This window comes from Aquila chrysaetos, chromosome 12, assembly GCF_900496995.4.
Source record: "Aquila chrysaetos chrysaetos chromosome 12, bAquChr1.4, whole genome shotgun sequence".
Taxonomy (NCBI): Eukaryota; Metazoa; Chordata; class Aves; order Accipitriformes; family Accipitridae; genus Aquila; species Aquila chrysaetos.
This window is the reverse complement of record NC_044015.1, coordinates 12,122,461-12,192,049: the sequence shown is the minus strand read 5'-3', so window position 1 is coordinate 12,192,049 and position 69,589 is coordinate 12,122,461. Positions and strand designations below refer to the sequence as shown.

Here is a 69,589-nt window from a genome sequence, read left to right as displayed (position 1 = left end):
AAGCCAGTCAGCAGAAATTGGGGAATCATTAGCCAGCAGCTGTCTCTGAGAAACGTGTTGTACAAAACCCAAGTAATAGTGGCAGTGGTGGTGGCCGTGGACTTTCCATTGCCTGGCCCATAAGGTCACCCGTTGTCTTCCTGGGGGCTCTGTGTCACTCCGCAGCAAAGGGGGAAGGGTCCCACAGGACAGAGTTTCCATCCTTATGGAGACCTTTTTTACCCCCAGGCTAACACAGATCATATCCATCCCGTGCCCCATACAAAATGCCGCATGTGGGGGAAAAGCCATTCATTTTTAAATGAGGTAATGTCCATAATTGAGCTGACAGCCTGGTCCCACAAAGAGGTGTCCTGGCACCACTTTGTGACAAGACACTGTGGCATAGAGGAAGTCCTTGACTAGCTGGTGATAGCAGGATTACCCATTTTTGCAACTGAAGCCAGTGTCATGTCAAACCACACATTAACCACACATTCCTGAGGTCTGCCTGCTCAGGGGAAAAATGTGTGTGAGCCAGTGATCAACAGCTGAGAGAACTGATTGGAAGTTGGATATGAAAATTCAATGCTGGTGCTTCTGAAGTGCTTGAATTTGTGAATCTAACAGCAGCAGTTTAACACCGATGTTTGTAAGTGTTCAGGCTTTTTAAAAGGAAGCTGAGCTCCCCACCATACCCTGAAATCCCACCCTGTGCTCATCAGAACCTACCTGGACCATCAACAAGGCTGAAATCCTTCCATGTGCTGCTCAGACCTCGTGTGCTTGCAGAATAGCTGGTCGTGGTGGGTGTCTCTTGGAAGAGACGGATGAGACACTTCAACGCTGGCCCTCACAGCTGCTTGCTGGCAGCAAAGTGATGAGGAGATGTGGTGAGAGGAACATGCTCATGGGGGCATGGACACAGCACGGGAACCCACAGGAGGAATGGGAGGTCTGCGTGAATTGTAGGGCTACATTATTGGGATGATGGGGACATGGTGGGATAGCTCGCTCAACTGGAGGGTGTTGGGAAAGACAGCTCAGGAGGCAGAGTTTCTCTGTGTGAGAAGGCGGAGAGAATGGATGGAGATATGCCCACAGATGGGTGATGAGCCAGCTGAGACCTTGTGGGTCAGGGTCACTGAACAGACCAGCATGGGTGATTTTGTCATGGATATCAAAGGATTGTGATCAGTGGCACAAATTCTACCTGGAGGCCAGTCACTGGTGGTGTACCCCAGGGGTCAATACTGGGGCCAATCCTGTTTAACACCTTCCTTTTAATGACCTGAATGATGGGGGAGAGGGCACCCTCAGCAAGTTAACAGATGACACAAAGCTGGAGAAGTGGCTGATGGACCGGATGGGAGTGCTGCCATCCAGAGGGACCTCAACAGGCTGGAGAAATCAGCCAGCAGCAACCTCATGTAGTTCAGCAAGAAGAAGTGCAAAGCCCTGCCCCTGGGGAGGAACAACCTCAGGCACCAGTATGTGCTGAGGGCCAATCGCCTGGAAAGCAGCTTGGCAGAAATCCTGTGGTTCCCACGTCCTGGCTGGGGTGTCCTAATTGTGCCCTGAGAAGGGGAGCAAATGGGTGACCTGCCTGCCCTGCGTCCCCGCCAGAAGCACCGTGGCAGGTCTAACTGCATGGGTATGTGCAGGTAACCATGTAGATAGCTCAGATGATACAACAATCATTTCAAGAGCTTGGCATGAATTTGTTGCACTGTGGAAGGGACTCGGTCTTTGGCAACTAAAGGCATGACTTCTGTTCAAGGGGTGCAAATGGAAACTAAAAGGAGGTTCTGCATGATCCGATTCACAGCTTTCTGCTCTTGCCTTGTATCTCCAAGTCATTTGCCTGTTTTAATCCATCAAGAGGTGGGATTGGGGCTGGTCACCATTTTTTCCATGATGCCTGTCTCCAGCAGTGAAGTCACAACAATGTTTTTTAACATTAGAAACAGAACAAGTTAATAACTGTGCTCAGAACCCCAGGGAGATCGATTTCTCAATGTCTACAGAAGTCTGCAAAATGCAGAGGTTTCAACATTTTTGTACTGAGAGCTGGGACAATGCGTGAGAGCACAATGGAAATGGCTGGAGAACCTGACTATTGTCAGACCCCAGTACAAAATGTGACTGAAGATCTTTCAGTACATCCCAGTATGCTCTGGCAACTCTGTTTGCGGGAAACTTGTACAGAAGAGGTGCTCAAGGAGCAGGATGGAGCAGAAGAGTGTCCCACTATTGATTTGCATCTGCCCAAATGCACAGATTTCTATAATTGTTCTTGTTAACCAAAACGTCACTCAGTAGGAGAGATTTTTAACTGCAGCAATTGATTTATTGAAGCTACACATCGCGTTAACCAACAGGATTTATTCCTAGCATGATGAAGGATGCATGTGCAGAGCTGACTTCTACCTTTTTCCTTTATCACATGGAAGTGCCTAACCAACATGGAAGACAGAAATCTCATTTTTACCTGAGGGGCTGGTGGTGCTGGGAACTGTCTGCAGCAGTAATTGGCAGAGGCTTTCGGCTTAATTATTTAGAGCTGTCAACTAGAAGCCAGTCTGGGGTGAGATGAGACCACAGCATTCATTTCGGTTTAGTTTAGACTGAGGCCAAATTAGTGGTAAATTAATTTCACTGTCCATACACAAACACAGCTCCTCTGGTATGTTGAGACTTTCAACTTTATCATCTGCTGATACCCTCTTATAAAAAAAAACCTCAACAATTTAGTTGCCAAAAGTCTTGTCATACCATAATACGGATATTACTAGTCGCCGAAGTCTGCATGCACAAAAACGCTTCGCAATTCACATCCTATTCTTTCCTGCTTCATTAGTTTTTGAGTCTGTTCAGGGAGGACAAATCACATGGTCAGAAATTACACTTGGTGGGCTTCATGGCTTACCCAGAAAAGTCTGCGCTCAAAACATGGCACTTAGTCCACGCGACTGTCCTGGTAAGTGATAATCATAAAAAAGCTCTGGGGGAAGCAGCTGGCTTGATTTTTATCTTGGTTTTCGAAATTATGCATCTAAGTTGTGTTTCTAAGTTTACCCTCCACAGAGAAAGGCAGAAGTTTAACTGGCTTTTCCCTCTCTAACTGCTTCAGCCACAAAAGTTTCCACTGGCGGAACAAATTCCTTCCAAATGCCAGTAAGCAGCCTCAAACTCAACAGCCTCGTCTGCAGTCCCACGGGGGAACCTCGCCCCACAGTGGGACCTTCGGCTGCTGCCTTTTAACCCGGTGGTGGGGGAAGGATTATTTATTTCCCCTGTTCACCTGGGAGCTTCAGAGTCATCACTGCTATTTACAGGCTGATGAAGCTCGGCAAGATGAGGATATGGACTTTGGGGGTTTTTCCACTTGCTCTGGGTGCCTGAGGCACTGCAGTTATGTTGTACATCTGCCCAGCACAGCAAGCATTTCTTCATGAGAAAAAAAAAAAGGAAAAAAAGAAGAGTCCTCAAGTTTCGTACTCCTTGGGACAGATCTGAGTTGCATGACTGTAACTTTAGCAATTAAAATTGTGCCATGGGAGTTAGTCTGGAGATGATCAAAGAATATAGTTGATGTTTCTTGTTCGTTAGATAATACGATCCCTTTCGCTGGATGAAAACTGGAAATGAAGCCCAGCTATTCCTAGGGATGATGGCCAGTGGTTGGGCTGCAAGAGGTGTTGGTCAGCAGAGGCGCTTGCTGGACTCAACTGGAGGAGAAAGTGGACAGGGCATCCTTAGTCTTCTCAGCTTCCCCCTTGCAGTGATGCTGCTGAGCTCAGCCAGGTGAGAAGACCTGACTGCTGGCTTACCGCAGGGTTTTCCAGGCCGCTCAAGCACAGACGCAGGCAGGAGCAGGATGCCCATGGGGTCCTGTGGGCAGGAGGACAGACTAACCAGGGGTGCTTCTGAAAACCCCACTGTGCGGCTTGCCAGCAAGGGGTGCGAGGCTTGTGTTCAGGGTCCCTGCTGCTCCCTGGGTCCTCTCAAGGATGAGATTGTCAAAGTCACTGCTTTCCATTTTTGCTTTTGCTTGCACTAGTAACTGGTGTCAAAGACCCCTCAGACCATGTCTCAATACCATCTCTTTCCCTTGACTGTTTTCCCGGTGACTCTCATGATCTGCCGCTTTGGGTTTGCAACTGAGGTCATGTTCAGTCAAGGTTTACAGGCAGAGTAGGATTATAACACCAGAAACAGGTTTACCAAATGTCCTGGCTTCAGCTGAGATGGAGTTAATTTTCTGTCTACTAGCTGGTATAGTGTTATGTCTTGGATTTAGGATGAAAATAATGTTGGTAACACACTGATGTTTTCAGTTGTTACTAAGTAGTTCTTAGACTAAGTCAAGGATTTTTTCAGCTTCTCATGCCCAGCCAGCAAGAAGGCTGGAGGGGCACAAGAAGTTGGGAGGGGACACAGCCAGGGCAGCTGGCCCAAACTGGCCAAAGGGATATTCCATACCATGTGATGTCATGTCCAGTATATAAACTGGGGGGAGTTGGCCAGGGGGAGTAGATCGCTGCTCAGGAGCTGACTGGACATCAATCAGTGAGCAATTGCATTGTGCATCACTTGTTTTGTACATTCAAATCCTATTATTATTATTGTCATATTATTATTATTATTATTATTATTATTATTATTATTATTATTACCATTATTTTTTTTTCCTTTCTGTCCTATTAAACTGTTCTTATCTCAACCCACAATTTTTACTTTTCTTCCTGATTCTCTCCCCCATCCCACTGGGTGGGGGGGGACATGAGCAAGCGGCTGCGTGGTGCTTAGTTGCCGGCTGGGGGTAAACCACAACACTGAAACAGGAGTCACTTTCTAACAATTTCATTGTCAGTTGCTCTAGCATTCAGGACACTTTAGTGTCCAAACATGTCCAATTAGTGAGACAAAAATAGCCTTTTGTGGAGCGTTGGCTTGGGGTGGCATCTGAGCCACTACTCCTCCAGCTCACAGTAACCTCGGCTCAGCATCTGTTTGTTTTGGTGGGCTTCATGCCCGTTTCCCTACAGAGGTGGTCCAACCTCAGCCTGGCTAGAGCTGAGCAGGGCCAAAAGGAGAGCAGAGAAGAGCAGGAACACCAAAAGAGTGTGAGGTCTATTTTCCCTTCAGCACAAAGACGGCTCCCATCATGTCTAACCATAGCAGTTGTGCCTGCAAAGAGAGGTCAAAATGGACCCCGCCACAAGTAAAGGGCTAAAGTGATGGCTCGACCCTTTACCAGCAGCAGCTTCTTGGATCAGTGGAATACCTGGACGTATGACAAGTGCCATTTTCTAGGAGAGCCTCTGAGTCACTCCCAGATCTCACATCTCCGCTCCCCAGGGCTTCTGGAAACAAATGGCGAGTATTTTTCTCCTGATGTTTTTAGCATTCACATGCCAGGAACTGAGAGAAAAGACTGAGCACACTATTTTTAATCATTTAATTTTTTTTTACATCTCATGGAGACTTTGTCTACAGCAGGGCAATGACTCAGGACATGAGAGGAATATCATTTACCAGCCCACTGGACGCAGCGTATTGGAGCCCAGGGCGGTGCCAGCATGTTGATGGTGATGACTTGAGCTGCGAGGAGCCTCAGACGCAGCCAGACTCCCACTGCCCTGCCAAAGCCACTTGTCATCCTGACCTTATGTTCCAGTTTGAGGGCAAAAGGGCCTATTTTTTCCTTTCTGTTAATTTTAAAGAGATAAATATAGTCAGTGAAGTGACCTCCTACTCCTGTGGAAATCTTTAAGTTTAAAGCTGAACATGTGAAATTTAGCAGTAGCTCTTTTTTATTTATAGGCTGCTCATTGTTTTGCTTAGCATGAGGTTACGTTGTGTGCCTTCAAACGCAGTTAATGAGCACAAGGTCAGCTAGCTTTGCAAAACAGTGACATGAGTCTTCATTTTGCTAAAAAACTATTTCCTAAGAAAAAAAAAATGTTACCAGCAGCAAATAAAGTGTCCAATGTTGAAACATGATTGAATATAGTCTTGAATAAGGTTTCCCAAATACATATTTTTCTTTGAACAGACATCTAGGTAATTCCAGCCCCATTGAACTCGCTGGGGCTTGGGTCTGGACTCCATCCTGACTCGGATATAACTCCCAGGCCTGCACTTTGATCACCCGGAACATGAGCTGCAGGCAACAACAAGAGATGGTCATCTATAAGGAAGAAATTATGTTTCCCATAACAGTAGCTTTGAGGACCCGAACAAGCAGCGCTGACCAAAAATAGGCTGTGATATAAAATTGGCTTGAAATTGAGACCCTTCCTAAAACTTTCCAAAGCTTTTTATTTTCTCAATGGTGACTGCAGGACTAATAGGACACGTGTTCATTGCTCTGCAGGAGTTTATTGTAATGAATAATAATGGATGTGACAGCAATCCTGAGGTAACTCAGTGGCTCTGAAGCTGCTTGCTGGTTCTCCCATGTTCGGCTTTCATCCTCTCTGATTTCTGCCTTCTGCCACACACAGAAGAATGAAAATAAAAAATGATTGGGACATTACTTTATTAAAAAAATAATGAAAATTATACTATAAACTAGACTGCTGTTTAGGAAAGACTTTGCTTAAGGGTCAGGGAAAGGAGCATGGTTATGGTACCTCCTTGGAGAGACAAGCTTTTTCCCAAACCTCGGCCAAAAAGGCTGTGAAAGCATGTCCACGTGCTGTGGAAAGGTGTTGGCAACTCCTTTCAAGAAAGTTACAATGATATTTTCAGATGAAATGACCGGCTCACAGAACAGTTGAGGTTGGAGATCTCTCCACGTGGCTCTGAAGGTGTTTAATCCAACCCTCCTGCTCGAAGCAGGACCAGCTGGATTACATCCAGATAGCGCTTGAATTTCTCCAGGGATGGAAACTCCACAACCTCTCCTGACACCCTGTTGCCTTGTTCGTCCACCTTCACAGCTAACAAGTTTTTCTTATGTTTAGGTGGAATTTCAAGTATTTCAGTTTGTGCCTGTTGCCTCTTGTCCTGACACCACTGAGAAGAGCCTGGCTCTATCTTTACCCCTTTCCATCTACTTTTAGGACAGATGGAGATGGGTGAAGTATCCTCACTGAAGATGAACCTGAAGGTTGGACCTGAGGAGGATTTCCATGGAGAACAAAAGTTTAGTTTGCTAAAGTGGGAATGTAACTGTCCTTCATTGCACTGAAGCACATGGCTTTTGCTTTTGATAAACAATTGCTGCTAGTTCATAAAAGCGAAAAGGCAGCTTTGCTACCGAAGGGCTGCTTGCTGCTCCGCTGGGTCACTCCTGCAAGCCACACGGGAAGCTCATCAGGCTGCACCTCGGAGCTGCTGGTGCTGGAGAGCACAGTGATATCCTGAAGCTTTAGATCTCATCTGTGACTCCACAAGAGCCCTGCTCATCACCTTTGATGTCAGAGGGAAGCACAAAAGCCTGTTTGCCAGATCATCTGAAATAATTGTACCGGTGAGCCAAAATCTGCTCCTGTTTCCCCTGGAAAAAGCAAGAGCAGCTTTACCTGAGTTTGGATTTACCCCAAAGCTGCTGCAGGCAGAGGCAATCCTGGGCTGCGGCTGGAGACAGCAGGTCCCTGGCCCCCCTCCAAGGGCTGGTACCTCCTCTTTCCCTCTTCAGCCAGAAGAAGGTGATTTGGGAGAGCAGGAGCTCTCAGCACCCCACAGAGCTGTCAGCACAGCCTCTGCATGCCTTGGGGAGGCACAGAGATGTGCGAGGAGAGACAGCAGAAACCAGAGCTATGCAGGGACTCCTGCCAGAGATTGGATGAAAGCAATAGGGGCTGCTGGCTCTTCCCAGGCTGAGCCCACGAAGGGGCTGCACAGCTTAGTAAATGCCTGCAGAGACAGCGCCAAGCGTGGGCATCAACGTGGGAGGGGAACGAAAGTCTTTTTGAGGGTATCAGATAGCGGACTGATGCTATGCTGCAAATATCTGGTCATGCAAAGCTCAAAGAAAATGCCTGCTTGCCTACAGTGTCCTGCTGAGATGTGGCTGTGCAGGATGAAGGGATGTTCCTGGTGAAGGAGGATGGACCAGCTGGGTGCTGCTTACTTTGCTTTGGGGCTTTCACACAGGGCACCTGGGTGAGAAAGACGAAAGGGACCCAGGGAGCTCAGTTTGTATGAATTTTGCATGGATCCCCGTGTTCAGGGTAGCAGTCCTATTTATTCTGGACTTTCATTTCTCTGGGAAGAAAACCATTTGGTTCTGAGATAGCTTTGAGTAGTACTTTATCTCCTGGGTGGTTGTTTTTTCTTTGACATGGGAGGCAGTTCTATACTCGTAAGTGACATGCCTTGTTACACACATAGATTGAAGATCCATATGTTATAGAAAATGTTTCCTCAGCTACGATACACAGAGACCATTGAGTACAATTCCTGCTCAACCACTAGTAGAAACGCTCATTTGAGTCATCACAACATCAAGCTTTGAGCAAAGGCTGGAGGGTTTGGTTCCCAAGCTGAAGCACTGAGACCCTATCTTCCAGCTGGGTGTAACGAGGTACACCTTCCCGGAGCTGATTAGCAGTCTTGTGTCTTGCAGATCCAGCTTCTTAGTAGGCTTATCTTTGAAACAGGCTCCACAATGAACCTTCGTTACTAAACAGCCAAAGAAAACATGAACAGATGGACGCTTGCGGTGAAACAGGGTGTAAGACAGTCAATATGATGCAGCCTTTCCAGAAGGGCTCTTTGGTAAGAAGTTCAAAGCCATAATCTCCTTGGAGGTCGTTCTCCCTGTGAAATTAAGGACTGAGCCAAGTGGTTGCAGACTGAAATCCTAGGTAGGATAGATAGGTAAATGTTCTCTGCTTACCCTGATGGAGTAGGCCCTAGATGGATGCCAGCTAAAGCACGACTCAAGATCAGGTACTTGGTTTCAAGTGCCCAGCTTTGAATTCTGTTTTTGTGGGATCACTGTGTGCCATAAGTACAAGCAAACTGGTTACAGAGTCTGGGGATTAAACAGAATCACATCATCACTTTGATTTCCAGGAGGGGAAAAGATTTTGGGGTGGCACCCAGTTATACGTAGTTTTTGAACCTTCAATGAAAAAAAAAAATTCCAAGCATGGAGTTGGGCTTCTTCAGCTTTTTCATTTGAGTCAAATTCCAGGTCAATCGTACTGTTGAAAAGTCTTTTCCCCCCATCTACATTAAAGGCTGAATGTATAAATAATTTCTAAAAGTACTTGGTATTTTCAAATAAATTAATTGTTTAACTTTTGCATTAACAGTCAAAAACCATTGAGCAGAATCATTGTCTGGTACAACCACCCACTCCCTGCAATTTGAATCTGTTGACTCTAGATGGATACCACAGGTCCTCTTAAAATACACAGCACGCTATGATATCCTAAAAGTTCAGATAGGTTTGAAATTGCTGTTCTTGTCCTCTGGAGACAGAAACTAAGCACAAAATGTACCAGCCTGGTATGTACCAAAGTAGATCTGTATCAGAAAAATATGTTACTTGCTTCTATGACAACATTAGAGACATACAAGAAATAAGACACTATGCATCCCACACATTAAAGAGATGGAACTGCCTGCTATCCTGAAGTGACCATAAAGCTTTCTCGTCAGCTCCAGTACCTAAAGGCTTAATGTTCCTTATCTGCATGTTTGCATGACTAAGATGTCTTGGTGCAGAGCACCATCGAGTCTGCCGTAACTTCTGCTGCAGACTGACATCTCCCACCACAACCCTCAACAGGGAGTCTGGAGTTGACTGCAGCTGTGGTGCCTCTGATCTACATTTTAAGAGCCTTCAAGCATAGGGAGGCTGGGAGGAATGATCTGATGGCTGAGGAAAGCTGTTGGCAGCCCTGTCTTCTGCTGTCCTAGTTATATGGGGAGTAAGACAACCTCCCACTCTGCAGACAAGAACATTATCCATCAATGGCCTGGTGCTCCAAAGTTTAAATACTATCTCTGCCAAAGGTGGTCCTAAAAGCAAGGTCCAACTGCTTGACTTCACCACCTGGAATACAAGGTCAAGAGTTCTGGGTTTTTTCTTTTTTCCTCATCAGGGTACTTTGAAGATAAACTGGCTTGCTTGAACCTTGCTTGTGTACCGTAAAAACAGCAAAAAGGTGAGAAGAACATGAGATAGGACTTCTGTGCCCATGGAAAGCTTTGATTTGAGTCTGGCTTTGTGCAAAAACTGTCTGCAGTTTTTCTGACCTCAACAGGTGATGCCAGTATCAGGTCAGAGGGGAAAAAGATGACTTTTGCCTTAACAGCATGGACCCCGGGACCCCCAGATCCACCAGCCAGCTTGGGGTTTCCCACCATGAGGGCCTCGTAGAAGACACAACTAGCTGAAACAGCAGGAGATGAGGCTCCCCTGGTGCGAGCCAGGAGCTGAGGGTACCCACACTGACCACCTGTACCCAAGCAAGGGGACAGGGCAGGGTGACCACAGCAACAAATTCCCAACAGCCCCATGATCATGCAAAGCAGCAGGTCCAGGCTGAGGTCAATGCAGGAAGGACAGACAGCAGGGACCAGGCATAACCCATGGCATAGCTCAGCCATAGCCTGGAGGCTCCTGGGCAGACAGTTGCATGGCCCAGGTGAGAGTGGTCAAGGCCCATTTAATATCCTCAATCCCACCTGCAGAGGAATGGCAGTGTGACTGCAGGTGTGACTCGAGGCGTGACTGGACTCCCAACCTACACACCCACACACAGAAAGTGTCAGTAGGAATTAAGGATGGAGTCCCACAAGTAAGAAACACAGTGCTTTCCTGACTGGGAACTGCATCATTAGTTCAAAGGACTAGAAGCTGTCTGCTGCCCTGAAGGTGACTGCAGGTGAGTGGCTTGATTGGGCCCACCTCATTATCCTCTGCTGCAGCCCTCCAGGAGCTCTCGAGATGGGGAGGTTTGAAGGTAATGTGCTTAATCAGTCTTCTGCTTAGTGGGTGTAGTGAAGTGGAGGGTTAGCTTGCTGTCACTGTGTATCTTCTCCTTAGTTGTCTTCTTCCAACAATCCCGCTTGAGCTAGTGGGAGAAGCTTCCTTATTAATGGCAGCTCATAACTGTGAGCTTGGCATCTGGTGGATCAGAGAAGATGAAATCATTTGTGTTCCTGTCTGCACAAGGCTAGAAGCAATGCAGAGGAGGCAGCTTTAATTAAAACCAGCCACCATAGATCATAAAGCAGCCTTATCAACTTGCAGGCGCAGCACACCGTGCTCCAGAGAGCACCGGGCTGTAGGAAATGGAGATGGCCCACAGCGTGAATTGTAATACTGAAGCGTAGGCAAGGAGCAGTGGTATCTACTGCAAAGTAAACCTATTGACCCTGCTTCTTGCTTTCTCTCCTAAAAAAGAGACCCCTAAACCCAGCCTACTCCGTGATGTGGATGTCAGCACCGCGCGACATGGATAAGTCCATGCCTCTGGGACCACGCTGTGAGGCTTGTCTCTTTGTCCTGTGATCATCGTGCGTGGTTAAGGCTTTGGGTATCAGAAGTCCTGGAGGCTCAGCCACTCTCAGCCCAGTGGGCACGTAGGTCTGAAACTCCTCTAGACTCCTGTTGCTTAAGTACTGAATGATCTTGGGTATTTGAAGTGGTGCAGCAGTGTTACATACAAAAAATACTATGCTATGATTGTGCTGAAAAATAGTATCCAATAGTGTAAGCCAAAATATATAACTCACTCTTTTAAAAAGTGAAGTAACAAATTAAAGCAAAGCTTTTGGCTTTCTATGTGCTTCAGGCTAAGCTAGGCTGAAGGTCTACATTCTGTTCCTGACCGTGGATTTGCATTGCTGGGATCTGACCTGATGCTCGGTGGAGCTCAAACTAGGAATATGCCTTTGCTCTTCATTAGAGATTTGAATTTGCTGAAAACAGCTAGATGTATTATTCATGAGTATCTCCTGTAGAAGTCACAGACCAGCTTTTCCTGGACTGCATTCAATGAAACAGATTTCCATGTAGTACGGCTATGGGGTTGAAAGGCTTGTGTGAAACTTCTGTTAGCTATGCGCAAAGAAACTCATGAAAGTCCCAATCCACGAGAGACTACAGAATTACTTAAGTTTGCCAGCTCCAAGAATTTGAAAATCATGAGTCAGGCCCCAGTCATAACTTTTTTTTTTTTTTTTTTTTAAATACAAAGAAACCTCAGGGTCTTTATTTGCTTACTGGCTTGTGAACATTGAGTTCTTGTTCTCAAACACTCAGGCCCTCATAGTTCGGGAAATAAATCTATTTCTAAATGAAAAGCCAGATTCTCTTGCAATAGCAGCCCTAGAGAAGCTGATCTTTAACTGCAAGTTTCATAACTTTTGGGGGGTGAACTGAACGCTCCTACAGTCTAATGCTACCACTGAAGGTGGACCTTTTCCATGTGAACTTGTGTGTAGTACAGGTTATCACCACTGATGTTAGGAACTGGTAGCTGGTTTTAAAAACCTCCCAAACTGAGCTTTCCAAACCGAGCAAAGCACATCTGAGGGAAGAGCTGCATGAACGTCTCCAAACAATGGCTGTGAAAAAGGATGTTTCTTGCCTCCTGCTTATTCAGGAGGAGCCAGACCTGGCACAGTCTGCCAGCAGCAGGGGCAGAGCAGCTGGCAAAGCATGGAGGTGCCCTCTGCTCTTGCCTTGGGATGACACAGAGCGGTTATTTTAATCCTAGGTCTGAACAGCTGCCAAGCTTTATTTAAAAATATATATATATATATAAAGGAAGGCAAGCATGCAAGTCATGGGAAACTTCCGGGTACATTTTAGCCATGTGAATAATTGCTGCATGTGTTTCCATTTACCCTTCACTCCTCCAGTCCCCAAACCTGATACTTTGGACTGATCTCTTCGCTCTGCCAGAAGCATAGTGGTAAGCACATCGAGTGCAAGTGCCTGGGGACTGTGTTTTGCTGGGGTGTTGAGGTGTTGGATCAGCTGTAGCAGGGAAAAGCCAGCACACACAGAGGACGCAAAACTTCAAATGTAGTAAAGTTTCTTAGCAGAAACCAACAGCTACCTGGCTTGTGTCCTTCCCTTCACCCTGGAAGGCAACATGAGCAAAAGAAGTTTTTCAAAATTCATCTGTTTCTGTGAAACACTGCCCTTAAATGTCCTTAATTGTGAAAAAATTTGGATTGCAAAGTGCCTTCTGGAGAAGGTACGTTGCACTTATCTAGACCTGATGTTGGATCAAGTTCATCAACTGCCACAGTTGCATTTAACCATCCAATACTTCACCTGTCTTAATGTGAATCTCACTTGCTATTAAGCATTTTGTTTCAAAGTTGATCTCTTGAAACCAGGCCCCATTTGTGAGGAAATGGTGCATCTCCAAACCAATGTGACCTGTGCTTCCTCCTGTGCTCACCTGGGTTTGGAGGTCAGTGTCTGAGTCTCAGGTTTCACTGAAAATATTCAGCACAGCTTTGCTGACAACCTTTTCACCTTAACAGTTAATCTCTCCTGCTGGCAACCATTACTGTTTATCCATCCAAATTGAATGTCCCTTCCTGGAGCGTGTCCCTGCTAGGAGAACCTGGTGGGATGGGGACAGTTGACTCTGAAAAACTGAATTAGAGCTAAATTTCTGCACCAAAAGCTCGTTAGGCTAAACCACCCAATGCAAGCAGTCATGTTGTCAAAGACCAGGAGCTGCATTTACCTTCTCCCAGAAGGAAAGGCCCCCAACATTCAGCTTTAGTGTTCCTCAGTGCTGAAATAGCTTTAGGAAGAGGATCAGGGTGTGATGAGGATCAGGGGTGCCACCTCTTTCAGAGCTGGCCTGGGTGTTGCAACTCAGGACTTGTAAAAACTCACCATGGCGGCAGGTTGCCTGCTCTCAAACGTTCATGCAGCTTTCAGGAAGGATTAAGTAAAGGTGATGCGTGACAACAGCAGCATCGCTTGGCTGTGGGGTTGTGAGCAGCTGGGCCAAGAGGAGCAGAATTAGTGCCTGCAGGAAGCTTTCATCTGGAAAACCAAGCACTGACTCAAGCAGCCGTAATGACTTTGTGCACTGACCTCCTGTTGTTGCTGACTGTAGGCGTTCAGTGTGGCTGGAGACGCTCCCTCAAATGGGAGGTGTTCCCATCCTGCTCAGGGTGAGGATGAGGGGAGATGGAGAAAGGACAAGGAGGGGAGGAAAAAGAAGGGATGCTCTGTTTGCCTGTCTGTCCTGGTTTCAGCTGGGATAGAGTTAATTGTCTTCCTAGTAGCTGGTACAGTGCTATGTTTTTGAGTTAGGTATGAGAAGAATGTTGATAACACTGATGTTTTCAGTTGTTGCTAAGTAATGTTTAGTCTAAAGTCAAGGATTTTTCAGCTTCTCGTGCCCAGCCAGCAAGAAAGCTGGAGGGGCACAAGAAGTTGGCAGGGGACAGAGCCAGGGCAGCTGACCCAAAGTGGCCAAAGGGATATTCCATACCATGTGATGTCACATCTAGTATATAAACTGGGGGCGGTGGGGGGGGGGGGATCACCGCTTGGGGACTTAACTGGGCATCGGTCAGCGGGTAGTGAGCAATTGCATTGTGCATCACTTATATATTTTAATCCTTTTATTAATACTATTGTCATTTTATTAGTATTATCATTATTAGTTTCTTCTTTTCTGTTCTATTAAATTGTTCTTATCTCAACCCATGAGTTTTACTTTTTTTTTTTTCCCCGATTCCCTGCCCCATCCCAGTGGGTGGGGGGCAAGTGAGTGAGTGGCTGCATGGTGCTTAGTTGCTGGCTGGGGTTAAACCATGACACTGTCCTAAAGTGCTAAAAAGTTTAAAATAAAATTCTATGAGCTTCTTGAGGACTCGGGAGATTCAGGTAGGGCACATCTGGGCACATCATCTGGGATGAAAGCTCTCCCAGCTCTCATTTGGTGCGGTGGAGGTTGGACTGTTGGATATCTGAGCTTTTGAGCTGCTGCCATCTGGCAGCAGGCTGAGTCATTGGCTGTTGAATCTTAACAGTGCTCTGCCTTTCCTTCATCACCTCTGTTCATGTGCCTGGCTGCTTCACAGGCCTCTTCAGGTACTGTCCTTCAAAGTGAGCAGGGATGTTTATACTGCTTGGGTTCTCTCCAGAGTGTAGTTACAGTTGATTTCTGATTCAAAGGTAGAGTCTGGGGTTTGTTTTCTGGGTTTTGGAGAGGTTTTGTTTGTTTGCTTGTTTTTCCTCAGCAAAGGAGCCAAACTTCTCATTTCTTTAAGAAAACAAATTCTTCAAGAAGATGATAATCATTAAGGTGGTCTCAGAGGCACTGAGGTTCCTTGCTCACTTTTAATGGCTCATCTGGCCAATGTTTGACCTGTGGTGCTTGAGACTCCCTGGTCGAGCATCAACAGGAGTTGCTTTTATGCAACTTATCATAAAGAATAGTTTTGATACTACTCAAGAGGTGGGTGGGTTTTTTCCTCTCATCTCTTGTACAACACCAAATGTTCTGGGGGCATCTAAAATGGCATCGATTTGTGTATGCAGTCTTAAAACATGATCACTTTGAGCTTGTTTGGGGAGAAAGAAAATGTGTCTGTTAGTTACCTCTTAGGGTGATGAACACTGAAGTTGTCCTGTGGTTTCACCTCTGGAAAGAAGGTGAAGAACTGGCAGGGAGAATCCAACAGAGGCGTAACCAGCTGCGATGGCACTGGAGGAGCTGGAGACTGGGAAGTTTTAAGGGCTGGTGTTGATAAAGATGTTTTCCAGTACCTTTTTACCCAATGTAGACAACTGTTACATGCTTCAGCACTGAAATCATCTGTGCTTGAGGTTAGGGATACAAATACATGTATATACAAAATGGCTGCGTGCAGACAAGTCTGAAGAAACCACACAGTAATGGGCACAAGGTTAACAGAGCAAATTGGAATCCAAAATGGAGTTGCAGTGATCACTTCTACTTCTCTAAATGAAAAATTTTGATTCCTCAGAGGGAAGGTAGTCCTTTTCCATAGATGAGTATGAGTGAGAAAGAAACAAAATCATTTGTTCTTCTGCAACGATTAATCTTACATTTTTACCATCTGCTCAGAATTTTATTTCAAAGACCACCCCACTTCCAGTGCTGAAAGACCCTAACTTCTAGCTTAAAATAATAACCATAATTTGTGACAGCCCTGTTCACTTGGGCAATGTAGCAAAACAACTCCTATCTCATCCCAGCTGGTGAGAAAAATGGCTGGTAGTCTTACCTAATGCAAGGCACAATCCCAGTAAAGCTCTAAAGCTCCTAACGTTCAAGTTGCAAGGCAGATGGTAGCGGTGCTACACTAGCAGAAATTGCAGTTAGAGGAGGGCCTGATGGAGGGGGATTGGAAATCTGTTGGGGTCGTGGTCCATGATCCATCGGGCTTGGTCCATCAGCTTGGGATTTGGAGACAAGGGAGTCTGGTGCTACTTCCCTCCGTGGAGTCACAGTTCATTACTCAGTTTCTGATGGTCAACAAGTGATATTGCTTTTATTCAGGCTTTTTAAATGCCTACGTATCTCTAGGTTTGGTGTGCAGTGTTCTGTGTACATATATTTTTATTTTCTCTTCACAACCTCTTTGTGGCTTTGACCTTTGAAGGACTGTAAAATGAATCTATGTTTGTAAGAGTGCTGAGCCAATGTGGACACACCTGGGGTTTGTTACTTTTATTTTAAGGGACCTTCAGCAAGTAGCTTAGTTTCTTTTGACCTTCCTTTCTTCCTTGACTGAAACACTTGGTGAACTTAAAAAAAACATGCTGTAAGACACTCAATAGTTCTGTAGATTGTGAATGAAAAATGGGAATTACTTAGTGATAATAGATTATTAGCATAGTGGGAATGTCTCGTGGAAACTTAATGCAGGATATCAAACATACAATATATTTAAAATGTACATAAAATTGTTTTTTTTATTCTTCCAGAACTTTTAAATGGCTCCTAAGATTAATAAGTGCTGGCTGGCTGCCTATAGGGGGCCATGGAGACTTGCTTGGAATTTCTCTAAATTTCCTTGGAGATTGTGTGATGTTCATGAGGCATGAAGTCCTGAATCAAATATTTCTAGTGATAAACAGCACGTTTGTCTCGATGCATTTGCAATTTGTGACTGATGCAATCATGCTATTCTTCTGCAAAGATAAATGTAGAGTAGGGCAAAGCAATGATATCATACTCTGATTAAGGACCTGGATAACAGGCTGAGAAGGACAGAGGACAGCCTGTTCTGCCGAGCAGGACAGGACTTGCTGCGCCCCTGCTCTTGGACAGTGCTTGCATAGCCTGGTGACGCAGATTATAAATGTCCGCAACAGGTCTGCCTAGGCTGCTGGGTTTACTAGTTGTAAACAAGTCTCCAAATTCATGTGACGCAAGCTTGGATATCACTTAAGCACTTCTTTCAGACTGGGAAATATAATGTGTCCTATGAACCATGGTGGCTCACCTCTGCTTGCAGGAGGACACTGAGCCAACCTGGGAACAAGGACCGCCAGTCCTGATGTGGCCTGTCTGAAGCTAGCTTTTAAGAAAAAATAGCAAGGGCTTTCAGATCCAGTCAGAAAAATAGTTGTTTCCCGTGTTTGCTCTGAGCAGAGCTAGGAGGATGCCATCAGATGCTGAGTATTCATTACTGGAGCTTTGCTTTGCGCACGTGGACGTTTGAGATGCCTGAGAACAATCTCAGATTTATTTCTACCTGCTGGGCACAAATTATTTCAGAAAGAGCTCAGACCCACGTCTGTGTAATGAAACACCACTCTGCCCTCATTTGGTGTGAAAACTATGTTGGATGTCCCAGCTGCATGGCCCAGGCAACAGTGCCATCCTGGAGGGACTCCAAAACACAAGCCACCTCAGCCTCCAAAATTCGGGCTGAAGAGATGGTTGCAAGTACTAAAGATGCCAATTAGGCTTCCAAATAAATCGTCTCATGGAGATGGTGAACAGCACCACTAATTACTAATACATGGAAAGCTGTATGGGTGTCAATATCAACTTCAAAGAGCTGTATGTGGCAGATGTTTTATTCCTGGTGGACTCATTTCCCTTGTAGACACTTGGTGTAAGGACTCTGCTTGTTCAGAGGTTCCCAGTGAGGTTTTTAATGTCAATACTGATTATTAGGGACAGAGAAGGTGTATTTGATGTATGCATGAAGAGGTGCTCTATTTGTGATATCCTCTGAAGGGTCAAACAATTATTTCCTACTTGTGGTCAAACAAAACATTAGAGCAACACAATACTGAAATCTTAATATGACCCTGGTGCTTAATTACATTTTCTTCAAATGGACACTAAATGACAAAGACATCTACCTTTTCATGGACCAGAAGTCATAACTATTCCATTATTTTATTCTAACTTGTCTATACCTGCCTCGTGGTCTGTTACTTTGTGTGCAAAAATGGTCCCATCTGGTGCAAAATTCTCACTTGTAAGCAAATAAATGAAAGGACCATTAACAGCAAACCATCCTATGGGTATTTAGTTAAAGAACATTTGCAATATTCAACTAAAAAAAGCAAATGGGTTGGAAAATCCTCTGAAGACTGGATGACTTTATCTTTACTGGCATCAGTCAGTTCTTGAGTTAATAAATCAAACTCTTGCCAGCTAAAGTATCTCAACAGGAGTGTCAGTAGCTAAGGTACGAGGTTGTTCTTTGTCAGAGGCTTGATGTATGTGCATGGTGGGAATGAACGGATGCCTTTGGACTTGTTAGGCATCAGAAGTCCCCTCTGGAGAGCCAGATCCATCTGTTTTCCCAATCTCAGCCTCATTTTTGTACTTGGTTACATGACTTCCCCTTGAGAACATTTCCTCTGAATATTGTTCATAAATATTTCCAAGAAACCAACAAACTATTGTTTGGCTTCTGTCTTTTTTTTTGTCTTTAGTTTTTTCTGGATAGTTTTTTAGCAGGAAATATTACTGCTGTTGCTCTTTTCAGCAGGTTGGGAGGGAGGGAGTTATTCTTTCTGGGTATGGGCAGTTTGTTTGTATGGCTGTTGACTTTGTTGTTGTTGTCTTTCCCCTCCATTTTTGGCAGTCTGGGGAAGTGGGTGGTTCCCTGTTTTGGTTTTTTGACTGTTTGTGAATTATTTATATGTGCAGGCTTTTGTGGGGGTGAGGTTTTCTTTGGGTTTTGGTGTTTGTAGGGTTTGTTATATCTTGAGGCATTTTTTTTTTTGTTCAGCTTTTGTTATTCTGAAGTTCAGCTTGCTCTTGGTAGCTTCCAAGTGGCTTCTGTGGCTGGTAGCTTCTGTAACTGTTTCTTGACAGTCTGATTTACAACCTAAAAGTGCTTTGCCCTTTGGTCCCAGGCTGCCAACTGCTCAGGGAGAATGGGGTTCAGACTTGCTTTGCTCCATGAGAAAATCATGGAGCAAGTCCGCATTTCTGGGCAGTGGAAGAAGAATGTGGTGACTGGTAACAGCCAGCGTGCACTTGCAAAGGGTTAATTATGCATGACCAACCTGATTGCCTTCTGAGAAGAGATGGCTGCATCTGTGGGTGAGGGAAAGCAATGGATGTCACTTACCTTGACTTTAGCCAGGCTTTCAATGCAGTCTCCCCCAGCTTTCTTGTATCCAAGCTGGGATGTCATGGTCTGGATGGGTGGACTACTAGATGTGTGGGAAAACTGGCCAGATCACGTAGTGGTGAGTGGTTTGTACTTCACCTGAAGGTTGGTTACAAGTGGGGTTACTTGGGAATCCCTCGTGGGACCTGTCCTGCTCCTGCTTTGGGAAGGTGGTTGACTAGAGACCTCCCAAGGTCCCTTTTGACCTGAATCATTGTGTTATTCAAACAAGCTGGTGTCAACTACATGACAATGTCAAAAGCACACAGTGCAGACTGCCTAATAAAATTAGTTTTGTGTAGAGGTCTAGCTGTTTTTGAGCTGAAGGGATGGAGATAGTCTTTGATTCTGTATCCAGCTCTGTCATTGCGAGGAGGATTGCAATGATGGAAAATGCACTGATGGACCATTTGTGTAATAGCATCCTCGTTCATTCCTAAAATAAATTCAGTGCATACTGAACTTCACAGCACTTTTTTACTAAGCTGTAAGAGCAGAGTTTTGCAGCCATATCTAGAGCCTGAGTAGGAGCAATAACCCTCTCAACAGATTTGCTCCCCTTAGTCACAGTTAAAAACAGAGAAGCTTCTGCTTTGGTATGCACAGGAGGGATGAAGGGAAAGCAGCCTTCAGCTGGTTTCTAAGTGCTCATGGCCCATTGAGAAAAGCTTGGGGAGAGTTTGGATCAGCTCTGAAGTGGAATTGCTGCTTTGAAGCAAACAGTTTGGAAGGGATGAGTACTGACCCCACAGCCAGGTCATCTGAGACTTGCATTAGAACTATTCCTTGATTTTTAGGATCTACATAAATTTTTTGCATAGCTCCATGATACCCAAATAGTGCCTCTGAGGTTTATTTCCTGAAGTGCTGATCCTATAAGGCATTAAAAAAACCCAAAATAAAACAAGAAAAAGCAAACACATTTCTCCGTTTGCTCTACAGCTCTATAGGTACGTGGTGGTCACACCGGATATTTTGTCCAACTGCCTTAGCCAATTCCCAAAAAAGGCCACCCCCAGAAAGTATTTTATCCCTAAAACATCCCTTCAGATAGGTTTCTTCCTTTTTTCTCCCCCTGCCCTCCCGAATGTAATGGGGGTCTCTAGTGTAATAAGCCAACTTAAAAAGATTGAACAAAGTTTACAACTGGCTGAAAAAATGGTGGACACTTGAGTTTTCTGGATTTTTAGTTGAACAAAATCTAAATTTGGAAGCTAAAGTATTAGGGTAGGGTTTTTTCCTCGTTCTTTTTCATTATTGCCTCATTCACTAAGGATTATGAGATGGAGGGTACTTCTTCCTGCCTTGCTTTCTTCCCCTTCCTCTTCCCAAATCCACCCTGAAGATTTGGAAGGTGAAGATATGGACTAAAAGAGTACAGCTCCTGCAAGTCTGAAAGAAGCAGGACCACCTCTCTTGCTGCACCTTCATCCTTGAACTTCCAAGTACAGGAAAACTGGTCCTAGCCTTCTCAACAAAAACCCTGACCTGGAAGTACCAGGCTTACTTAAACCTGAGCTGCTCTGAAGCTGGTTTATCAACTCTGTCAAAGGCTACAATTCCCCATTGAACTATCCTGCTAGGTGGAGCCAGTTTTGAGTTTCCCAACAGCTCTGTAAGTGTAGATTCCTAAAGTCAATACTACAGCCAGTCACAGGCTCTAACAGGCACCTTCTGGGCAATAAAGGATATTTTTTTCTGCAGCAGTGATACCTTATTGATAAAAACACTTCTATTCATGTTTATCAGTCATAAAATGGATAAACATGACATGGTGGGGTCTGCTGGGCTTAGGTGAATCAAGGTTTCAGTCTATCAGTGCTTCACTTTTGATTCTTTACAGCTTTCAACTCACTTAGTTGAAAGCCTAACCTTAGCCTTAGATAGTTTATCTTCTGACTGCTTAATTTAAGACGTCTGAAGGCTGACATGGAGGTGTCTGATGCCCCCGTTTGGGTTCTCTGCACTGGCAGCAGGGAGAATTTAAACCTTAACATCTGCCTCAGTTCTTCATCTGAATGAAGCCTTCCTCACTCCCAGCCCTTGGGGAGATGGTCAAGCTTTACTTAACTGCAGTCGACTGAAACCTGCCAGTGAAAGATACTGAGCGAAAGAAAGTGCTTGTGCTCAGGGGTTTTTTTCACTATTGAAATAGCTTTTTTGGTTATAAAAGGTAAAAAAGAAAGAATACTGTTTCATTCATATCCTTCTGGACCAACTGCCAAAGCAAACTGAGAGTGTCCTCCCATCACAAGCAGCAGTTCTTGCTGAATAGAAGATTAATTACATTTTCATTTGATTGCGTTTGTGTCTGCACCTGCGATATCATATGGTACAAAGGGATTTCTAATCTAACGCTCTCTTAATGGACTTTCACGAAAGCCAAAAACTAGGCCGGGTTCACCATTGTCTTAAACAAGGAGAGGTAGTCTGTGTCTCCACGGATCAGAAGGGGACATCTGCTTCAAGTAACACCAAGGGATGAACCTCCATGTACTCACTCCAGGAGAACTGACCTTGTAGCATGAAGGATTGCAATGAGCAACTCACTTCTTCTGCCGTGTGGTGCAAGGAAGGACCGAGGTAGCAAACGTTTCTTCCGAGGGTGGCTTTGCCTGCCCCCAGCTGGCTGTGGTAGACCTGGAAGCTCAGGGATTTTGTTAATTGAAGAAGCTGCTCAGTAGCACCATGGCACTAAAACTCGCCTAAATTTAAAATTTAGCACTAGCAAGAATCCCTTTGTTTCTAAAGGGGTCAGGGAGAAGCTTGGGGTGGTGTTGGAGAGTAGAGGAGCCAGCACTGTTACATTAAAGCTGTTTTTTCTTGCATTATATGTATGTTGAAGGCTTTACATTAAACCCAGTGTATTGTAACACTTTGCAGATACATGTTCTTGTATATAACTTTAATAAATCCAAATATGATGCCAGCATGACTTGGAAGAGTCCCCAGAACTTGGACCAAAGGAGAATTTGAAAACAAATTTATCAAGGATTGAAAAGAAGAGACTATGGGCTTGTGTGGGTCAGGACCTTGAGCCCTGTTCCTGCCTTGCAAGCTGGGCTCCTTCCCTTACCCAGACTGAGATCTCCCAGCTGGGAAGAGATGCTGACTTTTCATTTCTCTGGTGTTTATCAAATCCTTTTTTTGCTGCCCTAAAATAAATTTTAGAAAAGTGAAAATGAACAGGCAGTTACTTCAACACCTTCATGAAAAGATGTAGAAATATTATAAGCTGATTCCACTCCTGTCTCTTTAAAGGGAAAGAAATAATCTGTGGTATAAATATGCAATTAAAAATAGTAGCAATTAGAGAGTCTCAAGGAAGAAAATAGGACTTTGCTGTGAGGTAGTGCTGGTTTCCCTTTTGTCTGTGCTTCTAATTTGAAACTCTTTGACAGTGGGATCTGATCTTAACAGTTGATGCTCAACATCTGGTTTTGTCACGCAAGTTAAATGTCATGGACCAGACTCTGGTGTAAACTCAAGTCTGCTTAAGACCCTCACTGCATGTCGATAATGCAAGGATATCCACGTCTGTAAACCCTCGTATGCACGCAGCAGTGAATGCTTTTGCATGAATTGGCTTCATTTGTTCGTGAACAAAGGATAAAGATGCCTCTTATGCCTATAGGTGCCTGTGTGCATGCAAAGAAGAGACGTATAGCTCCCTACAACTACCTGAAGGGGTGTTGTAGTAAGGTGGGTGCTGGTCTCTTCTGTCAGGTGGCTGGAGATAGGACGAGAGGAAATGGCCTCAAGTCGCGGCAAGGGAGATTTAGATTGGATATTAGGAAAAATTTCTTTACTGAGAGTGTTGTCAGGCATTGAAATAGGCTGCCCAGGGAAGTGGTTGAGTCACCATCCCTGGAGGTATTCAAAAAGTGCATAGATGGGGTACTCCATAACATGGTTTAGTGGGCATGGATGATGATTGGACTCAATGATCTTGAAGGTTTTTTCCAACCTAAATGATTCTATGATTCTATGATTAGGAAGGTGCTTTCAAGCCTTCCCATTCCAGTTACAGGCATTTCAGTATTGCAGGACATGGTGGAGAGTCTGAGCACCCATCTGCCCAAATCCATCCCCCTTGCAACTCAGTGTGAACCAGCAGGTTGATGGCAGTGCTGTTGGTGCAGCTCAGGATGGGGGGAAGAAATTGAAGTGATGGAAGATGCCTAGCGCAGCTCTCCGGAGAGCGAATCGTACACAGGGAGGACCGCGTCTTTGACACTAATCTCTGCTCTGCCCATCTCCAGCTCAGCAACAGGCTGTCGGGCTTGTTTGGAGGCATGTAGTAGCCTTTTCCCAGCGCTGTAACCTGGAGTGGTGGAGCTTGGGAAAGTTTATACAAAAGTGTAAAAATGAGTACTGTCTTACATGGCCACAATGGCTCTTTTTGAAAGTGGAGCCAAGTGCTGGGAAGCAGAGATTTTTCTCATTTTATTGGAAAGATTTTTATTGAGTAGAGCTGGTGCTAGGCTGCATCTTGGCCAAGCCTGACCTACTCAGTTGTGTGCCTGCAGAGACCCGTTCTCCAGCCTTTGGGCGGGTCGGCAGTTTCTCTGACTACACTTGCGCTACTCAGCAACACAGGCCAGGGCCTGGTGGCCAATCCTGAACACAAGTGGCCTTGTGCAGGCTGCATCAGTGGGACTACACTTTCCTTCCCTGCACCATTTCATGTCTTTCTCGCCAAAAACAGGGCGGCTTTGTTCTTGCTGCCTTCTGGGGTTAGCCCAGGGCTCGTGCTCTCCCGGTAACCAGGTGCTGCTTGGAAGAGTGACATTTGGTGAAAGCTGAGACCTCACCATCGCTAAAGATCAAACACCCCCTGTCACGGCCCTATTTCATTAGAGCTATTTGATCTAGTACAGAACGGGAGCCTCTGGAGCTGCAGCTCCAATTCTTCAGCATCCTTAAGGCTGTTTTGAACTCTAAGGTACTTCAGGGAATGCAGATGCTTTTAAAATGAACTCCCCAATCCAGATGCCCAGCTGCACCCCAGTTGATCAATGTTGGCACTCGTGGCTGACCCAGTGTTTGCCTGCCACTACCTCTATGCCCTGCTTTTCTAGCTGATGTTTCAGAGCATGCCAATGCAGAGGTCATAAAAAAGTATGTATTTCCATTCATTCTTCCCATGCCATGCTTTTGGAGCCAGCTGCTACTTCTGCACCAGTCCGTGTCCTGAGGTGCAGCTGTTTGGGATGGGCAGAAGCAACAGGAAATGGAGGTTTCAAGCCCCTGTGTTCCTCAACTAGGTCGACAGACATCCAATTCCTTATGCCCACAGATGGCTTCAGTCACAAAACTGGAGTGCTTTAAAAACAGTGCATTTTCCCTCTGCTCTCCATTATTTTTGATGTATCCTAGTCATATTTCTAATCTATTATTTTAGACATATTGTTAGTAAAACCAGGAAGTTAAGGACTGGCTAGAGAGGCAGGAGCAGCAAGGATCTGTCTTGAGGAGTGCTTTCTGTTCAGGGATCAAAGCTCGGTGCAAAGCATGAAGGTGCCCAGACATTTTAAGCACTCTCTCCCATCTGTAGTAAGCAATTATATTGGGCACAAAGCAGGATCTTGTGCCTCCGACAGGTCGCTTCCCCTCTGCAGCAGAGTCTTAAGCATGACTAAAGAATTGCTGTTATCAGACTTGTGTCTAGACACTATTGGCTTTTTCGTGTTAGTCGTTGTACACTCAGGGCCTTTCTAACAATAATAACATTCAATGTGTGCTCCGGCTACTTGGCTGTATACGTATGACCCTGGGCATGTGTATAACTTTGCACACAAGTGGTTGGATGAATAGGAATGGGACAGCCTGGATCCCTCTTTACCTGGGAAAACTGCATGAATGTTACTTACCTCCAAGCAGTGCAAATTGAGTTTAAAAGGGATTAGGCATTAGAGTGCAGTTGGCTTCTCAAACAGCGATTTCAGCGTACCCATCCCCTATGCTGCAGGCAAATGAATGCTGACTCAACCCTCTGAGGAACCCATGTGTCCGTGCCTGTTATCATCATCATCTTTTCTTAACTTTTGCTGTAACATCTGTGCTTGTCCCCCGATGAGATGGCAATCTCCTTGGGGCAGGGAGCGCAATTCACCCAGAAGGGTTTAGTTACCCCAAACACCCTCTTCATTGCTCTCAAAGGGATTTTGGCTTCCACAACTCATGTTGGATGAAGCTATGGCTCAGGGGAACAGCTCTACTACCAGATATCGTGTCTCTGGGTTGAAGACCATACCTGCAGCAGTGCAGAGCTCCGGTGCTGCTCCTCACCGGTGATAGGACTGCAGATACTGTCCTGCACCCTCTTGGAAAGAAGAAAAGGGTCAGAGATGCTGTGGTGAATGGAGAGGATACAGCAGAGCAAGCCAACAGCAAATGGGTCACCGTGATGCTCCTGGCTGCCAACAGAACCAAGGTAGGCTGCCAATACTCTCTGGTCTGCAAGTCTTTTTGAGTATTGACAATGCAATGTTGAAGCCCCTTCTGTGCACGCAGAGTAGACATGGGAGCAAAGCAACCTTACATGTGCCTGTTTTCTCTGGTTGTCCTTATTTCTACTTGTAGGGTGGCCAGTCTTTACAAACAAATGTAGGAGGCAGGCCCCCCAAGCTGGGTCATGCAGGGTGAGCCTGAGCACAGATAATGACCCTGTGAAGAGACGGCTGTCCTCAGCTCCTGCTGGGAGCTGGGAACAAGCTCGTTCCCAGCACTGCAGTCTGGGTGGGGGTGACAGAAGACAGTGCAAACCCTCTGCCCCGAGCAAACCCCAAGGCAGCATGCTGACTAATCTTGCTGGTGCACAGGGACAGACCCAGTTAAACCAGGACATCTGGGCACATCAGTGACTCCTCCAGTCACGCTACACTTGAGTCCTGCCCCTTCTCCAGCGCTCATGGGGACTTTGCTTATAGCCTTGGAGAAATTACGATCCAGGCTCTTGTTTAAAAGCTTAGAAGAAGTATATATATCTCCTGTGGTCTTGCTCTCTAAAGGGTTATGTTTAACTGGCCATGCAGTGGGCTGGAAAGCTTGGGAGGTTTTTCCTACTGTAGGTCAAAAGGCAATTGAGAAGAATGGAATTTTTATTTAAAGCAGTGACCTGCCTTCTGCCTGGCATCAGACCAGCAAGTATGAAAAAGCAACACAGTCTGAGGCATGAGAGATATCTAGAAATGGGGGCCCAATCCTTGACGCTACCACCTGTCTGCTTTTTGCTAGAGGCCTCATGCATCTCCACTTTGCAGCCTGTAAAGTGCAGAACTGCCTCAAACACTGCTTCTACCCATACTCACACACTCTCTAACACTACTTGCTCCAAGAGCACTTAGAATTTTTTCCCTAACTCTGCAATTCCCATACTCCATGTACATCTCCTCCAGGCCTTTAGCTGAAAGCACAGCAACATCTCCTGGAACTGGGTGGCTATTGCAAGCTCAGTTGTCAGAGTGCCATCCCTAAATCCTGATCAATTCACTCAGTTTGAGAGACTCTGGATTCATTCCTGTTGCACAGGTACCGGGGATGGCGCAGGGGTAGTGTGTGGAGGAGGAGGAAGGGACCAGCTTTTGGAAACTGCCTGTTCATTATTCAGATGTCCCTCAGGAAGGTTTATCACACCTACTGAGGCAGACCACCATCTTAGGTGATGCATTTAGAGGGAAACCAGGGAGAGAGAACCAGACTGCTGATACCACATGAAAGGAGATGGGAGGGATTCACCCCACCAACAAGTGTGTGAGCTGCCAAATGTCTGGATTTAATTACCAATGAGCTGGTCTCTTGTAAAGAAAAGCAAGTGGGGATGTGAACCATGGGTATCCTTGAAATTGGAACAAGAAGCACCAAAAGAGGTTCTCTGCTCAGAAACAAGGCAAACTGCTGTCCTTGCTGACCTCCGTTATAAGAGCAGACAGCGCTGGAGAAAGATGCAAATGCAGAAGGGCAACAATTACCACCACTGAGGAAACTTAAGAGACAGCAGCAGCAAGGTTGGGTAAGAGTTGTCTTTCGACTGTATCTTCACTGTTTCCAGTGGCTGCACGTCACGGTACACCACGTCAGTACGCACAAGCTCCTGGGGCAGAGCAGAGCTGGAGAGCAGCCCAAGCCCACCTGCAGGTTCCCTCCCTTCTGCTTCTTACAGAAAAAGGTGTAAAATACTGGAAGGGAACCGTTGCTTACATGGCTTAGAGGAAACTGGAAGTCCTGGTTGTCATGAGACCCACATATTAAAGTGGAGGACAGTGGGTGAGAAAAGTGGGGCACTGTGAGGTGGACTCTGTCTTAGGAAGAAGGATTTTTCCACTTGTGTAGTGCATCTGTCATTTTGCAATGTCTCCTGTTGTCATGGAAAACATCTTTTTTCCCTGGCATGGCTGGTCAGTGCCTGACACAAGCTAAAGACTTTGTTCCCTTGCTTCATGGTATGGCTTCATTCATCATACGTTGGTCACTGGTGATTTTGTGTATGGTAAATGGTCCAACTAACCCAATGACAATCCTCACTTTTTCCCCACCCTGACCTTATCAGAGAAGCTGTGTTGGCCATGACAGCTCTTGTTGAAGACGTATATATTAAAAAAAACCCTCACCAGAAACTGGAGATTTCCGCCACTGAATTAGACCAGCAGTCCTCCTGCTCTAATATCCTTTCAGCTGCAATGACTAGGATGAGGTATCTCGAAAATAAAGGTGTCCAGCAGCAGCATCTGTGGGCAACACATACAGAAGTTCCCACCAATTCCCAATTAATTGGGGAATGAGCAAATTCCTGAAGCAGGAGGTGCCAAGTCTTCACACCACCTTTGCCATTTAGGGTTTTGTTGGACAACCTGGCCAACCTAGGCATGAGGGGGCAGCAGGTGGCCTTTTGTGAGACCACAGGCTGAGGTGGTTCAGGTGGCCAATCCAGTGGTGGGGGGGGGGTGAACTGGTGGCAGAGTTGGTGTTCAGGTTGTGATGGTCTGATGACGGGATTCACCATGCTGTGAACAAGCACATCTTTCTTCCTATGTTGCACCTGAAGGATGGGGAAAATCATAATTGGTTTCTACCTTTCTGGAGTCTTCTCCTTTTTTTTCTCCTTCAAATAGAAAGAAAGGCAACAAAACCAAAATGTTACTAGTGGAAAGTCTTGCTATTCTGCTGAAATTCCAAGAAATACATGTCATCATAAAGGCATCAATCCAGTCCAGGTTGGGCAGCTCAAAGCTCCTTGACCAAGATTTCACAGCTTGAGATTCTTGCTGCTTCTGTGCCCATTGTGCCCTGAGCAGAGGAAAGGAAGGGCTATGTCTTATTTAAACATAGTTGTGCTTTTTTTGGAGAGAGGCATCTTTTCCCTTGTTCTAACAATTAACCTACAGGATCACAATGCAGAAAAAATCTAAGAACTGGGAAAGGGAGAGTGAGGATGAATGTGAATGTAGATTTCTTATCTGGTACCATACAAAGGTGCTGCTTGTACTACAGCAAGCCCAGCAACATTAGCAGCCAAATTATTCGTTTAATTTTAACTGTTGTCCTCATTGCACGTTGACTTGCTAATTAGTATTTTAAGTGCTTGTAAAGCAGTTTGGACGTATTCCTTCAGCTTTCACACACATCTCTATTGCTATTGCTATTCCTTCCTCCTACCCTGTGCCATCACCTAAGTAACATTGTTTCTGCTTCCAGATGGGTTGAATTCTCTGAAGTGGGAGGAAAACACAATCTTCTTTGCTTATTCATGCACAGAGTGCTCTTATTTGCATGAGAAGAGATCAGGCTGTGGAGCAGCACTCCCTAAAGGCTGGGGAGAAGGGAACCTATGCTCACAGGCAGGGAATAATGAGGCACAAATGTAGATAAGCTGAATTTTTTTGTTCTGCAGCTACTCTGGGTATTTATACCCCATTTACAGCATTCAGACTGCTCTGCGCAGCTGATATGTGGAAATTGTGAGCTGGGAACACCACTGGCAATCTCAGTTGGATTTCACCAGGCAATTGCCTTGGAGACGTACACTGCAATTGGTACAATGCAGAGGAGGACGTCCTAAATGACTGGATTCAAAAAAATAGGCATGGATTTCTGAATGAACACAGTGACTGGTGTGTTGTCATGTGGCAGGCTGCTAAATCTGGTACAGCAGTAACACTGGAAGGCATGGACAAAGGTACAACGATGGCGGGTGTAGGGAGATGGACCTGTTGGACCTGAACATTAGCCAAGGAATTTGTTGAATTGCGCCGTGCCCCCCCCCTCCCCAAGCAGATGAACTTTGAGTTACACTGACAGTGAACCTTAAACGGTGCTTTTTTTGCAAGTAGTATCTGGCCGTTGGACAAAGGACCAACACCATTACCCCCCACCCCTTATTTCACAAATCTCCTCTTAGTTTTTTGAATGTACCTTTCTGTAAGTATGCAGATAGTAACTATTAAAAACCATTTTCAGTGGTGGCAGTTTTCAAAGCACACAGTCACCCCAGTTGCTATTTATGAATTATGTTTGGGAGGTTCTGCAAATGGAAGAACAAATACAGTTTTGTATGTGCACAATTCTGGATATTTAGCACACAGAGGCACTTCCCCAACATTTTGTGAGAACAAAAAGCCCTTTCCCTGGCTGTTTACAGATGACTTGAAAAGAATAAGTAAGAGCTTCGAGCATGGCTGAACCAAGCAGCTGCTGAGAATTCAAATAAATGGTCTCAGACCCTGCTTTTTCCATAAGCTCCACTTTGGAAGATGCAGAAACGAGACATGTCGTAGGCTAATGCTGTCCATCAAAGCAGTGGTGAGAAGGAAACCTTGTCTCATTTCCATTCTCCCAACTTGCTCTTTGGAAGTTGATTCTTTAAGCGTTATCACTGCTGAAAGCCTTTTAGTGTTTAGGTTCCAGCCGTGATCTCATGGGCTTTGATGAGCTTTTTTGTGCTGAAAGGAGCTTGTATGAACAATGAAATGAAGATGATCGTTTGCATCTGTATGGCGTGTGCACTGGGATGTGTCAATCCATATGATGAATAATGCACGTATCAGCACCTTTGATTTTCCCAACATTGATTTTCATCTCCTGCGTATCCTCAGTGAGGCTAAGTCTGACTTTCCAAATTTTCAGGCCTCTCCAAATGTATCTTCTGTAGCGATAAAGTACTGCGATGAAGAACACAGGATTTCTTCCAAAGCCAGCCTGGCACCAAAGCCCTGCATTGCCAATGTCTACATCCAGAAATGCTGAAAACACTTGATAGGTGTCCTGTACATCCCCCATCATCACAGCTAATAAGATAATATCCCCATTAGGCCATTCAAGGCCATAAAAAGAGATTTTAAATCACAGAAACATTATGCTTCAATATAAGCAGTGGGGTTTTGTAAGCTTGTTTTACTTTTCCTTGTTTGTTCATGAACTGGGAATCTCTCATGTCCTATTCAGAAGCTGTTTGGGACTTCTTTGTAGGTGGGGTTACTGAGCCCGCAGGAATACTTGGCTCAGACTTTACAGCAGGCAAAGTGAGTACTCAAATACTATTTAAAACAGAACACAATCAAAGTAAAAATGCACCCTGCTTACAGAGATGTTTCTATACGGCTGGTGTAGTGTATGTGGAAGCCCTCAGTGATGCTACAGATCTTTTACAGGGCTCATTAAACTTGACCTACCTCTCTGTTGTGTTTTCAACTTGTGGAGAGAAGCTTCTTCAAACTCACACTAACACCGGCATGGTAGAGATGTCTTCCCGCTTCTGAAATACAGCTTTGGCCTGCTCCAGGCTTTGGCTTTGCTATAGTGGCAATGGCATCCTGAAGCGGGGGTGAATCAACAGTGACTGCTTTCTCTAACACATAGTTGTGCATCAGTCTCTAATGTAAAACAAATACCTTCGCTGCTGGATGTAAGACATCATTTAATTTTTTTCACTGTAGCTTGCTCTGGGGTGTCAGAGTTGTCACTGAAATGTCCACTACAGAAAAAAGAAAGGACAAGTGGTGGTTGCACTCTAATGCTGTGACATAACAAGGGAGTAGAATAACAAAAATCTTAAATTCGCATCCTTACTGTAAGAGGCATTTTTAAAAACAACTTGATTCACTCTACATCAGCTTCTAGCTTCACCCATTAATTTCTTAGGATACAGAAGTTGACTAAATTTGGTCCAACCTGATGTCGCTTGGGTGGGAATGGGTGCCACATCAATCTGTCCTGCACAGAACAGGGACATCTTAGGAGCAGATCCAAAGCAGGTGTTGCTCCGCCTTTTGTGGACAGCTCTGGGGATGTGTCTCTTTTTTTGGTCCCCAGGCACAGTAAATAACCAAGTAGGTTGTTATGAAAACCCTCAGAAGCTTGAGACAAGGTAAGCACCTTTCTAGACTGAAAGCTCAAGTGGTGGTGAAATAACCCCTGGGACAGGCTCGACAGGCCAACTTCAGCTTGCTTGTGGGTAGAATTATCTGGGCTGTGGGTAGACAAAACCTTTGTCATTGGTTGCATTTAGTTTGTGGACTTTTCTGTAATTTGGTACCAGCAAAAGGAGGATTTCTGACCTGAAAACCTGCTAGGGCTCCTGTGCATTTTCTTGGAGCAAAACCAGTTTGTCCTACTGCCTCCAGGGAGTCTGTGCTCCCATGCACAACAGTTTGCGACTACTGCCCTACACGTGGTCACGATGGTAATGAGACTTCTTCAGGAAGGTGTGCACATATTCAGTATGTAATTTTTGAGCTGACAGAGGATAGCAGGGCCAGACTGAACTAAAACCTGCTCTCGTGGTGTACGCTCATGTCATCCCTTCTTTGGATCAAAAGACTGATGGCAAAAGTGCATAATAATGAATTAATATAGACATAGGGGGACTCAGAAGTCAACTGTTTGACACCAGTGGTCTGCTGTTTCCCTGTCAGGCCTTATTACAGAGTCACTTCCAAGTCTGAGGGATGACAAAATGGATTAGCATATCCAAGCTAGACAACATTGAAAACAAACATCTTTCATCTGCTAAGTATCCCCTTTTGGAGCCATTCCCATCCTGATGGCTGCAAGGGCCTGTTGGAGGCCACATGCTTTCTGCTGCTTCCTTCTGCTAAAGGACCAACATCCAGTAATGGCACCCCAGAGCTGAGACAGGTGCGTGCCAGTTTGAGCTCTTATCCTGGGATTGTCATCTTGGCTGGGTTTCTGCTCATGACCCTGCAGCCCACAAGCTGTACAGCTGGAGATAAGCAGCTTGGAAGTGCTCTAGGGCTCACGTGCTCCCAACCTTGAAGACATGAATAACTCATAATGGACTACAGTGCATTAATCAGCAAAGGTTGTAGAGGCTGTTGGAGTCAGAGGGAAGGTGCTCTATGGGCTCGAAATACTGTCGGATTGCATCCTCGCTCCCTCTGAAGTCAACAGGAGCTGGCTTGTTATACTATTAGATTTTTCTTATATTTGTCTTGGGTGAATGCTAAAAAAATTGGGTTTAGATATCCATGCTGAAAGCATCGATTTTAACATGCGAAGACTTAGTCTTAGATAACAGTCAGGTTCAGTGGCAGCGCTGTGGATTTATAATAAGATCTGAGCAGATCCACTGCATGTATCAGTAGCATCTGCCAGACCTGCCGTTTTTATGGGTTTTGGGGTAAAACCTTGCAAGGCTCCACAGGGGCAGCCAGGTTTAAGGAGGAGAATATTAAGGAGTATTGGAAACTATATATTCACTATGAATATCAAGGAATTCCTGTCTTGCACAGCTGTGCAACCCACCTGGCTGACCTAGCCTGTTTTGCTGTAACCTTGTCTCCATGTACAATCCTTTTTGAACCCATCTTTCCTTCTCACCTTTGTGAGGCTTCAAGAGGATGGCATGATCTGCAAGGACTTTCTTGCCATTGCCCCTTCCACAACGTTGACTGCAATGCTGTCAGTGCCCAGCAGCCTCTCTTGCTGGCCAGTACTGTCTTGTTTTTTCAGTCTTTTGCATTTATATGTGCTTTTCAGCTGGGATTACCATTTCTTCTGTTCAAACAGGTTGGGCTTAGGACCTTGATTGAGCACCAAAGAGGTATATGTCAATAGAAAGAGTAACTCTGCAAGCATTCACGTTTACTCCCTGTAAAAAGCAGTTTGGAGATTCACGTTTGGTCCATAGCATCTCGGCATGCAAACCAAGTAATGGCACATCTGCCAATGAGTTTCACTTTCAGTGAGATGTTGTCTTTCCCAGCCCAGCCCTGGTTTGCAGACCAGTCTTCCCCAAGATTTATATTCCAGGGGTCGCAAACAAAGAGCCAGGACGCTCGTCCTGTTCTCTCTGTGCAGGTGGTGTTTTTGAAGTGATCCAGACTTAAACAAGGAAGCCTGCAGGCTGCTGGAGAGCACGTTTGCCCAAAGGGTTGTATCAGCACAACTGAGCAGTGAGTGAGGGAAGGACCAGCACAACCTACATTTGTCAATGGTTCATCAGGTAGAGGTTTCCCCATCCCAAGCTGGTGTATTGACTAAATTAGTCATGTTGGACCTTGAATTAGTTCATTGCCAATCAACTTCTGTTAATAAACACAACTGTAAATGCAGATAAAGACCAAACCCACCTACAGAGTCCAAAGATGAGCCACCAGTTAGAAGACAAGTTTGTCTAAAATGAGTTTGATTTTCGGTTGAGGTGCCATCTCTGTGTTTGCTGGCCATTCCTTGCTGACAAGTGGACTAAATTAGCTCATTCACAACAGTTTACATCTGCACTGATGCCAGGGGCACGGTCTCCATCCTCCGTGTAGTACTCCAAGCAAATGAAGCTTAGACCCTCGCCCACGATAATTCAGTGTAGGTCAGCAAGAGGTCAGCACCCGCAGATCTATGAATAGAGATTGGGGGCATGAGGCCGTAAGTGCGTTCATGTTTGTTAACACAATCTCTCTACTGACCGTCACCATGTCTCATGTTTCTGCTGTGACCTGACATGTATTTGCAGGCTCGTGAGCTACGACACAAGTAATTCACTGCAGGGTGCTCAGGACGTTTCCGATACCCAGCTCTGTATGTGTGATGCTGGAGTATCCCTGTGCGCTGGCAGCTGTCGGAGTGGAAATGCCATGCTTGTGAAAGGGATGGAATTGACTCTTCTATCAAGGTCTCACGTCCTGCCCCACCACCAGCGCAGATATGCCGATACCATGTTGTAAAGACAAAGTCATCCAGACGATGTCTAACATTTGCCTGTGATAATGCTTCTTGATACCACTATCCACAGTACCTCAGCTGGGATCAAACATCATGGAAGATGCATTTCAACCCACTTGAACAATCAGGCTTGTTCCAGCACCAACAGTAATAGTCATTTTTCTAGAGAGAATTGACATTATAAATGAGTTGTTGGTTAATTTGCCGCTTTCTTAACATCATTGATCCTATAGCTATGTCCTTAAGCAGCAGTGCCTGAATATAAACTACCCAGCAGTAAAATTATAACTCCATTTGGATGCAGAGCACAGCCCTCTTATCGCCAGACTTTCAATCCCATAAAGAGTTTCAGGGTTACTCATGCAAAAATAGCTTGTCTGAATGAGTGAGCATACGAGGGCTGTTCATCAGCATCGTACACAGAAGTGTAAGCGCTCGCCGTCATGAGCTGGGGAGCAGGTTAGGAAAATCTGTCTTTTCAGAGTTGTACAAACCCATCTCACAGGGAACTCCTCGTGGAGCTCAGACCAATGCAAATGAGCCCAAGCGTTAGCCCCATCTCCCATCAGCAACGCTGGCTCAGCTTGGTCAGACCCTCACCCTGCTCCTATGAGACAGAGCCAAAAGGCATCCAGAGTTGCTGCTTTTGATAAAGTCAACCAGCAAATTTATGGCTAGTTTAGCATTTTGAGGAGGACATTAAAATAGCGCAAGTTTTAACCCTCATAGTAGCAGGACCATGCAGGTAAGCCATGAAGATGCTGGTCATCAGCTCAATGGGTTTCAGCCTCTTTAAAAGGCTCTCCTCCAAAATCTGGGCAGCTATATTTGATTATACCTGCTGCCTTGCCCATCCCAGCCTTATGGAAATGCAAGCTGTCCCTGTGCAGGCATTGTAAGGAGCTAATCTTGGCAAAATTTCTGGGCAAAAAATTAAGGAAAGTGGGTAAAAAGTGCAGGAATATCCCTCACAGGGGGAGCAGCCATGCAAAAAACAGGGACCATGAATAGTAAAACTGAACAGTGAGAAACAAGCCAAGAGCCCGTGTTGTGAAGCTGCTGAAGCAGATAGCAGAGCTATAACATAGCGATGGTTTTTTTCTTAAAGAGTTTGCCTTGCTCTCCAAGGGAGAGCATAAAGACCTTTTCTCACCTTACTGTGACAAGTTACAAATGGAGGTTAAGAAGAAGATTATTAAACTTGGCCATTCATGTCCACTTGAGGAGTAAAAAAACACTTTAAAAACAAATTATTTCATGTAAGTAGTACAGTCCAACCTTTATTCTTTCCCAGGGGCTTGGTTAAATAAATGCTTTTCTCTGGGTGAAAAAATGAACTTTTACAGTAAAATCTGTCAGCCAGAAATCACTTCCAGTGGGCAAGCCAGTGAGTGGCCATAGCGAAACATCCCCAGATACTCAGGTATACTTTTTTTTTTGCTTATTAAAAGTCTGCTTTTGATATAAATAACCCCCTCTCTCATCTATACCTTTGTGTTTTTATGCACACCCACACACAGATATATATATATAAATATAGGCCTATTTATTCCTAAAACTTAAAGCAGCTTTTAAACCACGTGATGAGATGTAAATACTCATCTCACAGGCTCATACCCATGGCTGAAATATCAGGTCTGCTCCCACCAGTGTGGCTGTGAATACTGAAATGCACCTGGTTTGGAGCTGGCGCTGGATCTATCAGATGGGAAGCGAGGGATGTATAGATCTTGGTCCTATATGTTTCCAAGTCACTCTAGCTAAGCCATGTTTCCTTGGGAGCTGAGAAGTGGGAGAATAAGATTTCTACTCCAAAGGTACGTGCCCAGAGCACCAGGCCTTTAATTATGCAAAGAACTGGAGCCAGCTTCCTCCTGCCTTTTCAGATAAGTGGTTTCACCGAGAGATTACAGCGAGCAGAATTTGGCACCTGGCTCCATTGGCACGAAGGGGCTTTTTTTTTTTGCCCACGCAGACTCCTGCCATGGAAATTTGTGCTTATCCGAGGATCCACCCAAGTGGATCCAGTTGCCATGTCAGCAGATTAGTGCCTACAAAAGACCAGCAACACTGGGCAGAAATTTAGCATCTCCCAAAGCCTGTGAGCTGAATCATAAAGATGCTTATTTGACCTCTTCGTGCCACGTGGGAAAAGTTGGCTCAAGCCCCATTTTGCTCCAGTCCCTCCGGCTTCAGGAGCTGGAAAGGCAGCAAGTGAGCCCTCTTCCTCCTGAGCTGGATGTTGGTGGAGGCTGTTTTACTGAAGAACAAACCTGTTGTGTGTGCGCGAGTGATACCTGGGCTGTGGCAAATTGCGGAAACCATCAGAAATTCAGCGGGTTCTCTAATACCGACTTGGCAGCCTCAGAATAGCTTTCACTGTCTGATAATTAGACAAAAATACAGGCTTGTTTTCTGCCTTTGCAATCTTGTAGTGGCTGGTTGTAGCAGGGCAGCTGGTAATCAAGGCAAGGGGACCTTACCCAGGGAGAAGCAAGACAGGGCTGCCTCCAGACACCGGCAGATCCTGCTCTTGAACAGTTTTGTATCCAGAGGGCTGAATTGAGCTGAAATCAGATCTATAAAAAGTGTCTTTTAAGTTCCTATGGATACAGTGAATCACTGCACTTGCATGAAATGTGCAGAATATGTCTTCAGAGACTTTGGGAGAAGCAAACTCTAATAGTAGAAACTTGGGTGGAGGCTTTGGAAATTGCCTCCGTGTTGGGTTAATGCTGCTAATTGAAGTGAATGCTAAAGCTAATACAGACTTCAAGGGGAGTGGTTACCCCAAGGGTAAATCTTGAAGATAACTAGGATACTTTCTCTATATTTCAATGTTTACATGGAGGAAAGACTTCACAGCTGCATATTTACTGTGACTGTACAGGAGGGAGAGTGACATCTGAAGAAAAATGTGCAGGCTTTCTTCTCCAAAAAGAAAATTGGATCAAGACAAAAATGACCTAAATAAACATTGGAAGATCATAGGAAACTATTCCTTGGAGGCAGAGAGGAGGAACATATACACGCAGATAAAGGTTGTGTGTGAAAGTTGAGTATTGTTCTTTGGGGAATTTCAGTGCATCAAAGGAGCCTGATATCAGTCCTGGAATAACATCAGAAGAAACGTCTGAGGAGATGAAGTAGAGAGGGTGAAAGAAATTTATCTGGGCAAGGGAAGGTACAATGGACTCTCCAGTGTTAAATACTGAGGTGGTTTCTGGCTTTTCCCTGTTCTGCTTGCTGGGCTCAGGAGAGCATGACTTCTTTCTGCTAAGATGCTTGTGAGTGACGGAGAGATGGACGAGTAGACTTTGTGGTGGGGCCAGGAAATTTGACAATAATTTATTGGGTCTGTAGGGGCTCAATTTTCTATTACAAGCATAGACTAAGGTAACTACGCTTATATCTGCTCTATCTCCATACTGGAACAGTCCACTGTCATCAGCCCGCTGTGTCAGCTCTCAGGCGCAATGACAGACCCCTTTGCACAAAAACCCAGCATTGTGGAGAAATGAGGGTATCGATAGTGTTTCTCCAGCTGGCATGACCTGCTAATTCCCTGGGGAAGAGGTGCAGGAGTGGGGCAGTGAATGAGTATTTGGTAACTTTAGCTGTGTAAATACACATTGCAGATCAGGATGCTTTCCACCTTTATGCACCCAGGAGGGTGTATGGTCTATTTTAAGTTTCTAAATTAATATTTTAGCTGCTTTGCAGCTGAAACATTGGGCTTTGTGGACATCTTTAACCATTAAGATACCGGGTGGTATCAGCGGACTCTGCATGGTTTGCTTGAGATCCCAGATGGGAGAGCAGCCCTGAGCCTGAGCACAGAAATCCCAAAGGGAGCTACACTGGATGGGAGACTTGGCATGTCTGCCACATGCAAGCTGGTTGTGGGGATACTGGAAAACACTGGACCCACGGGGTGTTCACCCTATGGTCGGTCTATGTGTGTACCCTAGGCCCTGCAAGGAATAGGAGACAACAGATATGTTCCGAAATCCAAAGGATAATTTAGGAAGCATAAAGCCACTGAAGCAAGTAAGTGATGGAATTTAGGAATACTTAGAGAGTATGTACACCATGCACCACTGATCTCAGAGTGTAATTGAAATGGATATCATAACACATCAGTTTGGGGGCAGAATTTAGGGTTTATTGCAAAAAAAAAGAAAGAAAAACCCAAGGTAGAATTTGCTTGCTCCTCCCTGTCTCCATTTTTTACTGCAGGTAAGCCAGATTGCAAGAGGGAACATGCAGCTTCTGAAATTATTGCAAATCATCAATGAACCGTTGGAAGCTGGTGATCCACTTATGGCTGAATTGCAGCAGAAAGAGGATGGCATCCTGAGCCAACTGCTGGTCCTCATGAGCATGTTCCCGTGTGAAAACAGCATAAGAACTAAATACGGTTTCCAGACAGTGCTGGGTTAAATGCGTCATCCTCAGAGGCACCACTGTGCTTTCTATGTGAATGATTTTACGCTGCAGGTTACAAAGAGCGAATTAGCTTTTAAAAAATAGGTTGGTGCGCCTGAATTCAGCTCGGTTGCTTCTCCCCTTCGGCTTGGCTGGATGCTAATGGCACGTCAGGCGGTGGCTTGTTGATGTGTGCGGGCCCCATCAGTCCAAGAGGGCTTGGAGTAATCGCTGAGCTGTATTTTTAGCTTCAGGTTCCTCCGGTTCTCATGCCCGAGCCTGACAGCAGCACCACTCTGTTCACATACCTTGGGTGAGTCACTCGGTCGTACAAGCTGAATTATCCTGCTGTGGGCCAGCAGTTTGGCTTCCAAAAAAAGGAGGCGGAGAGCAATATTTACCCCACATGGAATTTTCTTTCTTCATGGCAATAAATCCCCCCCTAAATTCTGTCCCCGCATTGATATGCTGTGATATCCTTTTCAGTCACAGTCTGAGGTCAGCACTTACTGGCGTACATCCTCTTCAGATAGATATTCAGAAAAAAACAAAGTGTTTGGGTGGCCCGAAGTGTTTGGATGGCCTTTTTTTTGTGCAACTGAAGCTTCTGCTTGGCCAACCCAAGTCACTGAGCATCTCCATCTCTTTTTTCAATTCCATCACTTATGCTGGCATAGCTAATATTTAGGAATATTTAGGAATACCTCTGACTGTGGGGGAAAGCTGTCGCAGCCTGGAAGACCAGGTTCAGCCCTGAGATGCTCTTTCAGGTAGCTGCTGCCTGTTGAACCCTGGGAAAGGAAAAACAGGCTTACCTTGAGCACAAAGTACAAATGAGAGGCTCTCTAGGATATTCTACTTCTCTGGCCAGAGCCTGTTGACCACAAGTTTAAAGAGATACAAGGTTATTCTTGGGTCAAGGAGCTGCTGCGCTCGAAAGAAACCCTGCAAGGACCATGTTGGACCCCAGAAGTGTGTTTGTGTTTTGAACATTGCTTTTCTCCTTTTCCTCTCTTGGCTTCGTTTGCTGCAGCTGCTTGTGGAAGTCCCACAGGGTCTGGGTCTGCCGGGCATTTCCCAATACACCTCACAGCAAAGCTTTCAAAAGGCTTTACACGAAAGACATGGAGAGAAATGGGACATTTAGGTACCTTTTACAGCTTGAAAGACCAGCCGAGCGTGTTGCAATGCTCTGCATTTCAGGGCTGTATTAGGCTGATACATCACAGTGTCATAAAAGGGCTCTTCACCCTAAAGAAAACACAGCAAATTCTGCTGCTGGAGTTACTACCTGGGGAGAAAGCTGCAAAACTGCCTTTGCTGCAAGGTGGGAAGGTGCCTGAAGGGAGGCAGGTGCCTCTGCACTTCCCTGGGGGAAATTGTCCTCATCCCTCTTCATCTCATGCTGATGGTCCCAGGGCTCTGGTAACCAGTCATCATCTTTCCAGGGGATGCTGCTGCCAGTGCATGGTTTTTAAAGTGTCTAAGAAATAACCCTGTGCAGCCTAAAACTCTCAGTGTGCCAAGAAAAAATTCAAACAGCCATCTGAATGATTTTTGTACGGATATTCTCATGCTGGATTTATTTGCTGTTGTCTCCCCATCACCTTATTGTGCTTTTTATATACTATCTCCATGTTTATGTGCTACCTCCATGCAACCCCACGTGGACAGAAAGCAACTGCCACAACAGAGTGCAACCCAACCTCGAGACCTATAGTGCCCATGCCCATGCAGATGGTGTCAGGCTGGGCAGCTGGAGCAGGGATGGCATTGGGGAGGATGCCAAGGAGGAGGAAAACCTTTCCATAAGCGATTGCAATGGGGAGATGTAGGCAAGGAGGAAGAAGACCTTCCAGGTGCTATAGGGGAAGGGGGAATAGCTGTGGGATGGGCTACAGTAAGGGAAGGGGAATGGTTTGTGCGTCAGCAACCCACTGGCAGAGCTGCGGGCACTGGCCAGACCAGCACCAGCACGGGTGCAATCATCCAAGTGCACAGCAAAAATACAGCTCCTTCCTCCTGGTGCTCTCACAGATCGGAGGTGGCTCAGCCTCTTTCCCGGGGAACGGCATTTACAAAAATAGAAAGCTGGAAATGCCACCACACAGCAGCTAAATATAGCCCCACCAATGGACGAGCCACAGTGCTCACTCCAAAAGCAAAGGCAGGGAAAGGGGATGCCTGGCTCCCCACTGAGGCGATGTGGGATGGAGGAAGAGATGGCAGAGCTGCTGGCCACGGTGAGAGGCTTTGCTGGGAGGACGCTAGCTGCAAGCATGAGATGCACAAACAGGGGAGTTTCTCAGAAATGAAACCGTGGCTCAGTGTGAAAAAATGAACTACGAAATGTCTCATCTTTCCATTAAAATCATGTTTTCTTCCTTAATGCTTATGTGATTGCCGTGGTTTAACCTCAGCCAGCAACTAAGCACCACGCAGCTGCTCTATCACTCCCCTCCTCAGCTGGACAGGGGAGAGAAAAATATAATGAAAGGCTCGTGCATCGAGATAAGGACAGGGAGAGATCACTCACCAATTACCATCACGGGCAAAACAGACTCGACTTGGGGGAAGTTAGTTTAATTTATTACCAATCAAATCAGAGTAGGATAATGAGAAATAGAAACAAATCTTAAAACACCTTCCCTCTACCCTCCCTTCTTCCTGGGCACAGCTCCACTCCTGAATTCTCTACCTTCTCCCCCGCCAGCGGCACAGGGGGACGGGGAATGGGGGTTGGGGTCAGTTCATCACACGTTGTCTCTGCTGCTCCTTCCTCCTCAGGGGCAGGACTCCTCACACTCTTCCCCTGCTCCAGCGTGGGATCCGTCCCACAGGACACAGTCCTGCACAGACTTCTCCAGCATGAGCCCTTCCCATGGGCTGCAGTTCTTCACACACTGCTCCAGCGTGGGTCCCCTGTGGGGTCACAAGTCCCACCAGCAAGCCTGCTCCAGTGTGGGCTCCTCTTTCCACGGGGCCACAGGTCCTGCCAGGAGGCTGCTCCAGCGTGGGCTTCCCACGGGGTCACAGCCTCCTTCAGGCATCACCCTGCTCCGGCATAGGGTCTTCCACGGGCTGCAGGTGGATATCTGCTCCACTGTGGACCTCCCTGGGCTGCAGGGGGACAGCCTGCCTCACCATGGTCTTCCCCACGGGCTGCAGGGGAATCTCTGCTCCGGCGCCTGGAGCACCTCCTCCCCCTCCTTCTTTGCTGACCTGGGGGTCTGCAGGGTTGTTTCTCTTGCATGTTCTCACTCGTCTTGCCGGCTGCAGTTTCTGTGGCCCAGCAACTTTTTTTCCCCTTAAATCTGTTCTCCCAGAGGCACTGCCACCGTCACTGGTGGGCTCGGCCTTGGCCAGCGGTGGGTCTGACTTGGAGCCAGCTGGTATTGGCTCTGTCGGACATGGGGGAAGCTTCTGGCAGCTTCTCACAGAAGCCGCCCCTGTAGCCCTTCTGCTACCAAAACCTTGCTGCACAAACCCAATACAATCATGTGATTAGAAGCACTAGTTTTTTTCCCCCAGACTGACATCTGTAGTAAAATATGAACCTTTCGCTGAGTTAGACTTTTTGTTTTTGCCAGCCCTGATGCGGAGAAGCAACACTGCATCGTGGAGGAAGAGTTTCTCTGGCTTCATGCAGTAAATGCTGGTTGATGCTGGTGGCTGGGAACATACCAGGATTTGCCGGGGCCAGGATGCTGCCACAGCCAGGTCTGCTTACCAGGAAAACAGAACATATACATGGTCATGGTTGGGCTGCTCTTCCATAGGGCTGATAATTTTGCCATCCTTGGAGATGCTTGGCATTTCCTCCTCCCCAAACAACTTTACAGTTGTATGTTTGCCAAATGCTGATTTGGGGGGCTAATTCCCCAAAAGCACAGAAGCACAGGAGGGTGGATGCAGTGTGACCCCCCCAAAGATGCCAGTGGTGGAGCTGGGGCTCATCATGTTTGCTGGCCATCAGCTGTGGTGGCTGTAAGAGCAGTGACATCTCCTTGAGCAAGGTCCACCTCGGGATCACAGCGCAAGAGGGAATTTGGGTCTGTTACAGGAACTTTTAGGATTGCAAAGTCTGGCACTAGGAGATCCCCGAATTCAGGCTGCCTGTGCATCCTGAACTTGATCTTCTTATCATCCTGGGCTTGATCTTCTTGTGGATAAGTGTTAAAACAGTCTTTTATTATAGGGTTCAACGCTATTTTTTTCCATTTGGTAAATGGGAAGTCACTCAATAGTCCTTCTTATCCTTCTCATGGGCATGTTACTTTATATGTTATTAATCAAAGAGCATTCAGACGCAGCACTGAATACAGAACTCCTGCCTTTGGGGTGTTTCACCAGAATATCAAAATGATGCACAAACATTAGTGAGCTGTAAGCATTGTAATCCTATATAATTAGATGAGGAAATTAGACAGGAGTGATGTTGCTCCCTTTTGCAGCTAGAGATCTGAGGAACAGAGATTAAGGCCGTAAGTGTCTATTAATTTCCAGTGCTCAGTTTCAGATAATGAGAGCTTAACTTTTTAATTTAATTTAATGTAATTGCTCATGCCTAGCAATTCAACTGCACTTCACTGGTTCAACCTGCTGTGGAAGCAATAGCTAAACCAAAAACTCTCTACACCTTGAAGTAAACCTCATTTTAGGGGGCTGAACTGGGATCTAAAGAGAAGGGACCTGATAACAGCTCGTACATGCTCCCACCACTTTGGGATGCAATGTGGATCTTCTCCTGAAGACTCGAGAGTCCTTAAGTCCACCTTGAAATAAATTCATCACAACAATAAAGCCCTGCACCTTCTTATTATTTTTTTTTAATCTCAGAGACAGATCATGTTCATTAAGCAATGTAAAGATAGCTACAAGTCAAGGTCTCCTGGTCAGGGCTTGGCACAGCTCCCTGATACTTGGTGTTTCTGGGACAGGGACTTGGGCTCTGGTTGAGCACTGCCTCTCTCAGCACTTGACACCTCAGCCCAGCAAACTGGCAAAAACATCTATGTTTTTTTCATGGGATTGTTTTTCTGCCAATATATTCAGATCTTGTTGGGTTTTTCAACACCTTTCCAGCTCTGGTGGTTTTTCTGTTGGATTTTCTATACACTTCTCAGATGGTGGCTGCTCTGGGATTTGCATGCACAGTTTTGCTTGGGTCTGTTATTGCTTCTGGTCCAAAAGAACACCCATCCATGCCAAACCACCTTATAATGTCCCAGTGGGGTAAATAAATGCCACTTTTTTCCCCCTTTCCTTCCATCAAACTTGCCCAATGTAATGACTGCACGAGGGCATGGGACACAGGCAACACGCGAGGCGAGCAGCAAGTAGCTTTTTGCAGTAAGCTGGAGCGGAAGTAAAACCAAATAACCCAAAGCCCAGCCTCCATCCAAATAAACTGTAACTTCAGACATCTCCGATTGGATTTGACTTCTGAGCCGTGGACTCACCTCTGTTGGTGATGTGCATTGCTTTGATATACATCTATACGTGTATATATAAACCCTGTTCTTTAATACCTCCTACAACAGCAAGCTGTTTCTCTTTTCCCAGTGTCTCCAGATGGTGCTGAAATCTTCAGAGCTTTGGGGGTTTATTTGTTTGTTTATTTTTAGATAACTTCCCACACTGGGGCCCTAATCAGGATGCCTCAGCCTTTCCATTTACCAATCTCGCTTTTAGCTTGTTTTTTGTCTTTGCTGCCGGCCCCCTTCCCAAGCAGGTCTGCAATGAATCGTCATGGTTTATTATTAGTGTTGGTGCTGAAGTTCATTTTCTAAATCTCTGTTGTTCTTCTACTTCTCAAAATAATTTGCAATTTCCTCTCTGTTGCGATCTCAGTTATTTGCTTACCTCCACACTAGATCAAGACCGAGTTTTCTGAGGAGGCTCAGCTATGAAAAAATAAAAGAGAACCACTGATCTCATGTGCTGCTGGAAGAGCACTGCATAAATACATATATTTCTCATTCTTTTTAGGCTCCTTCTTTTTGGTTTGTTTGTTTGTGTATTTTCTAAAAAAACCCCATAACCTCATATTGTTGATTCTCATTTTGGGTCTCTAGAAATAAGTTGATCCCACCTCTGAGCTTGGGGCGAGCTGGGATGGGTTTGTGTCCCAACCCAGATCCTGGCTGCCTTGTAGCTCCTCCAAATGCAGCTGAGAAAAAGTTTTCCTCAAAACTTCCTTTTAGATCAGATGCCCTTTGGGTTCGCAATGGGTCTTCCTTTTTCTTATTGAGTTGTTAAAAAGAAGTAAGAAGTCACAAGCCCCCATCTTTTAGTATGCTGATTTGTCTTGCTGAAGCTATATTCCCAATTTTTTTCACATGCCCCATTAAGGATTTTGCCATGCTTTCAGTCACATCACCTCCTTTGGGATATAGCAATAATAATATATAACAATAAATACCTTTGTGGCATGCCATCCCCCAAATTTTCTCAAAGGTTGTTTCTGCAGAGGCAGCCTAATAACCAGTCCCTCCTATTAGCCTTGTTTTTCCTTGTACAATTTTTGGCTTGTGAGCTGACCTTCCGTTTATACCGGCCCTATTTTAATTTTTATTCTTACTGGTGCTGCTAATTTGAGGGGAAGCTAGCCACCTACAAACAGTAAGCTGATTTTTACTCACCATTTGCAATGCTCATGGATCACAGTCCAAACCACCACACCATGCTGATGAGAATCGGATGATGATGGGATGTCTGCCCCTCTGGGAGGTCTCCAGGGATGAAAACCAGGGCTTCAAGGCTGCTCCGGCTGTACCGAACCCTCCTTGGGGTCCTGGCACCCACAGGACCCTGGCTCTGGGCTCAGTGATGCTGGGTGACTGAGGACAGTCCAGCTGTGTCACAGGCTGCCCAGCGAGGTTGTGCCGTCTCCATCCTCGGAGGTTTTCCAGACCCAACTGGTTCAAGCCCTGAGCAACCTGATCTGAGCCCAGAGCTGACCAGCTTTGAGCAGGAGGTTGGACAGGCACCTCCTGAGGTCACCTCCAGCCTGAATGGTTTTGTTATGCTATCGATCTATTACCTGGCCAATCTGACAGGTGATGGACAGAATTTAAAGTCCTCATATTGAAAGGATTCAGAGGAATTTTGATTTTTAGAGCACATAGGACAGATCCTACAAGAGCTGCAAACTTCCCCGCAATCTCCAGCAACATTCTCCTGTGCAAGCTGCAGTGCCCAGCTGTCCTCAGTGCTGGCTTTCGCCCAAGTGGGACAAAAAACCTATAGAGTTAGTGAGGTTTTTTCCCCAGTTTTTGTTCTTTAATAAGCATTCATGGAGAAAGAATTGGATGGGTGCTGCAGACAAAGAGGGGCAGTAGCAGGAAAGGACTCCATCCATTGCTCTGCTCTGTTTTTCTGTTGGATTTGTTCAAAGTTTCAGGTCTTCTCCCCAGCGCTTTTCCTAGGGTGCCCAAGCTGCACTACATTAGCATCAGGATTTTCTTCTCATATGCCTAAAAACTGTGATTTTGTGGAACAAGAGAGAGAACTTTTTGACATGTGCCAAAAAAATTCATCTCCCTGAAGGCAGCAATAGAAGCTGCAATGCCTGCACAGCACAATGCAAACACCCTTCCTCCATCCCAGTTCTTCCTTCTATCAATCCACTAGAACAAAGTGATTTAACCAAATAATAAATGTTGAAAAGGCCAGTCCCTGCAGACTCACAACAAAGGCGAGAAAAATGCTAAGCTAATTATTATCTTCCTTTCCTTGCACAGGCCTTTCTGAGAGACTCTAGCAATTAAACACGATGCTGGGGAACAAGCTAGATGAGAATTAGTCTGACTTGGGGAAATTACCACCCAGAGGTTTTTGGGTTTTTTGTGCTGCTATGTAAATTCCCTTTACTCAGCTTAAATTCTTAACCGAATGCATTACTTTGACAACATATTTTAATAGCTGGTTTTTAAAAAATACTCTTTAAAATTGTTTCCAGTTAGCTCTGATTCTAGCCTGTATTTCTCCTTGTGGTCTTGAAACCAAATTCCTGGACACAGACACTCTCCTGACCCTCTTTCTCAGCTCACCCAGCAAACCTTCCTTGCCAGTCACGTAGAGCTCCAACTGAGACGTACAAGCCAAGAGGGTAAATTGCTTGCCTGATTACTCATATACTCCAGTGGTTTCCCTTCCTGTGAAAATAAACCCATAATCCCAACATAACAACCACGCTGTATGAAGCAGCCTGCATGTGGGAACTGTTTTCTCTTGCTCCCACCACGGTGGAAAGGGTCCATGTGTGTAGTCCTCCAAGTAACTGTCTCCTCCTCCAGCAGCAGGAAGGGCCAGCCAAGCACTGGCTGACCTGAGTTCCTCACTACAGCGTTATCTGACACCTGTGCTTCCATTTCCACAAGAATTGGGTTCGATCAGATGGTGAAGAAGCCTTTGAGCACATGCAGCCAGTCATCTAAGGACCCGTTTTTCTCCCTCTGATCCCCATAGCAGCTTCTTCACACCTCTCTTCTAGGAGGGATCCACCGTTACCCGGCCTGGCTAATGGTACCTGGATGCCCAAGGTGGCATGGGGTATGCTAGAGATAGGGCAGGTACCTTATTCAGTGCTGGTACCTACTGGATTGCATATCTCCACCGCATATCTTTTGCCTGAGAGGTCCTAGAAATTGCATTTGTCTTTTCACGGCCATGTTATTTGGTGGCATTTCACTGAGAGTGGCTGATATGGTCAAAGCCTGGTTTCCATCAGACCTAACCAGTAAAGCCAAAGTTTACATTACAAAATTTGTACCTGGATGTGCAATGCTGCAGGATGGACAGAGGTATTTCCCCCTGGCTCCCAGTGTCATTTGCACTTTCTCACATGATATGCTGTTTATATTTTTTGCTGCCTTGACACTTAATTGACTTTGTGCTTGTGTTTATTCTAGCACCATCATTTAAAATAGTGAACAGTACTAGACCCAAGATCAAAGCTGGAACAAATCCATGAGTAACCTCCTTGCACCCTGATACTTCCCTTAATATGTACAACTCATGATTTCTTTCCTAAACAGTTTCTCATCTATCATACTATCTCACCTCCAAACCCATTTTGCCAGTAATTACAATTGCTCTCTCTTTTGATAATTTTGCTTTAGCAATAGGTTGGTCACAGTATCAGCTGAGCCCATCCCTTCTTAGGACAGTGATGATTATAAATGCCTAACTAGGAGCATGCTGGTTCTCAGGAAAATAAGAAATATATTTTAAACGCTGGAGTTCAAGTGATTTAATACTCTCCTTCTACTTTCAATTTTTTTTTTTCAGTAAATTAAATTTTCCTGGGAGAATGACTGCTTTTGCTTTTGCTCTACTATTTTCTGTAGAATGTAACATTTTTAAGCACAGCAAGTATTTCTTGTCTCTCTTGGCCACTTCTTCTGTATGATACTATATTATTTATGTCATCTTATGTTCTTTTATATTAAATATGAACTTTTATGGCTAGTTTGAAGCTGGGTTTCCTTCTAGATATTTATTCCAAGCTTTCAAAAAATGCATGTATGAATCTAGAGGGTAGACAGCAAGGTTCTGTGCAGGAGGTGGGCAGCTGGGATTACCATCATGCTGGTGTCAACTTCCTAACACAGTGGATATTATTTTATATCTTAGAAGGGGGAATTAAATGGGAAAGAGTGAGGACTGGGGCAGGTTTTGAGAAACCTGCCATGCTGGCTGTTTAGTAAGAAGCTACCACAGTATCTAATACATGCAGACAGCAGAAGTGAAGCACGCTAGCCAGCTAAAAGACTCTTTTGTGGTGTTTTGCTGTAATGCTTGGCAAGGCTGCCGTTGCTTCACACCCTGCCTCCCTTACTGAGGCACCGGGGTGGAAAAATCAGCTGCGGAGGATCCAGACAGTAGGGAGGGATTTAAACACCCCAAAGTCTTGTTCTCGTGTTTTCTAATAGATGGAGAAATGGGCAACAGTCGGTGTCCTGAACTCTCTACCATTCAGTCTAATTAAGTCATGTAATGCTATTAATAAGCAGGGGGGCTTAGCTGAGCCTCTGCAGAATGCCAAAATCATGTTCTCTTTCACTCCTTTATTTAAAAATCTGTCACGATGGAAAAATCTTGCCCACCAACTTAGTGGTGGTATCATCAAACAGTCATATCAGACCAGCTTGTAGGAGAGATGCTCACCTGTCACAAAGAAGGGGACACCAGAGTAAACATCTCTGGAGCTGTCTGTCTTTCTGAGGCTGGGCTGGGCTGGCTGGGAGCATGCTAGCAAGGGAGGATGGGGAGGGCAGGGGTCCCTCGGGTCCACAGAAGGATTCAGTAACCCTTGCCTGTGGAAATCAGTGGCACGGGCAGACAAACACCTTCAGGTGCATTTAGTTTCCTTGATTTTCAATGCGTCTGTCTATGAGAATACAAAATTACTGCAGCAAAGTCAGTTGCAGACCTCTAAATTAAGGATAATAACTGAGTTATTGTGGCCTGTATAGCTCAGGGCACAGAATTTCACCTCGCGAGACAGCATCGCACTGGAGAAGGGCCATAAACCCAGTCCCCCACCAAGGACATTATGTGTGTGTGTGTGTGTGTCCCAGCTTCCAGACAGGAGGGCGAGGGCAGCCCTGGTCTCCACAGCCCTTTGGCCAGTTAGTTTGGGAGACCCAGGACTGAACTTGCCAGCATCCATAAGCCCAAGCCTGGTTTTCAGACTGAACCACCGTTTCTTCAGCCTCAGCCCAGGCTAGCATTTTTGTAGTATCATTTCAGCATTTGCGAAGGGAGGATTGCCATCGCAGGGGTTGCTGCTTACGGGTTTTTTTTCCCCTCCTTTTGATTTTTTTTTTGAGAACCAGGAAGCAGAAAACAACAAAGCTCTGGCTTTCTCAGGAGAGGAAGGCTCCTGCTCGGCAGTCTGTAAGCGCCCTCTGGTGCAAATGCAGCCGGCTGGCTTCAGCCAGCTCTGCCCTGCAGATTTATCCACCAAACATCCACCACGGGTGTTAATTTAGGTGTTTCAGATGGTGGAAAGGTGGGGTGACAGCCACCCTGCACCACGAAGGCAGCACTTTCCAAGAGAGAGCCTCCTCTGCAGGCTGGGCATCGGCACGGAGCTCGTGAGACCTTGCTTCAGATTGTACCAAGGTTTTTGGTGGTAAATGGGATTGGTCTGGTGGAATTGAGAACCTGGATTAGGACAGAGAAAGGCATAGATGGCTCTTTGGAGACCATCTAGGCATCCCAGCAGAAGACAGGGTGGTGGCAGGAAGGTTGGAAAGAAAGGGGACCTTCCAGATAGCATGAAAAGATAAATTTGAGGGTAATTAAGGGATGGGGTGCAATGGATGAAACACGGGCCAGGAGGGCAGCAAATGAAAGTAAAAAATTGCTGGCAAGATGACTAGAGCAGAGAGAAAGAAAAAAAAAAAAAACAGAACATGAAAAAGATGAGCACAGCCATTCAGGTTTGGCAAACTGAGCTTGATGACCAGACAAGAAACATGGGGAGAAGCTTGTAGCTAGGTGGGGATGCAAAGAATGATTAACGAGATGATACGCCATCAGGGCAATAAATTATGTCAGTTAGGTGCTGAGAACACAACACACAGCATGTAGCTAATCACAAGTTGGAGCGCTTATTAATTCACCCCAGCAAATGGGCTGTCAGTCAGGTTTGTTGAAGGTAGTGGCTGAGTCCAGGGTTACCTCGGGCTTACGGTGCCACCAAAGTGGGAGCATCTGAGAAACGAGGGAAAGAAAATGGAAAAGCGACTGACTCCCTGGGATACTCTGAAATATGAGGTGCAGCTGCAGCTGTTTTTGAAGAGTTAGGAAACCTTAGTTGCTCGTAATTATCTTCATTTCTGCATAGGAGTTACTTGCCAGCATGGCAATTTGCTGTTTGTTGAAATAACGTGGGATCCTGTGCAATCCCGGCCAGTGTTGCTTCGCCTGCTGGGTATCTGCTGTAGCTGGGGGTGCTGAGGCAGGATCCACACCAGGGGTGCACCAAATTCCTCCCCGTCCTGCAAAATCAGGGCGTGCCGAGGTGTGACGCAGCGATATGAAAGGCAGTAAGAAAACCATTGAAAAAGCAAAACAGGAGGGAGATGAAGAAAAGCACACATCTCTTAACAGAAAGGATGGAAGGGGCTGAAGGGTTCAATGCTATTGCTTCAGCCTTGCAAAGTGCGATTTGTCAACGGGATGATTAAAATGAAAGCAGAATAGGAATAAGGAAGGTAGAGGTGAAAGGCTATTCAGTTTGAGAGCATTCAGTTAGTAGGGCCTGAATTTATCTCAGTTTATTTGCTTTGGCTAATGACTTAAGGAAGTTTTAAACTATTGGGTTATAATGGAGGACTGAGACATCCCTGGAGGACTAGAGGAGATTAACAGTAAGCCCATTTATATAAAGCAGGACTTACAGGGTAGTTGATGGAGCTTAGATTCCTGAAAACTGCTGGGACAATCTATTAAACATCTAATTCCTATGGACCTGCAATACTAGTAGGATGATTAATAAATTCATACAGACCATTTATTAGAAAAGAATTGTTTTAAATTAAACAAAAAAGCTTTGTTGGGTTGCTGACCCAGAAAAGAGAAAGATTAAGATCGCTTGGCTTTAGTAACATTATTGATATTTCAATGTTGTTGTTGATCTTTTCCAAGCAAAAGATCCTGTGGAAAACCTTGCCCAGCTTGAGAACGGGTTACAAGAGGAGACCATGTCTTTCTTCTAGCGATTTCCGAAAAACAGAACTGTTTTGTAGGGATGCTGAGACCTATTTTGTAGGGGACAGGATCCTGCTTAGGGTGTGGCTTGGAAGCAACACATCTTCCTCTGGTCACTGTTTGCTGGGCAGCACTGCCAGGGACCGCATGGCTGCCACGCAGGCGTGCCCCGGCAAGCAGGGACAGGTTGTGAGCCGATGCTCTCACGTCCTTCACTCGCCCAGCTGCTCCACGCTGAGCTTACACACAGCACGCACACAGCCACGAAGGCATAGGTGACTCCAACGGGAGGAGCCTGCTGCCCAAACATACGCACGTGCTTCTGCTTATTCAGCCTGGCGAAGGGGAAAGATGCAGTAGTAGTCGCTCGCTTTCAGCAGCTGTCTGCTGCAGCGTGTGTTTCTCAGCCACTTCTTGCAACCACAGCTCCTCTTTATGCATCTGACAAGGCTTCCTGCTTCTTGACCGGTGCTTTTTCGCATAAAATGTTCTGTCTGCATTGCAAACAGTCAGGCTGAATACAGGACAGTTCGGGTGACAGTGCCAGTAATGCCTCAAGGAAACAGAGTTTGCATAAACCAAAGCGGACGCTTACTTATGTAACTGGGCATCGAGTCTCACTGTCAAATCCATGCCAAAACATCACTTTGCTTTTCTATCATTCTTTACTCGGTGGGGAAGCTTCAATGCAAGTATCTCTCCAAAGAGAGAAAAGACTTGAAACAATAATCTACCGGAAAATGATACTCTTAAGATTTTAAAACTTACCTTTTGTTGGTCAAGGGTGATCAGTAAAACAAATCAAACTGTGCATGGCAAATAAAACTTCAAAAAAAAAATTAAAAGATGGCAAGACATAGCCTGTAAAATCTCCTGGACTGAAATAAGAGATAAATTTGCAAAGGCATCAAGGCCAGATGCTTCCACAGATGTCTCACGAACACTTAAAGCAGAGTAATGTTTGAGTACTTCAGGCACAGCACCAAGAGACTATGGATTTAGGAATGTTAATGCGCTACTGCTCTGAACTGATACACTTCCAAGGGAAGTCTCTTCCCATCTTTATTCAGTGCCTGGAACACCGGAGGCTCTAGTCTGCGTGCTGTTCACTTGAAACAGAGAAATGCTTCAGTGGAATGTAAAGGAACAGCACAGCTGGCTCTGAACTTTTTTAACATCCCCTTGTTTACATGGTAATACATATGGGACAAACAGTGCAGTGATATTATTTATTCTTCTGGGTTTTTTTTTTCTCAGAAATAAAGAACCACCACAATCTAAGGAGGCTGGAAAAGGGCCTGTACAATCATTTCTCAGTGGGACACATGGCAGAAATCAAAGCCCCTGGACAGTTTCTTTAACTCAGCTTCTGAAGACTGGGTAGGCAGTTTTCAGTGTATAGAAAAGGAGGCTCAAGTTATGCTCCTCTTTCTGTTCATAGAAATAATAAAATTAAGGATAAAGCCAAGCATCAGTCATGCAGCAAACTGCAAAATGGCAGTATTTCCCAGAAATTGAAGCAAATGCAAAAGAATTTGCTTTTGGGGTTAAGTGTGTGTCACTTAAATATAAATTCTGCAATGTGTAGCATCTGCTACATTCTTCTTCACACAAAACCAGCTCTTTTCCAGCACACACTCACACTGGGGCTGAAGTATTTAACAGCTTATAACAAGGACAATTTACCTGGTGGTATGTAGCCTAGCAAAGTGTAAGATTTACTTTATGGAATAAGCAGTAAAGTACATGAAATATTGATGTCAAGGTCAAACACAGCATGTCAGGAGTCAGCACACAGGTACCCTTTTAAGGCATTATGACATCAGACCAAAATAAAATTACATTTTTCCTCCATGAAAGGAGCAAGAGTGAGAAAGAGAGAATTTTTCTTTGCCTTTCTCCATGACTGAAGCCCACAGACCCACTGTCTCCCCTTGCTGTACAGGAAAAAAGCAACCATTTTGTTTCTGACTGCATCAGAACATACACAGCCTCATGTATGGCTTGTCCAATTACTCTAACAAATCGGGGTACACATCCATACAGTAGTAACCCATCCAAGCTCAGGCTGTGCAGCATCAGGTTAATAGCTGAAAACAAAAACTGTCAGAAGGAAACCTTTCTGAGCTGGTATCAGCTGCCAAAGCTCTCACCTCAGTGAACCACAGCCCACATGTGAGTATCTAGTTTTAAGAAACAGTACTGTCGTAATGTACAGCAGTGAGAAATACTACCAATAAAAAGATGAAAAAAATAGCACCATTGCTAGTGACAATATCAGAGAGTTGCTTATGTGCTCTGAGTAGCTTCCTGGATTAGTGAGACTAGGATGGGCTCAGCAAAGCACCTGGGCATGCACAGCAGCCTATGCCCCACAGATTAACAAATTCCCCAAGTCAGCTTGGTCCCCCCAGGCGATGATAAGTGGTGAAGCTGGCGATGCATGCTTTCCCCTTTGCTCGAAGGTGCCATACAGAACTCTGTGTTAACAGTGCACCCTTCTCCAAGTTCGTTGTCAAAGCTGGGAGGGGTGAGTGTGCGCTGCAAGCCCAGGAGCACCCCGAGAGGGTTGAAGTCTGAACAAGCCAGAAGAGCAGCTGTCTCCCTTGCCCAGACTAGGCACCTGCAAAATGCCTGCAGGATCAGCACCCAAACACAACGCCTGACGTCACACAGGGTGCGAGGGCCTTCCTGCCCTGGGCTCTCCCTGCTAGATCATTCTGCCTCCCAGCACATTTGGCCAAACTAGGTTCAAACTCTGCAACCATAAAAACATCCACTCTAGTCATAGGGATAGTAAAGTTTAAATGGTCTTTCATTTCCAGCTTGTTTTTTTGGATTCTCTCCCATTCTGATACCCATGCAAAAAAAGAGCTCTTGTGCTTCAAATTTTGAACATGTGGTCCTTGGCCACACAAATGTCATACGGACATTTTTGTACTCAAGAAGCTGCTTCTGGGATGCTATTCGATTGCCAAGAAACTCTTTAAGCTTAACCTGAAGAAGATTTCTACGTGAAAGACATGGAAAATTCCTGTAGAAGAAACTGAAAGTCAGGTTTTTTCCTCTTAACTTACTCCTAGCTGAAGCACCTCTTGGGCAGCCAGTTAAATGAGCAGAAGCTATATCCAAAAAAAAAAAAAAAAAAAAAAAAAAAAAAAAATCCTAGAAATTACAATGGGTTTAGAAACCTGCTTGCTGCACAAAGTAGATAACTAGTGTCCACTCATAGCATAGAAGGTGACATACTTTGGTGACAGATTAAAAACATGCCCTGTTGTCATGCTCCAATTCAGAGAGCTTTAAGCACTAACATCACAGTGAAGCACTAAAAGCATGTTGAAGCTACTTCAGACAGGAAGCCCAAGGAGAGGGCAGGTCACCATTTAGACAATTTTATGGCACTGAAACGTGAACACAAGGTACCTTCAATTCTTAGACAGTCATCCAACACTGTATGTGGAACAAGCACCTGGTGGTGTTTCTGGATCGTGACCTTTAGCATGGTGTGTGTTCAGCTATGTGGGTAACACTAACCCAGGTCAACACTTCCAGGTGTTGATCCAGTCATAACCTACCTCCACGTGAAGGGCTGGCCTCTGTTCATAGGTTCTTCAGGCAGACCCAGAGAGCCATCTTTTCTAGTCTACACTTTGTTCTCATAGCCTCTGGTATTGCAATAGTCAGTTTTCCCTCCGCAGAGAAAAATTTAAAATAAGGTATTTCTGTGGAAAAGTCTTTTCTCCAAAAGGAGGGGAAAGAAAGTAAGTGTTCAGAAATGTAACCTGGGAAGTAGCATGAATGCTTGTGACAGTGTTAAGACAAAGACACTGTAAATTACAAAACCCTCAACTTAGTACTCCTGCCAGAAACCCATAAGATTTACCTTTAACCAATATTTACAATACAGGTAAGGATGTGTTTATTCTGTTATGTACCTGATATAAAGGAGAGACTAGCTTTGGAAACATCTCACAAGTGTATTTATTAGTCAGGAGCAATCGGTCACAAAGCGTGACCCATTTCATACTTTAAATGGCGTTTCATTACACTGCAGCTGCACAAGGCTCTGTTCTCCCTGAACAGATGCTTGATATGCAGAAGGCAGACTTTAGCACACTACTTATTTACATACATAAGTTCCTGGATTTGCTTAGGTTTGAGGACAGTAGTTCAAGAAAAGTCTGTTTGTCTTAATCATTTGAAAAGCTTCTTTCTTTTCTTTCTCCACTGTTTATTGTCCACATCTTCAGTATCATCAGGAGGATCTGGTATTACAAAGCCATCAGTCATTTTATAGTACACTACTGTGGAATCTGACTCAACTATGGCCAAGGTAACTGACAGCGGGGTGTCAGGATCATCTTGTGGGAGAGATGCTTTCTTCATAATTTCTCTTATCCTAAAAGAGGAAACAAGTGGTTAGAAAGGAGTCCACAACCACCTAAAGATGGCACAAAGGTAAAAGTGCACCATTGCTATTTTTATTCACCCTGGATTTATTCTCCAAATTTGTCTTCACTAAAGAAAGTACAGTATCTGTTCTAATAAAAATCCAAAGTCATATAATCAAGCAATAAAATCAAGTAACAAAGAATCTTATAAAAATACACTCAGTTACATACATCTCTGCTGGAAATGGCTCAACACATGCTTCTAAGCTTTGCTTATGTGTCCTACAGTGCACATGCCTCAATCAACCTTCAACGACCAAAATCATAACATGGCAATCTCTAATGGCCTTGTTTTCATGAGATTTTAAAAAAAAAAAAATCTAATTGAATAACACATGGTGTTCAATTAGAGAACAAAATAATTAAGACTTGTTCCATTTGTAGAGATAAGTCTTCCAGTCTCTGTGCTACAGTTCTCTGCCAGACTGTGGAAGATGCAGGAACCCAAGACAGGTTTCTCTACCTCCCCGTCTAGACTAGAAGCCACAAGACTAATATTCTTCTTCAAGACAGCACAAATGTCTTCCTTAAAAATTCAAGACAAAGTTATGCAATTTTTCCTGTTCAGCTTATTTTAAGAATAACATGCCAGTTACTGTTCAGTTCAGAGCTGAGGACAACACTGATTCCTGGAGTCCTTATATTACTGTTCCAACTGGGGAGCAAGTGCAGTGCCCAGGGGCAGAACAGTAACACTCCCCACAGCAAGCATTTCCACAGGCAGCTTTCTCCTTCACCTAAAGGTCAGGTGCAAGAGGGCTCATCCGGGATTGCCAGGACAGGTTACACTCTTGGGAGAGGTCAGCTACGCAGTGGGAAAAATTGCCCCTTGCTTCATGTGCCCCCGAGACCTCATTCACCAGAAAACATGCATTTCTGAAGCTGGGCACTGTAGTTGAAATGAAGGCTCTTTCTAAATGCATCAGCTTTCAAACTTTAATCATCATCTTCCTTCCAAACCTCTTTGATCCCTTAATAAAAGCCAAATGGAAAGTGGCAGAGAATAAGCAGCAGCCTGGAAAGGCTATTGCTATTAAGCCTGTGACCCTCTTAAGCATCCATCTGTGTTCTGAACTGTTCATAATCCAACTTGGCTAAATTCAGTAGTGCCTTTTCTTTTGATTTCACTACTGGCCCATATATAATGCAAGGCAAGGCAATACAATATAGTTAGTCATTTCATGCAACAGAGATACTAAGGCTGTGAAAAGCCATATTCAGGTCCTCCTACAATCAGCACATTTCATAACAAGAGAACAAATAAGCAAAGAGATACTGTATTGGCCACCGGTAGAAGAGAGACACCTGCAAAAGAGTCATATTTCAAGCAATGTGACATTAACTTCTCCGCTCCCGCCACCCCACCACTGCTTTGTCTGCACATTTTCTTGGCAGGTGCCTTAGGCTCAGGGCCTTGCTGTGGGAACGCTAACCGCACCGTGGGTATTAAGGAGAGCGTAAACACAACCCTGCCTTCCAAAGCTGTAGCCAATTCATGGATGGAGGCGCTCTGCAACAAAAAAGAAATGCATCCTACTATGAGCAATGCCTCAAATACAGCACGGCCTTCCAGTGAAAGCACTACCTAGTGAGGGGGGTCATGTGCCTGCTGGAGTTGCACCAGTAAGTAGAGAGTGAATCACAGGTGTACAAGCAGGCACCAGGACTGCAGTAAGCAGTAACAAATGAGCTGAATGTCTAAGGCACAGCAGTGAAGCACTGTACCTCTGTGCTGATGCTGGGCACCTTCTGCTCTTGTCACTGTTTCCAGCCCCCGTTTAGGGGTACCTCCAGCACCACAATCTCTTGCCATAGCTCTGGCGGGTGACAAGGGCCTGGGAAAGGATTCCAGATGTCCTTCCAGACATGCTACACATGCACAGAGCAAGAATCCACTTGTCACATGCCGGTAGCTTGTGTCTGGAGGAAGCTCTGAATAAGTTGTCAATGGTGAGTCCAGGCTACTGGCAGAGACCCGGTGAGGAAAGAACTACCCATGGCTTTTATGAAGCAGTGGATATTAATCTCTTTCTCTCCTGGGAAAGTAAAATAGAAATAGCAATAAAAAGCCAAATAAAAGGGTACAGCTACCCAGGAGAGCTATTTTGGGACCCAAAGCAACCAAACTTGTGTTGAGTGTGGACAGTCCCATATCTGGACGCAGATTCAGGCAGTGGCCTATAGTCACCCGTCAGCCAGGGAAGAAGCTCCTTCATATTTTCTTCAGTAACTGTCACCATTTCTCTTCCTAGTCTATTAGGGGGATGGATAACAGTGAGGCATTAGATCTAGATTTCCCGCCACTCATGATTTCTTCTTCTACTGTCAAGCACAGACATCTGAACCTTTATTTCCCCTCATTTAGCACTTAGACTTAGAAGATGCACCATGATCCCAAAAGTGGTCAGGTCCTGACAACAGATTAATGACATATCTTCATGTCCCTGTCTCACTTTCAGAAGACTGAGTTTCAGGCTTTATGTAAAGAGCACAAAGACATGCCATTGCCTCAGGATTATCTGCTGACACTGCTGTCCTCAGAGCACAATGCCTTCCACTGCACATGGGGAATCAGCCTCTATCACCGTAAAAAATTACAACTGCAAATGCAAGATTCTCATCTTCCCAGTGTTCTCAACACAGGCAGACCAAAAACAAGAGCTCTCATTCATGCATACCATGACTAGCCATAATGCAATGCAGCACATCTGCAGATTAGTGAGAGGGTATCTTTTAAAAGAATAAGCTTCAGAATTCAGGAAGTCTGTATCAGACGCCTGTGTTTCCTCTCCTCCCCTGAAGGCATCACTGTTAGCCTCTGCATCCAGCATGTTCACAAAGTTTCTCTGCAGCAGCGGACATTTCAAAGAAGGGAGTCATAACATCTGGGTTTGTGCTGATTCCACTGCACTTGTTACGTGCCATGAACAGAAAGATGAAATATTGCAGGAAGTGTATAGTTTTTTTAATCCTTTTGATGTTTCTAACACTGTCTATGAAAAAAAAAAAAAAAAGCAAGAAGTGTTCTTGCCCTTCTGAAATTCTTAGGAATACATGTTTGACCTCCTAAACAAGGCAAGAAGCCTTTATTTCAAGAGATACAGCCCTCTAGGTTGCCCATCTCACACAACAGCTGCATTCAATGACTAAAACAAAGTCCTAAACAAGAAACCCATATGTTAACACCTTCCCCCAACAGAGCTAGCTGACTTCATTTACTAAGTTAATGGTTACAGATAAGCTCCTTAATGACCAGTACATCTGCTACACCATACCAGTGATGTCAGTTATAAAAGCTAGCTTTTGCTTAAGTAAAAGTGGATTTAATGTTTCTGAAAGTGTCAAATGTTAGAAGCCTCTGGGACAGAGAATTTCAATACATCCAGTACTTTGGCATACTCCACCAACAGTCTTGATAACCTTCATTCACCAGCATCCTGACCAGCCTTTTCCTCATGAATCACAACTGTGTTAGGACACATCCTGCAAACATTGTTCCCATTGATACCAAAGGGTCCACAATGACTCTGGTTTTGGTTCCACAGCCTTTACAGGTCATGGTCCAACAGCGTGAAGTCCACAGAAGCTGTGGTGTCAAGCATCTGGCATGGACTGGCTCTACCTGGATCCTCCTTTTCAACAGGCGTTTGGGTATGCCCACTCCACTGGCTAGACATTAAGTTTTAAGCAGAATGTAGGGACTTAACATGAGAAAAGGTGCAGATGAGAAACAGTTAACACCGTTTTGCAGTGTCTGAATAAAAGCTTAGCATGTTTTCACTACAGTCTCAAGTAAAGCCTATGTTGGAAGAATGCACCATTTCACTTTGTCATCTCCTGAAGGACACTATACAACACAACACTGTCACCTTAGTAGATGTTCATCCACAGGCTCTGCCTTGTGCATCGCCTTAGACTTGTTCTTCCACAGGCTCAGCCTGCCTAGGAAGATTGGGGACAGTCAACCCTACACATGCAGCCTTCTCAGGATTTATGCCGATGACCACCTGGTAAAAAATAAAAGGCATCTAGAGCCCCAAGAAAGCACACAGAACAATCAAGTGTGTGTGCTGCTGCATGCACAGTGAGAAGTCTATGAGTTAATATATCCTGCAACCACTCCTTTCCCTTCTCTCCTCCTCCCCATGAAGAAAAGCCATTGAATGTTAGGCAACACTGAAGCTTCAGGTTTTCCCACACAAAAAGGTACACCTCAAACAAAGGCACTGTGAAAGGAAAATAACATACGTAAGCTAGGGGAATACAGACACCACAAGAAACACTAGAAAGTTTTATTTAAGTCCCATAAATAGAATATGACCAAATATTTTTTTTAGTAAGAATTCTCCTCTGTTGCAGATCATACAGGCCAAAGTTTTCAGAAGAGCTTGAAAACCCATCTCTAAAAACTGATGGCATCTGCACGTTTGCTGCAAGCTAGGATCTGCTCCCACCAAGACAAATGCAAGTAGGACAAAGCCCTCAGTGTCCACCTAGGAAGGAAGCTCACATTCACCTCACATTGCAGGAGATGAAAAGGATTTCATCTCAAACACTGAAGAAAACACTGTTATACAAAAGCAAATACCTGCTATTTCTAAAGCCTTTTGCATCAGAAAAAGGGCTTTAGAAAAGGCTTTCTAGATACCTACAAACCACAGTCAGTAGAGATTGCTTTTTTTCTACAAAGAATTAGTCGTAAGAGCAGGTTTAACTTACTTAACATCATGCAAGGACCACTGCAGCTAAGGTAACAGCACTATGAATGTCATCCTGCATCTGCCTTTACTGCTGCCTTCAAACTAAATGGCAACAGTGAACTTACCTGGTCTTCTATTGCTGTTGCAATTAATAGCTTAAAAACAAAACAAAAAAATCCATTCAAAAGAAAAGAGGGAAATTTTCCATCTTTCCCCCATCTTGATTTTTTATTAACAAAAGACTTTTCATACTAGGTAGGCCTTCAACACACATCAGAAATCTCTACCGTCTGTCCTAATGGTCTGCTCCTAACAAAATAACATTGCCCTTTTTGCTTCACAGAAAGAAAAAGGCAAATGACTGGTGAACTTCAGGCAACTGTGGCTTGAGGTTTTAACTGACTGTCCAAAAACTAAAAGAGAACAGAATCATAAAGGAAAGATAACATGGACAGACAGTTTTGTGTTGAACAAAAGAGTATTTCAGTGATATACCCCATGCAAGTACCTCTGAGAAGCAGTGGTAACACTGAGAGCTCAGAGTAGTTTTATGGAGGTTGCATAGTGCTCCATTGAGCTGAAATGGAACTACTGCCTTCCCTACCATAAAAGCCAAAGGCTTTCAATCTGCCCTTTATACTTGGATGAATAATTCATTGCAGGCTTGGCCAGCCCAAACAGCTCCCTCGCCTCCATGCAAGGCAGGGCTGGAGAGTCAACACAAGTTGGTCTCTGTACCACTACACAGAGATCATTACTCTGTGCATTGGAGTGCGCCATTGTACCAGACTTGTTCAGATAGGCCCCATGACAAGAGAACCAAGGCAGAGGAAAACTCCTGTAAAGCACAATACCTTGAATTTAGCCAGCACTACAAAAACAGGGCAGCATGGCTCACCATCAGGAACGCTGCTCCAGACATTGCTGCCTCCCCTGCAGCTAGATTAACCTAGTGCCTTGAAATATATGGGAAGAAGCATGTGGTGGTGGTGGGAGAAGGTGTAAATGGACACCGCTGTTTCTTGGGATTTGTTTCCAAACTACAGGAACATGGGATGCTAGAAGAAACTCATGGGTTTGTAATGGGAAAAAAAACCAAACAAACCAAAACAAAACCAACAAAACAACCAAACCACAAAGAAAACACCACATGGCTTACTGGTCAGGAAAAGGAATTGAAACCCCAAGGAATATAAAGTCATTTTTTCCATGGAAGTTGAAAAAGGAAACAAGACAAATCACACAGGAGGGAGGAATCAGAATTCAGCAAAGTTCTACAAGATACACCAACTATAAGACATTCAATCATAGTACTGCATAACCAACTCAGCCATATGAGCCACATCAATCACTTTTAAACTACTAATAAAGAGTTTGCATCTAGAAGCCATTAGTTACATTTTCAATGTGTGATTTACTGTACAAGTAAACTGAAATAATGCTTATAGCAGAAGAGCTACTGACAAAACTGTGAAGAGGATGCAAGATAAGGAGCATGTCACACTTCCAGTGCATTTAAAATAGCAGTGGTTCTTATAAGCAAAACCACTTCAGATTAGAGGAAGATCTATTTCACAAACTACAGATTTAGAAGAGGATAAATCACTTCCAGTCCTCAGATTTGCTTCTAAGGATGCTTATCAGCTTTAAAATGAAACATTTATGTATTCTTTTTCCAAAATTAAGTTACCATTTTAACAAAATAACCCTTCCCCTCTTAGCCTAAACCAAACTTTGCAGTCTCCATAACCTCATGCAACTGACTTCATCCTTCATTTCCAACACTTGCACACAAAAAACAAACAGGGCAGTGACATATCATTTAATCTGAAGGTCTATTAGTAACATTTTGCTTAGACAATGTTATTTGTCTAGGACAGACAGCATGTAATTCCATTAGATCCAGCATCTAACTCCCTGGTCCTTGGAAGGATCAAGGCTTTCAACGCTATCTAGAAAATCCAGCTGTCAACACTGTGAGCTCTCCTACACTTGCTGAGCTTGGTTTATGCTAGTCATTTCTGCCAGCTCTAAAGCGTGATTACCTGTATTTAACTGCTTCACCCTCTTTGGGGAGCCACAATTCTGGAATGTGCTGACAATTAGGTACTTGGTGTGCACGAAGGTGTCGTCTGCAGTAGTGAACGGCAAACATGTCCCAGCCAATGGAACTATGAATTCCTCCTGCAAGTATGAACCACTGCTAAATTCAAAGGCATACAAACACAAGGTTCTCCAAACCTCAGCCAGCTGTGTGTGGTTGAGAGAGTGGTCCAAGACAGACATAAGTTGCATCTTATTCTCCAGGTCTTCACTTTCAGAAGATCCAGCAATCTTCATTTTAAGAGCATGCATGCACAGCATAAAGCCACTTCTCAGATTGTATGAGACTACCATTCACACTGGTAGTCACTCTGCTCCAGACCCTGTAATTCTGTGATTCAGTGAGTTACTGTGCAGCCTTACACTGGCAGGGCAGGATGATCAGCTTCCATCAAGCTGTTTGTAGAAGTGGACAGTAAGCTTAGCAAGCAGAACAGCGTTTGCCTTAAGCAGTTAACTGTCATGCATAAACTGGACATGATGAAATCTTATAATAGGCTAAAAAACATTGAGTGGATTTTTTTTTTGTAGGGCACTCAGATTTATCATTTGCTTAGGTGTCTTGCTGGTAATTTCCACAGCAACTTTACTACAGCCTTTTAAGGATACAGTCCTCTCAGTGTCAGCCAAGCAGGAATCTTCATGAGACACCTGGGAAGCCAGAGCTTGGCCAAAGTGGCTTTGAGAGGAAAACCACCCCTGCAGCCCCTACCCAGGCCTTACTGGTTAAGCAAGAAAATGCTGCCCATAAATGCTGCCATTTGCTAGTTGCTTTGGCAGTTAGCACATTTCCAGGCCCAGCAATGAGGACAGAACGTTGTCACCTTCCCAACCCCCTCCAATGGCTTACTTTCAAGATTGAACTGCATTTACTTGTACTCATACCTCTTCCTCTACCTTTGGCAGGTAACGCAAAAACCCAAAGCATTGCTTTGAACAAAACAGCAAAGTAGCTAAGTACAAAAGCTTTCCTGTCTACCTATAGCTGGGTAAGTCAAGTGAGGAAACATCATTTAAGAGATCACATACCTAACAAGCCTCTTACTATCAACAATCACAACAAAATATTCATCACTGTCAGAACAAAGAGGCAGTAGTACTGCAATACATTTTCCAACTCCTTCTGTAGGATGCCTTAATGGCCTCCCTCTGTGCTACATAACTTTGAGCTACAGTTATTGTCTATACCCCCTGTTTTTTGCCTACTGTTCCAACAAAGGAGCCAAGGAGTTGATGCTGTCCTTTCTCTACGAAGACTGACCAGGCCCCTCCGATCAGTGGTGACCTGCCAATGAAATGCCAAGCATGTATATGCACATACACATTCAATAACAAAATACAAGCATATACGATCTTCCTGCCTGACAACATCTATGGGTATCAAGCACGTACAGGCTTTAATGGACTCACCCAGCATTACAGCCCAGTATTCAGCTCATTTTAGTGACAATACGCTCTATGTAGTTGCTCTGTAGCAAAACCCAGTCACAAACTGTACTTTTAATCAATGTGATGCATTCACTCTTTGCTTCTCTAACACACACCCTTCCAGTAATGGATTCCATCCACACTGGTGCCAGAAGCAGAGCAAACAGTATCACCACAGTACAAACAAGTTCAGAGGCTCCAAATGAAAAGCTCCAATGAAACAGTAAAAGATAGGACATACATGCAGTGCAATATCTCACCATCATTAAAAGCCAATTAGAACATACTTGCTGGCATTGTTCAATGTCAGGAATCAAAGTTTCCAACATAGGTGGAAACCTACTACATTAAACAAGCACAACTCCTCAACACATAGGCATAATTTCTTAAAGATCTCATATCCTAATTTGCTGCCTTCTTTCCCCACCTAAAATCTATTTGAACCTGTGAATAGCAGTGTGTCCCTTTCACACACATACAGCGATCTGCTTCTTGCAGAGAGGCTGAATGACACTCAGCATTTCATCCTGCAAGACCTCTCTGCAGCTTTCCTCTGTTGTGGAGATCACACCCTATTTCTCTGTATGACCAAGCCCACAAGAGTGATTGACCAATATTTCCAAATGGAAGATCTTTTCAGCATGTAGATAGTACTCAAATCCATCAATATCTAGTAAGTCATTTTCTTCCCCCTCACAAATATGCTCTTAGGAAAACACACACACACACACGTCTGCTAAGTGCAATTCATTAGCTACCTACTACTGTGTCAGGCTGCTGCCCACAGAGCAAGAGGAAACAGCAAACACCAGCAAGATCTGTAAAGCTAGCCCTGAGCACATGCTCCTAGCAAAAGTAGGAACAGAAGAAATTGAAAAAATGTACTACCATATGATGCAGCTGAAATAGTTCAGGTCTTCAGATACATTCAGGAAAGAATGGCAAATACCAGCAAGAGAAGGCAGCCATCATCAGAGAGTAAATAATACTGTGTGTTTGAGGCTGCTCTAAGGGCCAGTTAAAATATACTGTAAAATCACTGAAGTGGAATTTCTCTAGGCTGCAAATATCTGTAGTATCACCAAGTCATAGCTGTGTTGTCCTCTGCTTGAGAATTACTTAGTCTTGCATGTGTAAGGCAAGTAAGTAAAAAAATCACAGCTCAAGGGACAGTTAGACACTAGACTCCAGATAAGCAAGAGGAATTTCCAGTTGAAAGTAGCCAAATTATACTTTCAAAACAAAAAGGAAACAAAACCAAACACACCAGGCTTATCCATAGAGTTGACAATGAAAAAAAAAGTTTATTCTTAGACAGGTCTGAGGGGATTTCTTTCCTCTTAGGTACTTTAAAGCCCAGTGACACAATCTATTGCTAGATTTCCCAGACTACAAAAAAGCAGCACAAGAATGTTCAAAACATAAGCTGTGAAGGTCTTGTATTCTAAACTTGTCTCTCAAACATATACTTTGATAACCATTGTTATCTCCTAGAACATAAGCAACTTCTAAACAATATGAAGTGTTTATCAGCAGGAGGTGTCAGTTGCTGTGGGAAGCTGACAAAGGCCTACCACTTTCAGAGAGGGAGAAGCAGAGGCTGATGCAGCTTAGAAAATTAAAGGAATCTCAACTTTACACGTATGTTTGCAACACCCAAAATAACTCTGCTCACAGGCTGAGATATTGCTTTCCTCTGATACTCCTTTGTCTCCTCCCCCTTCCCCTCTTGACCAAGGCATCAGCAGCCTGTTAAATATATCTGTTCTTCATTCTATCTTATTGGCGACGCGGGCCAAACACTGACCACATCCTCACCTCTCGTGGCTTAATGATATGTGCACAGGTACCGGCACCATCACTTGGAGACTGTCCTGTTCTCTTTCACGTGCATGTAAACATACAAGTTGCAGTTCTGCTACTCCGACGTGCTTCACTTCATGCCAGTTTCTCCCTAGAAAGATTCATCATCAATGATAAGGACCAGAACTCAAAACAGAAGTTTTAATCATTCAGATATCAAATTTGGTATATAAGTTAACATCTAAGGTTCTGTTTTCTCTCCCTCTCCTCACAGGACATTTCCCATGAGAGACAACTACCCCATTCAACTGTCAAGTTCCCCTTCTGAGAAACAATCCTGTTAAAGAAACCCAAAGGAGCAGTACTAGTCTGCTGACTCCAGAGCTACACAGATTGATGGTGAATAGGGATCTGCCTGACAAAGCTTTGTTTCAAAAAGGCAAAAAGATGACAAAAACCATCTTTGTCACCTGCAGCATAAAAGGGTAATCCAAATTTGAACTTTATCAGCACCCTAAACGGTGAAGAAGCAGGTGCTAAAACCTTGATTATTGATAACATACAGTTCTTCCCTTCTGCTTGAAGGGATAAGGCTAAAAGTTTCTGCTGCAGAACTACAGGGGCCTTCTCTTAAAGCCTATCAAGGCATTTTCTTCAGAGGTGTAACAATAACAGACACAGTGCTTTCTGGCCTGTGAAATCCCTCCCTTCCCTGATCTTGAGAACCACCAGCCTCCAAGAGAAACTGAAGTATTTTTATTAGGCTGGCTACCTGCCTACACACAGTCCCTTTTCAACAAAGCCAACTTGGGAGAACCGCAGGCAGAAGTTTATATATCACATAACTCTGCTCCATTCTTACAAGACACCAGAAGACTACACTGCATTTGTCGTAATTATTGCCACCAGACTTCCAAATTATCTTCTTTCCTACAGCAATCCTGCCCTTGACAAAAAACAGCATCCTAATCAGGCCAGCACACGTCAGCCATTTGCTAAATGGTAATCAGTAACTTTGACGTTAATTTACAAATGAGGACTCTATTACCAGCACAGCTAACTGAACCTGTAACTTCACCTTTCTATGCTCCTTTTCATTCCCCTACTCCTCTTTTGCTTTTTTTCCATGCCAAGTGTCTTTGCCCTGGAACACCTGCACCCGTAACTGCTGGACAAAATGGGCCCTCATCTTTGTAAAGGCTCCAGGTAAGCACAGGATAGAAATCTTCAGCACCAAAATACCATCTGTTTCTTAGGTAACCGTCACTGCATTATGTTTCAAAAAGAACGCCAAGGACTTTTGTAGGAAAGGTCTTGCTAGTGCAAACTTTAATAGCACCTAAAGGCAAACACATTTGCTGGGATGTCTACCCAGTCACTTCATTGAATTACCTTCTAAGAGGTCCAGGTATACCACAAATGCAGCATAGATTTGAGCACTGTCAGATATATCAAGAGACATCATTTCTGTGAACTGAAACCCAAAAAGTAATGTTGGTGAAGGAAAGCAGAAGTTATATTAAGAATACACAGACCAAACCCAGAATCTGTACAGCTATCTAAGCCACTGAAGTCTGAAACCAGTTTTAAGGACCAGCTGGCAATTAAAAAGCAGGACTTGTTTTCTGACTGTATCTTAAGATCTCTCTTTTCCACATTCCCCCTATTTCGGCGCTTAAGAAAGCAAGCCAAATAAACAAATAAATGAGGAATCACAACTATTTCTGGAACAGATCTAGCTTTGTGGAGAAGGGCTATGAATTTTACCTATTTTTGCTGCAGTACATCAACATAAGATGACGGCCAAATTAAATACCTCCACGTTTTCAGTATGCTAAAAATTAAGATGGAGTCAAAGTTTAAGACGCTTGCGTTTTCCAGCTGTGATTTCAGCATTTACTACCTCGTCCCCGACTAAAGCCGCCATTCCCCAACAACCCCACCGGCCCTCCTCACGGGACGGCAAGCGAGCCCCCTCAACACACCCAACATAACGAAACCCGTTATATTAAAATCTCCTCCTCCAGCATCCCTTCGGGACAGGGGGGAACCCGCTTGACCGGCCCCTCGGCCTCGGGGTGCCCCTGGTCACCTACGTGCGCCCCCGACCCGAGATGCTCCTCAAAGCCGCGGTGGGAGGAAATTCTGTCAGGGGCCGGGGCAAGGGGCACGGGCGGGAAAGCGAGACCCACCCCCCCGGCCCCGAGCGACTGAGGGCTCATTCAGCGGGGTGGGCCCGAACAGTCGCGTCGCCCCCCCCCCCCCGCCCCTCAGCGCCCGAGCGCCGAGCTCCGCGCTCCCCCGCCCCGCGCACAGGCCTACCGTGGGGTGAGTCGCCATCCAGTTGCCGCCAGCCCCCCCCGCCCAGTCCCCCTGGCCCCCCGACTCCCGCCCGCCGGCGGAGGTTCCCCCCGCCGGGCCGCAGCTCCCCTCCACCAGACCGGCCGCCAGCTCCATGCGCTCCCCGGTGTAACGCGACTTCGCTCCGGGCGGCGCCACGCAGCCGAGCGCTCCCCGGCAACTTGCGGCGCCGGTCCCGTTCCGCCTCCATACCGTTCCGCCCCCCCGAGCCAAGACTCTGCCTCCACCGCCAGAAGTGCTGCGTTAAACCTTATTTACGGCCAGGATGGTATATATACACCTCATCACAGTGGGTCCTTTGGCCCTCCCTTTTTCTAATTGCAAGGTCTTATTTCTCAAGGAGGCTTGGGGGTTGCCAATAACTACCTCAAGCAGGTAGCCCAGAAAGCAGGGCCAGAAACGGCCCTGTCTGGTGTGGAGACCCGGCAGGAGAGAGGAGGCCGTGAAAGGGACGTGGAGCTTGGAGAAGAGAAGTTTTAGGGGAACAAGGCAGGGTTTATAATCCACGCACACATTTAAGCCTGTTTGGGTTTAGAATATGTTCCGTGGGCGGTGGGGAGCATCTCAGAAATACTTCACGTGTAGGTTTCTGTAGAGCACCTCCACACTTCATTCTTTTCATCACCACTCACAGGTGCCATTCAGACACCAAAGGACTGTCCGGAGTTCCCTGGAGCCACACCTGGACCCAGTGGCCTTGCCACCCGTGCTGTTGGTATGGGGCCAGCAGGCCTGCCTGAGAGGTGGGTCTGTGGGGCTTGGGGGTGGGAGGGAAACCTGGGGAGCTGGAGTAAAGGGGCGAGAGGCAGGCAGCGAGGGAAAGGAGCGATGTAGGTGTCAGTGTAAGAGATTGAA

General features: G+C 45.1%; 1 protein-coding gene across 2 annotated transcripts; it reads right to left on the bottom strand.

Annotated features, from left to right (window-relative positions):
- Positions 1-55,845: 55,845 nt before the first annotated feature.
- Positions 55,846-68,723, bottom strand: TSEN15 (tRNA splicing endonuclease subunit 15). Of its 2 annotated transcripts, XM_030033279.2 has the most exons (5): positions 68,696-68,723; positions 68,141-68,207; positions 67,766-67,847; positions 66,389-66,524; positions 55,846-56,287 (listed from the first exon to the last, which is right to left on the bottom strand). In XM_030033279.2, exons 3-5 carry the CDS (start codon positions 67,836-67,838, stop codon positions 56,083-56,085), a joined length of 414 nt encoding a protein of 137 aa, XP_029889139.1. In that variant the 5' UTR covers positions 67,839-67,847; positions 68,141-68,207; positions 68,696-68,723; the 3' UTR covers positions 55,846-56,082. The 2 variants fall into 2 exon arrangements, with proteins under 2 accessions (XP_029889139.1, XP_029889138.1); XM_030033278.2 differs by lacking the exon at positions 68,696-68,723 and having other exon boundaries at positions 68,141-68,601.
- Positions 68,724-69,589: the final 866 nt, after the last annotated feature.

Bases quoted from the DNA above. Each gene is read 5' to 3' on its own strand.
- TSEN15 (XM_030033279.2), bottom strand. From the start codon at position 67,838: ATGATGTCTCTTGATATATCTGACAGTGCTCAAATCTATGCTGCATTT. The intron at 66,525-67,765 runs GTAATTCAATGA...GAATCTTTCTAG, and splicing joins ATACCTGGACCTCTTAGAAG to GGAGAAACTGGCATGAAGTG. The intron at 56,288-66,388 runs GTGAGGATGTGG...TTCCTCTTTTAG, and splicing joins ATATCATTAAGCCACGAGAG to GATAAGAGAAATTATGAAGA.